Here is a 72,089-nt window from a genome sequence, read left to right as displayed (position 1 = left end):
GTGCGTCATGAAGGGAGACCCTGTTCAGTGAGTCATGAAGGGAGACCCTGTTCAGTGAGTCATGAAGGGAGACCCTGTTCAGTGAGTCATGAAGACCCTGTTCAGTGAGTCATGAAGACCCTGTTCAGTGAGTCATGAAGGGAGACCCTGTTCAGTGAGTCATGAAGGGAGACCCTGTTCAGTGAGTCATGAAGGGAGACCCTGTTCAGTGAGTCATGAAGACCCTGTTCAGTGAGTCATGAAAGGAGACCCTGTTCAGTGAGTCATGAAGGGAGACCCTGTTCAGTGAGTCATGAAGGGAGACCCTGTTCAGTGAGTCATGAAGGGAGACCCTGTTCAGTGAGTCATGAAGACCCTGTTCAGTGAGTCATGAAGACCCTGTTCAGTGCGTCATGAAGGAAGACCCTGTTCAGTGAGTCATGAAGACCCTGTTCAGTGAGTCATGAAGACCCTGTTCAGTGAGTCATGAAGACCCTGTTCAGTGAGTCATGAAGGGAGACCCTGTTCAGTGAGTCATGAAGACCCTGTTCAGTGAGTCATGAAGACCCTGTTCAGTGAGTCATGAAGGGAGACCCTGTTCAGTGAGTCATGAAGACCCTGTTCAGTGAGTCATGAAGGGAGACCCTGTTCAGTGAGTCATGAAGGGAGACCCTGTTCAGTGAGTCATGAAGACCCTGTTCAGTGCGTCATGAAGGGAGACCCTGTTCAGTGAGTCATGAAGGGAGACCCTGTTCAGTGAGTCATGAAGACCCTGTTCAGTGAGTCATGAAGACCCTGTTCAGTGAGTCATGAAAGGAGACCCTGTTCAGTGAGTCATGAAGGGAGACCCTGTTCAGTGAGTCATGAAGACCCTGTTCAGTGCGTCATGAAGGAAGACCCTGTTCAGTGAGTCATGAAGACCCTGTTCAGTGAGTCATGAAGACCCTGTTCAGTGAGTCATGAAGGGAGACCCTGTTCAGTGAGTCATGAAGACCCTGTTCAGTGAGTCATGAAGACCCTGTTCAGTGAGTCATGAAGACCCTGTCCAGTGAGTCATGAAGGGAGACCCTGTTCAGTGAGTCATGAAGACCCTGTTCAGTGAGTCATGAAGGGAGACCCTGTTCAGTGAGTCATGAAGACCCTGTTCAGTGCGTCATTTAGGGAGACCCTGTTCAGTGAGTCATGAAGACCCTGTTCAGTGAGTCATGAAGACCCTGTTCAGTGCGTCATGAAGGGAGACCCTGTTCAGTGAGTCATGAAGGAAGACCCTGTTCAGTGCGTCATGAAGACCCTGTTCAGTGAGTCATGAAGACCCTGTTCAGTGAGTCATGAAGGGAGACCCTGTTCAGTGAGTCATGAAGACCCTGTTCAGTGAGTCATGAAGACCCTGTTCAGTGCGTCATGAAGGGAGACCCTGTTCAGTGAGTCATGAAGACCCTGTTCAGTGAGTCATGAAGACCCTGTTCAGTGCGTCATGAAGACCCTGTTCAGTGAGTCATGAAGAACCTGTTCAGTGAGTCATGAAGGGAGACCCTGTTCAGTGAGTCATGAAGGGAGACCCTGTTCAGTGCGTCATGAAGGGAGACCCTGTTCAGTGAGTCATGAAGACCCTGTTCAGTGAGTCATGAAGGGAGACCCTGTTCAGTGAGTCATGAAGGGAGACCCTGTTCAGTGAGTCATGAAGGGAGACCCTGTTCAGTGAGTCATGAAGGAAGACCCTGTTCAGTGCGTCATGAAGGGAGACCCTGTTCAGTGAGTCATGAAGGAAGACCCTGTTCAGTGCGTAATGAAGACCCTGTTCAGTGAGTCATGAAGACCCTGTTCAGTGAGTCATGAAGGGAGACCCTGTTCAGTGAGTCATGAAGACCCTGTTCAGTGAGTCATGAAGGGAGACCCTGTTCAGTGAGTCATGAAGACCCTGTTCAGTGAGTCATGAAGGGAGACCCTGTTCAGTGAGTCATGAAGACCCTGTTCAGTGAGTCATGAAGGGAGACCCTGTTCAGTGAGTCATGAAGACCCTGTTCAGTGAGTCATGAAGACCCTGTTCAGTGAGTCATGAAGACCCTGTTCAGTGAGTCATGAAGGGAGACCCTGTTCAGTGAGTCATGAAGACCCTGTTCAGTGAGTCATGAAGACCCTGTTCAGTGAGTCATGAAGACCCTGTCCAGTGAGTCATGAAGGGAGACCCTGTTCAGTGAGTCATGAAGACCCTGTTCAGTGAGTCATGAAGGGAGACCCTGTTCAGTGAGTCATGAAGACCCTGTTCAGTGCGTCATGAAGGGAGACCCTGTTCAGTGAGTCATGAAGACCCTGTTCAGTGCGTCATGAAGGGAGACCCTGTTCAGTGAGTCATGAAGGAAGACCCTGTTCAGTGCGTCATGAAGACCCTGTTCAGTGAGTCATGAAGACCCTGTTCAGTGAGTCATGAAGGGAGACCCTGTTCAGTGAGTCATGAAGACCCTGTTCAGTGAGTCATGAAGACCCTGTTCAGTGCGTCATGAAGGGAGACCCTGTTCAGTGAGTCATGAAGACCCTGTTCAGTGAGTCATGAAGACCCTGTTCAGTGCGTCATGAAGACCCTGTTCAGTGAGTCATGAAGAACCTGTTCAGTGAGTCATGAAGGGAGACCCTGTTCAGTGAGTCATGAAGGGAGACCCTGTTCAGTGCGTCATGAAGGGAGACCCTGTTCAGTGAGTCATGAAGACCCTGTTCAGTGAGTCATGAAGGGAGACCCTGTTCAGTGAGTCATGAAGGGAGACCCTGTTCAGTGAGTCATGAAGGGAGACCCTGTTCAGTGAGTCATGAAGGAAGACCCTGTTCAGTGCGTCATGAAGGGAGACCCTGTTCAGTGAGTCATGAAGGAAGACCCTGTTCAGTGCGTAATGAAGACCCTGTTCAGTGAGTCATGAAGACCCTGTTCAGTGAGTCATGAAGGGAGACCCTGTTCAGTGAGTCATGAAGACCCTGTTCAGTGAGTCATGAAGGGAGACCCTGTTCAGTGAGTCATGAAGACCCTGTTCAGTGAGTCATGAAGGGAGACCCTGTTCAGTGAGTCATGAAGACCCTGTTCAGTGAGTCATGAAGGGAGACCCTGTTCAGTGAGTAATGAAGACCCTGTTCAGTGAGTCATGAAGGGAGACCCTGTTCAGTGAGTAATGAAGACCCTGTTCAGTGAGTCATGAAGACCCTGTTCAGTGAGTCATGAAGACCCTGTTCAGTGAGTCATGAAGGGAGACCCTGTTCAGTGAGTCATGAAGACCCTGTTCAGTGAGTCATGAAGGGAGACCCTGTTCAGTGAGTCATGAAGGGAGACCCTGTTCAGTGAGTCATGAAGACCCTGTTCAGTGCGTCATGAAGGGAGACCCTGTTCAGTGAGTCATGAAGGGAGACCCTGTTCAGTGAGTCATGAAGACCCTGTTCAGTGAGTCATGAAGACCCTGTTCAGTGAGTCATGAAAGGAGACCCTGTTCAGTGAGTCATGAAGGGAGACCCTGTTCAGTGAGTCATGAAGACCCTGTTCAGTGCGTCATGAAGGAAGACCCTGTTCAGTGAGTCATGAAGACCCTGTTCAGTGAGTCATGAAGGGAGACCCTGTTCAGTGAGTCATGAAGACCCTGTTCAGTGAGTCATGAAGACCCTGTTCAGTGAGTCATGAAGGGAGACCCTGTTCAGTGAGTCATGAAGACCCTGTTCAGTGAGTCATGAAGACCCTGTTCAGTGAGTCATGAAGACCCTGTCCAGTGAGTCATGAAGGGAGACCCTGTTCAGTGAGTCATGAAGACCCTGTTCAGTGAGTCATGAAGGGAGACCCTGTTCAGTGAGTCATGAAGACCCTGTTCAGTGCGTCATGAAGGGAGACCCTGTTCAGTGAGTCATGAAGACCCTGTTCAGTGAGTCATGAAGACCCTGTTCAGTGCGTCATGAAGGGAGACCCTGTTCAGTGAGTCATGAAGGAAGACCCTGTTCAGTGCGTCATGAAGACCCTGTTCAGTGAGTCATGAAGACCCTGTTCAGTGAGTCATGAAGGGAGACCCTGTTCAGTGAGTCATGAAGACCCTGTTCAGTGAGTCATGAAGACCCTGTTCAGTGCGTCATGAAGGGAGACCCTGTTCAGTGAGTCATGAAGACCCTGTTCAGTGAGTCATGAAGACCCTGTTCAGTGCGTCATGAAGACCCTGTTCAGTGAGTCATGAAGAACCTGTTCAGTGAGTCATGAAGGGAGACCCTGTTCAGTGAGTCATGAAGGGAGACCCTGTTCAGTGCGTCATGAAGGGAGACCCTGTTCAGTGAGTCATGAAGACCCTGTTCAGTGAGTCATGAAGGGAGACCCTGTTCAGTGAGTCATGAAGGGAGACCCTGTTCAGTGAGTCATGAAGGGAGACCCTGTTCAGTGAGTCATGAAGGAAGACCCTGTTCAGTGCGTCATGAAGGGAGACCCTGTTCAGTGAGTCATGAAGGAAGACCCTGTTCAGTGCGTAATGAAGACCCTGTTCAGTGAGTCATGAAGACCCTGTTCAGTGAGTCATGAAGGGAGACCCTGTTCAGTGAGTCATGAAGACCCTGTTCAGTGAGTCATGAAGGGAGACCCTGTTCAGTGAGTCATGAAGACCCTGTTCAGTGAGTCATGAAGGGAGACCCTGTTCAGTGAGTCATGAAGACCCTGTTCAGTGAGTCATGAAGGGAGACCCTGTTCAGTGAGTCATGAAGACCCTGTTCAGTGAGTCATGAAGGGAGACCCTGTTCAGTGAGTCATGAAGACCCTGTTCAGTGAGTCATGAAGGGAGACCCTGTTCAGTGAGTAATGAAGACCCTGTTCAGTGAGTCATGAAGACCCTGTTCAGTGAGTCATGAAGACCCTGTTCAGTGAGTCATGAAGGGAGACCGTAAAGTATGTCAGTAACAACATGATATCATAATGAACGTTTCAAGGCGAAACTATGCAAAGAAAACAGAGTAGGATGAAATAAGTCCTGTTATAGTTTCTTGAACATATTGAAATATTGAAATATATATATATATTATATATATATATTTATTATATATATATAGAATATTATGTGAGAAATACTCGGTGTTTGGAGCTGGCAGCTTGATCCACTTAAAGATAAATATTAGTAATATAATATCATTTAAAATATCCACAAACCCGATATAGTAGAGTTTGTCCACACTATAGAAAGGTATGACACAGGATGTCGTATCAGAAAGAAGAACACGGGTTAGCATGTGGAACAATTACAAAGAAAAACACATGTAATATTAAAATGGTAAGTTAAAAAGTAACGTCTGGTATTTTATCAAAAGCTTTAGTGAACATGCAGTGTGTCCTGGTGGCCACACGGTGGAAGTGTTGGCCTGGTGGGAAACTGCTGCCTCTCACACACAGGGAGGGAACAGTGTGTGATACACTGTATATTCACAGATCAAACCCGCTCAGAGGACTTCAGACCATCAGGACTGGTGGAAGGCTGGCTCAGGTGGAAACAGGATTGCTGCAGGAAATAAATGTTTGAATAATCATCTCCAATCAGCTCAGGTCACCATGAGTTCACCTCAGTAGTACCTGAGTACTGTAGTACCTGAGTAATAGTACTGTAGTACCTGAGTAGTAGTACTGTAGTACTGTAGTATCTGAGTAATAGTACTGTAGTACCTGAGTAATAGTACTGTAGTACCTGAGTAATAGTAGTACCTGAGTAATAGTAGTACCTGAGTAATAGTGGTACCTGAGTAATAGTGGTACCTGAGTAATAGTACTGTAGTACCTGAGTAATAGTAGTACCTGAGTAATAGTAGTACCTGAGTAATAGTGGTACCTGAGTAATAGTAGTACCTGAGTAATAGTAGTACCTGAGTAATAGTGGTACCAGAGTAATAGTAGTACCTGAGTAATAGTAGTACCTGAGTAATAGTGGTACCTGAGTAATAGTACTGTAGTACCTGAGTAATAGTAGTACCTGAGTAATAGTAGTACCTGAGTAATAGTGGTACCTGAGTAATAGTAGTACCTGAGTAATAGTAGTACCTGAGTAATAGTAGTACCTGAGTAATAGTGGTACCTGAGTAATAGTGGTACCTGAGTAATAGTAGTACCTGAGTAATAGTGGTACCTGAGTAATAGTACTGTAGTACCTGAGTAGTAGTACTGTAGTACTGTAGTATCTGAGTAATAGTAGTACCTGAGTAATAGTACTGTAGTACCTGAGTAGTAGTACTGTAGTACTGTAGTATCTGAGTAATAGTAGTACCTGAGTAATAGTGGTACCTGAGTAATAGTACTGTAGTACCTGAGTAGTAGTACTGTAGTACTGTAGTACCTGAGTAATAGTAGTACCTGAGTAATAGTGGTACCTGAGTAATAGTACTGTAGTACCTGAGTAGTAGTACTGTAGTACTGTAGTATCTGAGTAATAGTACTGTAGTACCTGAGTAATAGTACTGTAGTACCTGAGTAATAGTAGTACCTGAGTAATAGTAGTACCTGAGTAATAGTGGTACCTGAGTAATAGTACTGTAGTACCTGAGTAATAGTGGTACCTGAGTAATAGTACTGTAGTACCTGAGTAATAGTGGTACCTGAGTAATAGTACTGTAGTACCTGAGTAATAGTGGTACCTGAGTAATAGCGGTACCTGAGTAATAGCAGTACCTGAGTAATAGTAGTACCTGAGTAATAGTGGTACCTGAGTAATAGTAGTACCTGAGTAATAGTAGTACCTGAGTAATAGTGGTACCTGAGTAATAGTAGTACCTGAGTAATAGCGGTACCTGAGTAATAGTAGTACCTGAGTAATAGTAGTACCTGAGTAATAGTGGTACCTGAGTAATAGTGGTAAAGTGGTACCTGAGTAATAGGTAGGGAGTACCTGAGTAGTGGTACCTGAGTAATAGTAGTACCTGAGTAATAGTAGTACCTGAGTAATAGTAGTACCTGAGTAATAGTGGTACCTGAGTAATAGTAGTACCTGAGTAATAGTGGTACCTGAGTAATAGTAGTACCTGAGTAATAGTGGTACCTGAGTAATAGTGGTACCTGAGTAATAGTGGTACCTGAGTAATAGTAGTACCTGAGTAATAGTGGTACCTGAGTAATAGTGGTACCTGAGTAATAGTAGTACCTGAGTAATAGTAGTACCTGAGTAATAGTAGTACCTGAGTAATAGTGGTACCTGAGTAATAGTAGTACCTGAGTAATAGTGGTACCTGAGTAATAGTAGTACCTGAGTAATAGTGGTACCTGAGTAATAGTGGTACCTGAGTAGTAGTGGTACCTGAGTAATAGTAGTACCTGAGTAATAGTGGTACCTGAGTAATAGTGGTACCTGAGTAATAGCGGTACCTGAGTAATAGCGGTACCTGAGTAATAGTAGTACCTGAGTAATAGTGGTACCTGAGTAATAGTGGTACCTGAGTAATAGCGGTACCTGAGTAATAGTGGTACCTGAGTAATAGTAGTACCTGAGTAATAGTGGTACCTGAGTAATAGTAGTACCTGAGTAATAGTAGTACCTGAGTAATAGTAGTACCTGAGTAATAGTGGTACCTGAGTAATAGTAGTACCTGAGTAATAGTAGTACCTGAGTAATAGTGGTACCTGAGTAATAGTGGTACCTGAGTAGTAGTGGTACCTGAGTAATAGTAGTACCTGAGTAATAGTGGTACCTGAGTAATAGTGGTACCTGAGTAATAGTGGTACCTGAGTAATAGCGGTACCTGAGTAATAGCGGTACCTGAGTAATAGTGGTACCTGAGTAATAGTAGTACCTGAGTAATAGTGGTACCTGAGTAATAGCGGTACCTGAGTAATAGCGGTACCTGAGTAATAGTGGTACCTGAGTAATAGTGGTACCTGAGTAATAGCGGTACCTGAGTAATAGCGGTACCTGAGTAATAGCGGTACCTGAGTAATAGCGGTACCTGAGTAATAGTAGTACCTGAGTAATAGTGGTACCTGAGTAATAGTGGTACCTGAGTAATAGCGGTACCTGAGTAATAGTGGTACCTGAGTAATAGCGGTACCTGAGTAATAGCGGTACCTGAGTAATAGTAGTACCTGAGTAATAGTGGTAGCCAGGGTTCGAGTTATAAACTGAGCTCTATGGGGGTCTTTGAAACTAACGTGCACACACACTCACACACACACACACACACACACACACACACACACACACACACACACACACACACACTGTAGAGCAGGGGACATGTGTTGGGAATATAGAAAACACACTGAATAGAACCTGGTCCATCAGAGATGTCTGTGTCTCAGTGAGAGGGACTCACAAAGAGGATGCTTGGTAGTGACCTGGCAAAGACACATGATTGATAAGCTTCACCTGCTTGTGTCCCTCTGAGCGCAGAGCCTCATCTCTCTGTGTTTGTCCACAGAGAGATGAGGAATGGTGCTCCCTCACAGATTCATCCTCTGTCGCCTCTGTTTGTGTTTCCTGCTGCTGCCAGGACGAAAGACGGAGAGCGAGGAAGATGAATGGAGGAGGAGGGTCTGTGAGAAAGAGATAGAGGAGGGAACAGAGGAAGAACAAAGACACACATTTACTAATCCTGTCCTCGCTGCTCTTTGTGTCTGCAGCCCCCTCCTGAAGCTGAGGGTCTCATCACGCATTGTGTCTGCAGCCCCTCCTGAAGCTGAGGGTCTCATCACGCATTGTGTCTGCAGCCCCTCCTGAAGCTGAGCGCAGACACTCTGAGGGTCTCATCACGCATTGTGTCTGCAGCCCCTCCTGAAGCTGAGCGCAGACACTCTGAGGGTCTCATCACACATTGTGTCTGCAGCCCCTCCTGAAGCTGAGGGTCTCATCACGCATTGTGTCTGCAGCCCCTCCTGAAGCTGAGGGTCTCATCACGCATTGTGCCTGCAGCCCCTCCTGAAGCTGAGGGTCTCATCACGCATTGTGCCTGCAGCCCCTCCTGAAGCTGAGGGTCTCATCACGCATTGTGCCTGCAGCCCCTCCTGAAGCTGAGGGTCTCATCACGCATTGTGCCTGCAGCCCCTCCTGAAGCTGAGGGTCTCATCACGCATTGTGCCTGCAGCCCCTCCTGAAGCTGAGGGTCTCATCACGCATTGTGTCTGCAGCCCCTCCTGAAGCTGAGGGTCTCATCACGCATTGTGTCTGCAGCCCCTCCTGAAGCTGAGGGTCTCATCACGCATTGTGTCTGCAGCCCCTCCTGAAGCTGAGGGTCTCATCACGCATTGTGTCTGCAGCCCCTCCTGAAGCTGAGGGTCTCATCACGCATTGTGTCTGCAGCCCCTCCTGAAGCTGAGCGCAGACACTCTGAGGGTCTTTGTGTCTGCAGCCCCTCCTGAAGCTGAGCGTCTCATCACACATTGTGTCTGCAGCCCCTCCTGAAGCTGAGCGCAGACACTCTGAGGGTCTCATCACGCGTTGTGTCTGCAGCCCCTCCTGAAGCTGAGGGTCTCATCACACATTGTGTCTGCAGCCCCTCCTGAAGCTGAGCACAGACACTCTGAGGGTCTCATCACACATTGTGTCTGCAGCCCCTCCTGAAGCTGAGCACAGACACTCTGAGGGTCTCACCACACATTGTGTCTGCAGCCCCTCCTGAAGCTGAGCACAGACACTCTGAGGGTCTCATCACACATTGTGTCTGCAGCCCCTCCTGAAGCTGAGTGCAGACACTCTGAGGGTCTCATCACGCATTGTGTCTGCAGCCCCTCCTGAAGCTGAGCGCAGACACTCTGAGGGTCTCATCACGCATTGTGTCTGCAGCCCCTCCTGAAGCTGAGGGTCTCATCACGCATTGTGTCTGCAGCCCCTCCTGAAGCTGAGCGCAGACACTCTGAGGGTCTCATCACGCATTGTGTCTGCAGCCCCTCCTGAAGCTGAGTGCAGACACTCTGAGGGTCTCATCACACATTGTGTCTGCAGCCCCTCCTGAAGCTGAGCGCAGACACTCTGAGGGTCTCAGAGTAACAACTAACCCTTCCTCTCAATATCACTGGTACTGGTAAACACAGGTCAGAAGTCTCCTCGCTCCTGATTGGTCCACACACACACTACTGACGAGGTCATGTGATCCAATATCCTCCCCTTCCAGTATCAGAATAAGATGATCAGCTTACACACACATTAAGGTAAGGTTCATTTGTAAAGCACAGCTCAGATTCAAAGTGCTTCACATCAACTTTAACACTCAGAAGCAGATGTGTGTGTGAGGAAGTCCGTGGATTGGTCAATTTGGACCAATCAGCGGGGGCTTAACGTAACGGCTCCATGGATTGGTCCATTTCGTTCCGGGTACGGCATGACATCATGCCGTACCCGGAACGAAATGGAAGAATCAAATGGACAATGACGTATCTCCAACGAGGCGTTTTGGGGAGGTCTTTTCTGTGTTAGAGTTTTACTCGCTACAGGGTGTACTTTGAGGGTTTTGACTCTGCACACCGTTTACATGCATAAAAACCTTCATAACACACAAGGGGACGGGTAATAACCGGAAAAGCATGACATGGGCTCTTTAACACACATTTTAAAACATGATGACCTTGGTGTGGCACCATTACGCCCTATGGGGCTGACAACATGCCAGCACTGACCCAAACACGACACAGAAGACACTTTCAAATCCTCAAACCCAAAGGATGTATTACTATGAACCATGTGAAGGGTACACATATCAATCCTGGACAGAGGCAGACCCTCGCTCTACTGAGCTTTGAACCCCTTCCTCCTCCAGGTGCTCGTCTGAACCTGGTTGCCGTAACGCAGCTCACCTGGGCAGAGGAACTAGAGGGAAGAGAAACAGGAAACACAAGCAGGTGAAACAGACTCACAGGAGATGTTTGGGAAACCCAGAAAGACAGTTAACAACACGTTCTGACGACGGGGGGATCTGGCAAATAGATAGCAGCCAACAGCAAAAACAGAAAGGGGCAACAGTGATAGTAACACTTTATATTAAGGTACACGTGTTCACCATCAACTAGTTGTTCATTAACATGCATATTAGCAGTTTATTGGTTCTTTAGTAGTCATTATAAAACACTTATTAATGCCTTATTCTACAAGACCATATTCTACAAGTTATAATCCATTAGTTGAGAGTTTTTCCTCAATAACCCTCTGATTAGTGCTGATTGATTGTACGTATGGAAGTTGTTGTTCATGAGTTAGGGTCTCAATATGCTCACTATGGGCCTGATAAGACATTCTCTCATAATAACACTTAACAAATATGATCTACTCTTAAGTAACAAGACATGAAACTATAAGCGTTAATTGTGTCTAAACTACTTAAAATCAGGTATTTCTAACTCAGAGTGTGTTCCCTAATAAGCGAGTTGTTTGGCTCTAACGGCCCGTCCACACAGCAGCGTTAAAAAATCTTGAAACGCTTCTGCCCATTCACTTTGAATGGGGTGACGTCACTTTCCCTCACTTTTCGCCGAACTGCATTGTGGGAAGCAGAGTGGAGATTTTCAGGATTTTCAGGATTCAAAGTTGAGCAATGTTCAACTTTTGAAGCTGAGGTGGAAGCGTCAGCCAATCAAATCCCGTGTACGCAAATCTGACAGTTCAAGCGCTAGCCAATCAAACGGCGTGTATGCTGGGAGAGACATACCGCAGGTCATTTCCTCATATTCCAAAACATGGAGGAGAAATGAGCGGTAGCGAATCACCCGGTGCTTTATGACCAGTCCCTATTTACCTACCGGGATACAAACCGGAGGAGCCAGGCATGGAGGGAGGTGGCAGAGACAGTGGTAGGTTTTCGCCTGTTTGGAGTTTATATCCAGTTTACTTCGGGCGTTTTTGCTTCGTATGTCGGGGGCGGGAGATTCATGTGATTGGTTGTTGGTGCCTTGCTCGCAAAAAATCCCCAAGCTTCAGATACGCCCACCTCCAAGATTTTTTTAACGCTGCTGTGTGGACGGTCCGTAATAGGCATGTTAATGAACAACTGATTGATTGTGAATACGTGTACCTTAATATAAAGTGTTGCCAAAAAGGGTTGTCAGCCTCCCAACACACCGAGTCTCTGGAGGAGAAACCAACTGTTGGATAAACCAGTTCTTCCTGGCTCCCTTTGATCTCTTATATTTCTCTTTGCTGTTCCTGCTCCCGTACTATCCATCGCAACACTAAAATATAACATAATAATTCCTCTAAAGCAGGGGTGTCAAACTCAAGGCCCGGGGGCCAAATCCGGCCCGCGACTTCATTTCATGTGGCCCGCCAGAGCTTGCAAAGAATATAATACGTTTATTATACGGTTACATGCCACTTTACAGAGGCACGTTGCCCATACACTACATGTCCCACAATGCATCTCGTTTTGTGACATGCGCACTGAAGAGACTTGCAATTATTTGCCCTGGACTTCTGCTTTCAGACGTAGTTAATTACGAAGTTATTATCCTATCCGATAATAATCCAATTCAGAGGCAATAATGTAATATAATACATTATATATATTATTTATTTATATAGTTACAACCGGCCCTTTGAGTGCAACCATGTGGCACTCAAAGGGCCGGTTGTAACTATGTTAATGTGGCCCGCGATGAAATTGAGTTTGACATCCCTGCTCTAAAGGAAGATATATATATGTGGTGCCACTCAACATCACCACGCTTTGATCCTGTGAGTTTTAGTTAGACGCTCCATAATTAGGAACACCACATTCTTGCTATGAATCCCATTTATAAACCCAAACAGTGTGTGTTTGCTCTCACAGATTCAACCACCTGCACCTGTGCTGAGGAGCTCACCTGAATACCCCAACATACAAACGCACAACAATCTCCTCTGTGGTGAACAATCACTGAAATATAACATCAGCTCGTAAACAGACCTGTCTGATTTCCAAATGAATGATAATGTTTTTATTAATGTGAAACGACATTATGTCATCATGAGAGCGTCTTTGTAATTACTCCTGAAACCATTTATATCAAATATTATGAGTGAGTATTATTCCTCCGGTGTGACCCAGTGACACTCATTAAAACAGCGTGGGTTGTTTCATTAAGGACTTCAGTTCCAGTGGCTGCTGTCGGCTGAGATGAGCACGACGTGTCACATTAGCATTATTAAATGATATCATGCTAACAGAGACAGCCCCACCGCTGCTGTTTGTCCAAGCGCTGGGAAGTGTGTGTCCTCGGGAACACACACATCACACACACATTATCACACTCAGGCGTGCTGCAGCATTTATGTGTGTGTGTGTGTATGGGCTCAGAACAGTCTCATAATACACACATGCACACAGAAGGATTCACACTTGTATTTCCGGATCCACACTTGTGTTTTTCAATGCTCACACAAATGTGTTCCGTTTCATATACATGTAAATAAAATCCAAATACAGAAAAAGGTTTTACTTATGTATTTTTGATCCTCACATATTTGTTTTCCGTTTAAAACCGCTGCACCTGCAAACACATGGGATCGCTGTGCATTCGTGTGTGGGTTTTTTGAGACTCCCCTGACGGTGACCCGATTCGTACTTGTAATTTTTTCTATCTATAGCCAATCAGATGTCTCCTCAATTCTAAGCCAATCACATGAGCGCGCCCCCACGAGGGTAGATTTATTGCGTTCATGACGTAGCGCTTCATGTACGCATTTTGTACTGTCCGGAGCTGACAGGTCCATGGAGCCTGCCTGCAGGCGCTAATCTCAGGACACCTCCACTCTCAGTACATTACCACTTTCCGAACATGAAATGCACGCAAATACAATCTTTTATATTATTAAGGTACAGTGCCACTTTCTGAACCATTAATGAATGCTTGTGTACACAAAAACGGCAGGCAAAACCGTTTTAAATGTGTGTTTCCTGTATGGCGAATACAGCTGCTTTATTGATGTCTGTATGAAGTTGTTGTGAGTGTGGAGGGAGCAGCTACAGGTTAGCTTAGCCTAATCGATCAGTGCACTACGAAGCCAGTGCTAGACAGTGAACTGTCAACGGGGGGGAGCCCCGCCGGTCATTATCGGCCGATATTCACTCTTAATAGTTTGATCGGTGCTCTCTATAAAGGCCGATCAGGAGAGCTGGATCTGATCCATATGGACATAAACGCGAGTGAAGTTTTAGCGAGCTGCATGAGAAACTGACGGGCTGTCAGGAGAGAGGGAGGGAGAGAGGAAAAGAGATGATCCTTACTCCCGTGTTATTAGCCATATCCGGTCATAGTCCGGTAATTACCTAACGGAAACTCTGCTACACAATTCTTCTTCTTCTTATTATTATTATTATTGAAACATGACCGGTAAGTTTCAAATTTGTCCGGTAAAATAAATTCTGTCCGTGGAAACCCAGCTCCGGACAGCGCAAAATGCGTATATGAAGTGTCATGAACGCAATAAATCATACCCTCGTGGGGGCGCGCTCATGTGATTGGCTTATAATGAAGGAGACATCTGATTGGCTATAGATAGAAAAAATTACAAGTACGAATCGGGTGACCGTCAGGGGAGTCTCAAAAAACCCACACAGCGATCCATCCACAGAAAGCGGTTTGTGTTTGCAGGTTCAGGGGATTTAAACGGAAAACAAATATGTGAGGATCAAAAATACATATTTAAAAAAAAAATCTGTATTTGGATTTTATTTACATGTATATGAAACGGAACACATTTGTGTGAGCATTGAAAAACACAAGTGTGGATCCGGAAATACAAGTGTGAATCCTTCTGTGTGCATGTGTGTATTATGAGACTGTTCTGAGCCCATACACACACGTGTGTGTGTGTGTGTGTGTGTGTGTGTGTGTGTGTGTGTGTGTGTGTGTGTGTGTGTGTGTGTGTGTGTGTGTCTACAGCAGCTCTCTGTGGGCGCAGTGTGTACACAACAGCTGGCAGAGACACACTCTTGATTTACTCTATTTATAGCCTCACACTCTGTTCTGGACAGGAAGTTATGAGCCGTAGAATAAGCTTTAAAGATCGCTTTATATCTGTAAGTTTTTATCATTGTTTGCATCTCATTTTTTTGGACGTCACCATCGATCTTTGGATGTCCCGATCTTTTGAACATCATCCTGGTTTATGGACCTCTACATTTCGTTTTGGTTTCCTCTTCATATCATCTCTGTGTTCGATGTCCCCATCTTGGTTTCCTCTTCATATCATCTCTGTGTTCGATGTCCCCATCTTGGTTTCCTCTTCATATCATCTCTGTGTTCGATGTCCCCGTCTTGGTTTCCTCTTCATATCATCTCTGTGTTCGATGTCCCCTTCTTGGTTTCCTCTTCATATCATCTCTGTGTTCGATGTCCCCATCTTGGTTTCCTCTTCATATCATCTCTGTGTTCGATGTCCCCATCTTGGTTTCCTCTTCATATCATCTCTGTGTTCGATGTCCCCATCTTGGTTTCCTCTTCATATCATCTCTGTGTTCGATGTCCCCATCTTGGTTTCCTCTTCATATCATCTCTGTGTTCGATGTCCCCATCTTGGTTCCTCTTCATATCATCTCTGTGTTCGATGTCCCCATCTTGGTTTCCTCTTCATATCATCTCTGTGTTCGATGTCCCCATCTTGGTTTCCTCTTCATATCATCTCTGTGTTCGATGTCCCCATCTTGGTTTCCTCTTCATATCATCTCTGTGTTCGATGTCCCCATCTTGGTTTCCTCTTCATATCATCTCTGTGTTCGATGTCCCCATCTTGGTTTTTAAACACTGCCACTGTTTGTTCTCTCCGATCTCTAGATGTCCCAATCTTTGCTTCTGGCCGTTACCATCTTCAGGGTTCGTACGGGTGCTGGAAATCCTCACAAAAAGCATGTAATAGCTCCGTTTGTCCACAGGGCAAAACGTAGTATATTCACAAATAACCCTCTCAAGACGTGACGTGGATACAATATTTTGTAAAAAAAAACATGGAGCTCAAATAATCTTATCTATCAAACTATGGATCCTGCACATCCACTAGACGTAGATTCTGAAAGTACAACATACACTTCTCGCTAGAAATGTAATCAAAAAGCATTTTAACGCCAAACTATTCTACAATTTAGGATTTTCCACAAAAAATAAATCGGGTGTCCGCCATGTGTTTTTTTTTCTCGTGCTGGGAAAGTTTGCGATCACGTGACATGGACACTGGTCCTTAGAAATGAATATGAACACATATTGTATCCATGTCACGTCTTGAGAGGGTTATTTGTGAATATGCTACGTCTTGCCCTGTGGACCAACGTAGCTATTACACGTTGTTTTGTGAGACTGGGCTCGGAAAGCCTTGAAAATGCTTGAAATGTCATGTGGTGTTTTCAAGGTTTGAAAAGTGCTTGGATTTTGGATAAAGTGCTTGAAATTGTACTTGCTTTACTTTTATAATAAATTGCAGATACAGATTTTCCGTTTTCAGATTCAAAACAATTTTCTTTTCAGTTTCATATCATGTTTTTTTCAGGTTTCAACCATTTTTGTCGCTTTCAGACTATTGGCATTATGAACGTGCATCTGGCGGGGCTTAAGGGGCAACTGCGCATGCTCTATGAGCGCACATACGGGTACTCCTGCTCTGACAGCCAGGCATGCTGGGTAATCTGTGACGTTTCGCTCTCTCAAAAGTTGAGCCATTTTGTCCTCATGTGCCAATGAGCAGCTCTCATAGGAAAGAACGAGACCCCGCCTCCCACGCTGTGTCCAGTTCTTATTATACATCCATGTGACAGCCCTCCCTGTTGTTGCCTTCATGGATGTTAGGTAGCTCGAGAAATATAACTCAACACTTTCTATACACAATACTCCCGTGATTGGTGGGAAACCAAACTGATACCAGCGTCAAAGTTCTGTTAAGCGAGCTGTTGAGCATCAATCAGATCAGATTCAGAAAACTTTATTAGCCCCACAGAGGGGACATTTACGTTGTTACAGCAGAAAATAGCCACAGACAGCTTAATGTTACATATGTTACATCCAGAAAAAAGTATTATGATAAAGAATATAATAAAATAAAAAGTTATACAATTGACAAAATACACATCCTGTAACCGTTCTGAGGATTTAGCAGCCAGGTATATATTGCACAGTTTTTAACGGCATATATATATATACAGGGTTGGGTGAAGTGTTTTGCCCAAAATACCAAAATGCCTCATAGCCCTCTATTTCAGCCCTGATTTTGGCACATCTTGTAAATTAGTTACATTTAGCTTTGTGTTTTTATTTAAGTCTTTTTTATATGAAGCAGATTTAATGATATCGTTGATGTGTGGATGTTGTGTCCTTTTGATAACTTTCTTGAACTTTAGCTGCATGTCTTTTTCTCTCTCACTGAACAGAGTCCCTGTATGTGAACTGCTTCAGCTGGTTCAGCTGGTTATGAAACAGAGGGAGGAACTGCAGACAGGGAGGGAAGTTGAAAGTAGGAAGTTTGAAGTCAGACGTGTCAGACTGCCAGACGCCATTTTACAGCTCGGAGCAGGAGGAGAACAACAGGGTGAGTGTTAACACCAGGATCTGATTTCTAACACATTCATTATTTACTCTGTTTTACTGGATGTCAGAAAATAACTGCTTGGTTAACAATCTGCGTGCTAGAGTCCATTGAGACTTCTGCAAGTGTTGTAAACTTTTATTATTTCCTGTTTTCTGATTCGTCAGAGTTACATAACATGTGACAGCTCAGCGCAGTCAAAATGGAGAGCGGCCTGAAGTCTGACTGATTTCATGTATTTTAACCAAGTTTATTATTATGATGGTTTAGATTTAAACAAGTGTGTGTGTGTGTGTGTGTGTGTGTGTGTGTGTGTGTGTGTGTGTGTGTGTGTGTGTGTGTGTGTATGTGTGTGTGTGTGTGTACGTGTACGTGTGTGTGTGTGTGTATGTGTGTGTGTGTGTGTGTGTGTGTATGTTTGTGTATGTCTGTGTGTATGTGTATGTGTGTGTGTGTGTGTGGGGGGGTGTATGTGTGTGTGTGTGTGTGTGTGTATGTTTGTGTGTGTGTGTGTGTGTGTGTGTGTGTGTGTGTGTGTCTCCAGTGTTACTGGTTTATCTCTCAGACTGGAGAAGATGAGTGATTTAAAAGATGAGGAAGAGGACAGATCTCCAGTCTCCAGCTGTCTGTCTCTGAAGAGTGACCAGTCTATGTGGGACCCTCCATTCTTCAGTAATGAACCTGGACCCTCAGACACAAAGTAAGAGTTTCTACCAAGGCCGTATTCATGGAGTCAACATTGGGAGGGACCAAAAATTCAATCAAAATTTGAATACCATTCAAAAGGAAAATATATAAAAATTCACTAACACTAACTTTAAAACCTGTTAAACCCCATGCCCGGTATCACGGCAAGACGTGAACATGTGACGATCTACAGATGGAGCATCTTATTTCAGACTCCAGCTTACTGCTTCCTGCCTGCTACCTGCCTGCTTCCTGCCTAAGACCTGCCAAAGACCAGTATCTGGGAATGTTAAGCCCTCCCACTATTTTCCAAGAGGGCGTTGCCAGATTTTCAATTTCAGGATTTAACCAGGAGATGGCGCTTCATTCACAAAAACAGGAAGACAACTTTCATGGACTTTCAGTTTTGTTTAGAAGAGCATTTGAACACATCAATATTTTAGATCAAATAAAGTATATCTAATCTTGTAATTCAATAATATATAGTCTTTATATATTAAATAACTATGGCCAAACTAAGACTTAGTTTTTCACAAGAGAAAATGCAGATATTATATAAAAAACTAAAGTTAAAATCTTGTTTTCAATGCCCCAAGAGCAATAAAAACACTTGGTAAAAAAATCCTGAGTGAGGCTTTCATAAATTGCATTTAGCTGACGCTTTTATCCAAAGCGACTTACTATTTAATAAATGATAAATTATTATTCATAACAAATATGAGTGATGTGTGATTATTATTCATGCTATATACTTTTTTTATTTATTTTATTTATTTAACCTTTATTTAACCAGATAAAAACATTGAGATAAAATCTCATTTTCAATGCTGACCTGGCCAAGAAGGCAGCAACGTTACACATAACACATAACACAAACATATAAAATACAGAGAACATAACAAAGAAAACAAAAGACGAAAAAGCAGTCACTACATTGTGCACATTAGGACAATAAAAAAAGTACACTACTTGTTACTGCAAGAGCAGCTGGTGGTGAGGACTTCAGACAACTTCAATTTAAAACATGATATAGAGACAAGTGCCCTCAGTTTAAGGCGTGATTGAAGGTCATTCCAAGACCAAGGACCATAATAAGAAAGACTCCTTATATACTGATATAGGGCTAAGTAAGCAATCAATCCTGCAAATGAACCCTTAGTTGTTCAATATATTTATTCAGACAATTTGAGTAGAAATACAGAAATTCTGCTCCCACCTAAGGCCAACGTTGCAATATTACAACATTACGTACCCTAAAAACTTACCAAAACGTAAATATTTTTAAAACTCTTTCATTTCTGCTCCAGAGGCCAGGGGTTAAATTGGGATTTGATATGTGGGGGGGCTCTGTTAGAAGGTGCGACGGGGGAGAGGGGAGAGAGTTAGACGCTCGTGAATTGTCAACGGGGGGGGGGGGGGGGGGGGGGGGGGCCCTCTCTGCACGGAGGAGCCGCGGAGGAAGAGACACACGTTCACTAAGCCGAAAAAACTATATCCGGTCACAGTGATCTGCTATTTTAAAGTGAATTCAACACATATCAACCCTAAATATAGCATATATTAAGAACGAGAAAGTGTTAACATCGTTTTTTGTAAACATATGACAAATGTGCGAGGGTGATGACATCAGAGCATCGTCCTATGGGCTTAGCCCCGGACAGGTACAACAGGTATTCACTCAGAGGGGGGTAGGTACTAAATGCCACCCATTTACATGTCAAAAATCAACATACAGTAGGGGGGTGGGGGATGGTGAACGGTATGGTCAATGTTTGTAAACACAATCCCCAGGATGTGTCCTTATCAAACCAAAATAGAAAATGCAGATATTACACTCAGACATTGGAAAAGTCTATGTTAAAAAGCCTCAGTCACCTTAATTCATGTAATAAAAACATCTCAGGTCAGTAACACTGAAAGCTAAATGTGCGTACGTAGCGCTGTAACTTCCTCCACAAAAGCAGCCTTCTGTTTATTCAACGTGGTGGGGGCCGAAGGAACCGGGCAGAGTTTTTCGCCGGTCAACGTGTGTGAAAGTTTAAATATTCCTTATTGAGCTTTAAAACAAATGAATAACGACTATATATAATAATAAAATAAACACCGGCATTAAATAAAAAGTCATGAAAGAGATAAGGAGGAGAAAAGGTTTAAGGAAGTAAGCAAGGAATACAGAATGTCGAAATCCTCTGTTTCACGCGATGTCGAACATTGAAAAGTCCTTATAAAATGATAGAATTTAAAAGAGTCTTGAAAAAGCATGGTGATGGCAATAAATGCATTAATGAATCCCCAAAATCTACAGAATACATTTAATTTAAGGGGAGCAGTTACTGAGAAGTATATAATGAGAACTGCTACCAATGGTGGCCTATTTAGTTTATTAAGAAATACATATTTTTAGCTTTTTTTTATCTGCAGTAAGTAGGAAATGGAGCGGACCTGCAGAGAGTAGCGACAGAGAAGGGCTGGTCCAACCTGATCTGTAAAGTGATCTAACTAAGTGCTATTCATATTCTTGACGGGAAGAGCAGTGTAAATGGGGGGCTTATATGCATTTGAAAAGCAATATAAATCACACAGTTAGTATACAATAGGCTTTAAAAGCACCATCGATAACCATTGCCCTTCTCCTATTCAAACCAAAAGAGAAAATGCAGATATTACACTCTGAAAAGAAAGGGTAGACATATCTGTACTCTTAGTGCCAAGTAGCTAAGCTATTCATTCGCAGAAATGTAAAGTGATCTATCTAAGTTCTATTCATATACTTGACGGGAAGAGTTAGTATACAATAGGCTTTAAAAGCCTTCTCCAAATCAAACCAAGATATCTTGGGTCAGTCTTTTCTTCCAAAAAGTTTGTGACAAGATGTGAAGTTAACAGGTATTCACTCAGAGGGGGGTAGGTACTAAATGCCACCCATTCAACGTGGTGGGGGCCGAGTGAACCGGGCAGAGTTTTTCGCTGGTTAACGTGTGTGAAAGTTTAAATCTTCCTTATTGAGCTTTAAAACAAATGAATAACGACTATATATAATAATAAAATAAACACCGGCTGTTGTTATGCCTGCTGTAACGTTAAATTACTCCGTTCTCCGCTTAAGTAATTATGCTGTTACAAGCTTCATAGTTGTATTTATCATCTAAATTTGCCGAAACAAGTTTAATATTCTGAAAGCCAAGACTTTGTTTATTTGAAATCAGATGAAAACAAACTGTAACGGGCCCTGCCGTGTTATCTATGATTACTATGCCTTACTGTACATTCATAATTTCAGCCGGAGGGAGGTGGGTGGCGCTGCGGAGGAGCAGATTGCGAGTGAGGTGCCTGTTCTAAACGAACTATTACAGCTGTTATAAAGCATTAAATAAAAAGTCATGAAAGAGATAAGGAGGAGAAAAGGTTTAAGGAAGTAAGCAAGGAATACAGAATGTCGAAATCCTCTGTTTCACGCGATGTCGAACATTGAAGACAGAGGACGGCGGTCCCCCAATCTACACAGCGGGAGAAAGAATATCATAAAGCAGATCGGAGGACGATCTTCCCACATTAGTGCAATTCACCTATACTTAACCCCAAATAAAAGAACCCAATAAAAACAGTTGTTAAATAATAGTGAAGTCACGTTGTAATAATAACATCTCTCGGTTTGAGTGTTCTTTTTCTGCTTTGCCAAAAGCCACTGTGTCAAGTGTCTAGTGACTATTTCTCTTAGCGGATGCATGTCAATTTAAATCAACTATTTTTTAAATCAATAAAAACATTTTCTAAATCCATAAAAGCATTTCAATTAATATTGGGAGTCATGTCGTTACTTTGTTGAGAATGTGGCCATGTAATAAACGGGATAATTTGCAGCAACTTGGTCATTGTGGGGAAAAATAACACCCATCCTGATCGTTTCAATGAAGTTGAATACAGTATATTCATATTTGTCAGTGATTTCATGTCAATTCGCCGAACATAAACATAAATGATCGTGGTGAAGATGATGACTAAATTAGGATTAAAAATCGGGAAAGCCGGCTGCATTTCCTCTCGTTCGTGTTTTTCGCCTAAACAACATTATTTTGTTAAATAACAACATGGTGATGTTTTGTAAATGATTACATGTCTTATTTAGCACAGACTATGATCCTATCCGTGACATATGGATCTTAACAAAGATCCGCTGTACATTAGTACCAGACATACTGTACATCCAGCTTACTGTATCGAAGTTGATTTCACATGAGCTCCAGTGTGGAACCCCACTGCACCCCCTGGTGGATCAATGATCCATTGCAGCTGGCTTCACAATAATTACATTTATTTATCCCGGGGGCGGTATCAAGTCAGACTGGGGGCCGGCTCTTCATCACGAACCGATCACGGGCCGATCACGGACCAATCACGGACCAATCACGACCCTCGCGTTTGAAACTGTCTGAAATAAGATGCTCCATCTGTACCATGCTGGGAGACGTGAATATGTCACGGTTTCGTCCCTTCAAACGTGACAGTTACACGGTATTGTTAACATGGCCCAACCAGTGGAGAAATACCCGGAAGTGCCAAGCAAATGGTCTACCGCGCCTATTGGTCGGTTTTTATTGTCAAAATTAGATGTTTTTAATTTATTTTTTAATCGTCACACTCGATTTCGCCGATTTTCTTGTTGCCCTAGCTGGTCGACACCTCTTTTAGCAGAAACAAAGGCTACATTAATGTATTAAATCGATGTTAATCCATGTGTGTGGAGGTGAGGATGTGGAATTAACGGACGTGACGTTGTGCGATTGCGTTGCCAGGCAACGCAATTTACAAACTCTTCAACTACAACCCTAATTATATTTAAAAACATTTTAGACGGCCTCACGAAATACTTTAATGAACTACGGCAGATATGTCATATTTAACCTCCTCTAGGGGGGTCCGGGGGCATGCTCCCCCGGGAAGATTTATTTTTAAATGTTGAAGTTAAATGCATCAATCTGGTGCACTTTTGCCCCTTTCACACCGGCGCTTTTCCAGCTCCTGCTCGGAGCTGGAGCTGGAAAAGCGCCGGTTTTTCCTGTTCACACCGCAGCGGCGGCGCGTCATAGCTCCGGAATGCGGTTCACTTCCAGCTCCAAAAAATTGTCGGTCCAGAGGCAAAAGCTTCGGAGCTATGACGCGGCGTCTCTTACGTCAAGGCGTGCAGGAAACCTTACTTTGACCATCCGTTCGCTGTTATTGATCATTGTGGAGAGCAGGCAGACGTTTTGTTTGTTATTATAGCAGCTATCGGATGGAATTAATACATGGGCTGTACAGGTTGTCATGTCCGACTATCACAAGTAGAATCATAATGAAAAATACGCCGGTAAAATGTGCCTGTAGAAAACGGCTTACCAAGTAGTCAGTTTAGCTTCGGTTGCTATGCTAACATCACCCATGTTATACCAGAGAAACTTTCATAACAGCGTTGTGATGCCAAACAGCGTCAATTCAGACTGACACACATTCACTTAAGGGGAACTGGGGATATGTAACAGCTGCTTGTGTGACAGTCAGACAGTGAATACTTTAGAGCCATGTGAGCTAACCCGGAGCTAACGGGAGAATAAACTCCCGTGGAAGAGCAGCCAGCACTGCAGCGGTCGCTAAATGCCGCTGAAACACATTAATAAACAATGAACCACGGCACTCTGGAGAAAAGTATAAGGTTGGAGAAGTCGTTATTTAATTTAATCTGGCTTCGTATGATTAAAAGCAACACGATCATCGACCCGACGCAGTACCCGGCCCGTTGTTGTTGTGGGAGAAAATCAGCGACGTAAACTGTGACGTCATGACGCAGCAGCGGCAGCTCTGGGCGGTGTGAACAGAGCGGGAGCTGAAAAGGGAAACCGGAGCTGAACCAGAAAAGCTCTCGCTAGGAGCTAGAAAGGGAAAAGCGCTGGTGTGAAAGCCGCATCAGAGAGCAACATGAGGGACTGAATCTATGGACGCATCTCTCAACACCATATGAGCAACATGAGGGACTGAATCTATGGACACATCTCTCAACACCATATGAAACAGAACTGAACAGATTACCTTTTTCTTTATGCATATTTTACAAATCACTCCCATTTTAAACTGTAGTATGAGTTGGAATTATTTCATACCTGTTATTCTCTTATTTTGTATAACTATAATGATCATATAAAGGTGTGCCTTGGAAATACTTGTTTTGCATCAATCTTGATAGACGGTACTTATTATATGTTGTACTTTGGATTCCTAAAGCTTTTATTCTACTATCCCATCATTCAAGGTGGTTTTCACTATAAGTAAGTAATGGGTTATTTTTTGGACGGACACTATAATTTACACCTTTTTACTATGTTCAATCTGAATTTACTTTAAAAACATCTATATTGATTCTGACTTTTTCTACATCCAACTCACAGGTTTATCATTGCTTTGAGAATAAAGATTATTAATTTACCCATTTTAGAAGTGAAGATATAGTCATTTGTTCTGGGAATGCCATTTTCGAGCCTGAGACCTGAAAAACAGGCTTGGGGCTTAACAGGTTAAAATGTTTTACCATAATGCAGAGGTGGGAGTAAGTCCTACATGTGCAAGTCATGAGCAAGTCTCAAGTCTTGACCTACAAGTATCAAGCAAGTCCCAAGTCACTGTGGTGAGAGTCAAGCAAGTCAAGTCAAGTCATACGAAATTCTGATGAATAAGCCCAGTTTCCACATTTAAATCAGTTAAAAGACAGTGGTTATGAAAATGGATTTAACCCACACTATGATCTTCATTACATACACAGTTAATCATCTGAAATCTAATTTAGACCGATGACAATCATATTAGATTCATATTAACCCTAGAACTGCAGACAATATAGCTAGGATTTAAAACTCACTTAATTGGGTTAATTTAGAAATTGCTTCAGTTTATCATCAGAACAGATCAAAAAGTTCAGATTCATTTTACAATAAATCAAGGAATGATGCACTTCTACAAACAAACACAATTAAAACATTTAAACAAACTACTAAAAGTAGATGAACTACATGATTCAACAGTTTACAGAAACTTCTGATAATAACACAGGGGAAATAAACGAGGCATCTCTCCTCTCTCTCTCTCTGCTCTAACTCTCTCTCTCTCTCTCTCTCTTACCCTCTTCTCTCTCTCTCTCTGCTCTCTCTCTCTCTCTCTCTCTCTCTCTCTCTCTCTCTCTCTCTCTCTTCTCTCTCCTCTCTCTCTCTCTCTCTTCTCTCTCTCTCCCTCTCCCTGACAGCCCGTCAGTATCCAGGGTTAGTCAAAATGAATCCCTTGGAGGTTCTAGTGTTCATTTACCGTTTTGTCTTCTCTTTGCTTAATCGATTTGAAACCAAGTCTAACGTAGCTTAAACTTAACGTTAGCTTTCTAGCTAACACAACACATTCACGCACCTTTCTCTGTGGGTTTTTTTTGTAGTGACGAATGAAGTTGGATGTTGTGGTGGTCCTGATCTTATGCTGCAGACCCCTGCATACCGCTGTTCTCTTCTTATTAGCGTCATCGACAACATAATCCTTGAATCCAAACTTCACTATTTGTGGAGTAACGCTAGCCGCTGCCATGTTAACTGACACTCCTGCCGTCTAGTGGGTTGCCAGGTTTGCGCGCATGGCGCTATAATCACCCAATCACGTTTTTCGAAAAAACTAAACGTAATATCTCACTACAAAAACAAACGTAAATATTTAATTTTAAACTGTCAAGTCCTTTCAAGTCATCTGTCTCAAGCTTAAGTCAAGTCTCAAGTCATGAATACCAAGTCAAAGTCAAGTCAAGTCTTTTATCAATGTTAGTCAAGCAAGTCTCAAGTCAAAAAATATGTGACTCGAGTCTGACTCGAGTCAAGTCATGTGACTCGAGTCCCCACCTCTGCCATAATGTCTAATTGTGCATTGTATTACATCGCCCTATTTTATCTAGTTTAGCTTTTCTTGTTTCGTTGTTTGTAATGGCAGAGATTAGGGATGAATAAAGTACAACTATAACCATAATCATATTAAAGCATTTCAATCCATAGAAAGGTCTGTGCCACGCAATTTCAGTAGAAACAGGAACACTTTATTGCCCTTTTGTTTTGTTGAAATACTATTTCATAATAATTGTTGAGTATTTATTTAATTAATTCTGGCACCTTTGGTATTCCAGATGTCACACATCACAGTTTTAAATCTTTCCACACTCTACAAATGACAAAATAAAATAGAAATAATCCACGAATAAATATGTATTGGATTACATCCAAAACGACACCGTCATTTTCCACATAGCTGACACTAGCCCGCCAAACCCTGGCTAGCAACTGAAACCAGCTAGCCCACAGCTAGTTAGCTACTATTCCTGAAAAGTTCGGTTTTAACATCAGAACTACAAGTTACTTACACAAAGAAGCTAAACCGGAGGGTTCATTAACATTACCATTACCAAATAAAATAATATAGATTACTTTAGGGCTAACTAGAAAAGATACCAGAACTGATGGAGGGCAAATTAAAACATGACTGACCTGCTTGGAGCATCAAGCTAACTGAAGCTGGACTCAGACGTGCGACAGCGAAATACACCCCCGGTGTGTCCCCCCCAATGTATATGGTGAATTCGGCCCTGGTTTCTACTGTAAACCCACCTGAAGAGGATTCAGTTTTGATGTAATCTAATATATTAAACTTATTTTGAATGATCTCAGTAAAGTACAGTAAGAAAGTTGAATTGAACTCTTGCTCCTTGTCATCATCAGAGATGGTAAATAATATACTAGTGAAATCTTTATCACACTCTACAAGTTGGACTTTGTGTTAGGTTCAGCAAATACAAACATGTAAAACCTTTCACCAGCATGACGCTAAAACAGAAAGGCTTCTCTCTGAATGAACTAATGATGTTTAAAACATGTTGTTTCCACAGACAGAGAGCAGAGTCTCCAGTCCCCAGCTGCCTGTCTCTGAAGAGTGACTGGTCTATGGGGGACCCTCCATTCTTCAGTAATGAACCTGGACCCTCAGACACAAAGTAAGAGTTTCTCCTGTAAACTGACCTGAAGAGGATTCAGTTTTGATGTAATCTAATATATGAAACTGTTCTTTAATGAAATCATGTGAGCAGTTTGTAAAGGACAAACGCAGCAGAGTAAGCTAACATTATCTGAGGATATTTCAGTATGCAATTATATTATCATTGTATCTGTATATAAAATGGTTTTAACAAAACATTATTTAACTACTTGGGCATGTCTATGATATGTCTTTTTAAGATGTTTATTCATAATAGTGATAACCTGGTGAGCTGGTTGTGTTTAGCATTAGCAGATAAAACAGTGTTTTGTGAGATGACGTAGAGTCAATACAAAGACCCAGATCCGTGCCTGGCAACACGAAGGAAGTGAAGATGTTAAATTCATGTCACCTGCGTATTCGTGCAGCGTGAAACATTTCAACTTGAGTGTAAAGTTAGTGACGCTCTGTTACAAAAACCTGTCAGTGTTGAGATGGTGCTCCTGTGGTCTCTGACGGTCTGAGGGGAATCAGAGAGGAGAACAGAGCTCTACAGCAGCTCATATTCAATCAGGGTTATTCATGTTCCTGTATAAACCAGAGACTGACTGTGGTGATAACAATATAGTGACTGCTGTACTTATGACTTCATGAAGTTACTCTGAGTGTTGATGGAGCAGCTAATGTTAGCCTAGCTTTAATCAAACCGGTCTCATTCTATGCTCATTGTGTTGGAGACAGATCTGACAAAGCATTAACTCAGGCTTTTTACAAATCAGTTTCATTCTGTTGTTATTTAGGCATCCTTTCCATATGTTTACTGCTATTAATTCACAGCAGATTCTATGTTGGGTTTATAAAGCACCGGGTTAATACAGTGTGTGTGTAGATACAGGGAACATGTGCTCCTCTGGGTCAGGAATCCAGACAGGATGCTCTCTGGTTTGATGATCATGTGAAGTGTAAGCTATCTACCTGATCACAAGGGTATATTATATAGACCTTTTTTTAAATATCAAACTATAATTTGCCCCCTTGTTGTGCCTTTGGTGAGAATCAGCTCCACTAATGTAAAGTGCCTTAAAGGATGTGTTCATCTCCACAGAGGGAAGAGGAAGAGTGGTGTTCCTGTGGAGGAGCAGTTGTCCAGCTGTGCTCTGTGTCAGGACGTCCTGAAGGATCCAGTCTCTACCAGCTGTGGACACTGGTTCTGCAGACAGTGCTTCACCTCATACTGGGAGCAGAGACCTCCATCAGGAGACCCCTCCTGTCCCCAGTGTGGGAAAAGACCCAGAACCAGAGCTGGCCTGCAGACAGCCAGTCAGACCAGCTCTGTACGAGGTAAGAGGCCGAAGCGTCTTATTCCTCTTCCTGGTTCATTTGTTTGTTTTATTAGGTATTCTGTTGAAGAACATAGACATTACAATGTTTATAAAACATTTAAACTCATTCTGTTTTTATTAGTTTTATTGTTAGATTCTCAAAAGCATGTTCCTGATTCTCTCCTGTTTCCTTCTCTTCCAGCAGATAGTGGTCTGCAGGAGGTTTTAGATGAACATAGGCTCAGTCTGAGGAGGAGATGTGAACGTGTGACTGAAGGAACTGATCAAAGTGAAACCCTCCTCAACAGGATCTTCACTGAGCTCTACGTCACACAAGGTCAGAGTGAAGAGGTTAATACCCAACATGAGGTGAGGCAGCTGGAGACAGCTTCCAAGAAAGAGACCCTCCATGAAACTCCAATCAAGTGCCAGGACATCTTTAAAGCCTTACCTGACCAACAGACTCTCATCAGAGCGGTCCTGACCAACGGAGTCGCTGGAGTTGGAAAAACCTTCTCAGTGCAGAAGTTCACTCTGGACTGGGCCGAGGGTTTGGGAAACCAAGATGTCAGTCTGGTGATCCCGCTCTCCTTCAGGGAGCTGAACCTGATCAAAGGTGAGCAGTACAGTCTTCTCAGGCTGCTCCATGTTTTCCATCCAACCTTACAGAAGGTCACAGCAGAGCAGCTGGCTGTCTGTAAAGTGCTGCTCATCTTTGATGGCCTGGATGAAAGCAGACTTTCTCTGGACTTCAGAAACAATGAGGTTGTGTCTGATGTCTCACAGCAGTCCTCAGTCAACGTGCTGCTGACAAACCTCATCAGGGGGAAGCTGCTTCCCTCGGCTCTCGTCTGGATAACTTCCAGACCTGCAGCGGCCAATCAGATCCCTCCTGAGTGTGTGGACAGGGTAACAGAAGTACGAGGCTTCACTGACACCCAGAAGGAGGAGTACTTCAGGAGGAGATCGAGTGATGAAGACCTGTCCAGCAGAATCATCTCTCACATCAAGAGCTCCAGGAGCCTCCACATCATGTGTCTGATCCCAGTCTTCTGCTGGATCACTGCTGCAGTTCTGGACCACATGTTGACTACAGACCAGAGAGGAGAGCTGCCCCAGACCCTCACTGACATGTACTCACACTTCCTGCTGGTCCAGACCAAGAGGAAGAAGCAGAAGTATGAAGAGGGACATGAGACGAGTCCACAGCAGCTGACGGAGGCTGACAGGGAGCTTCTTCTGAAGCTGGGGAGGCTGGCGTTTGAACATCTGGAGAAAGGAGACATCATGTTCTACCAAGAAGACCTGCAGCGCTGTGGTCTTGATGTCACAGAGGCCTTGGTGCACTCAGGAGTTTGTACAGAGATCTTCAAAAGAGAGAGAGTGATCTTCAAGAAAACAGTCTACTGCTTTGTTCATCTGAGCATTCAGGAGTTTCTGGCTGCAGTCTACATGTTGCACTGTTACACCAACAGAGACACAGCGGTACTGAAGAGCTTCCTGAAGAGAGACTGGCCCTATAAGAACAGTAAAAACAGTGATCAGGATTACCCATCCCTGGATGTCTTTCTAAAGGGAGCCATGAAGAAATCCCTCCAAAGTAGAAATGGCCACCTGGACCTGTTTGTCCGCTTTCTCCACGGCCTCTCTCTGGAGTCCAACCAGAGACTGTTAGGAGGCCTGCTGGATCGCACAGACAACCGTCCAGAAACCATCCAGAGAGCCATCAGCAACCTGAAGGAGATGAGAACAAAAATCTCTCCTGAAAGGAGCATCAACATCTTCCACTGTCTGACAGAGATGAAGGACCACTCAGTACATCAGGAGATCACAGAGTTCCTGAAGTCAGAGAACAGATCAAAGGAGAGACTCTCTGAGATCCACTGCTCTGCTCTGGCCTACATGCTGCAGATGTCAGAGGAGGTTCTGGATGAGTTGGACCTGACGAAGTACAAAACATCAGCTGAGGGACGAGGGAGACTGATTCCAGCTGTGAGGAACTGCAGGAAGGCCAAGTAAGTCCAGATGTGATTAACTTTGTAAACTAATGTGGATCAGAAGTTTAATTATTCAAATAAACACGATATCTATATATCTATATCATTTCCCACCAATAACAGAGTTAGGTCTTAACCTGTTTAGCCCGATTGCCCCCGCCGGCTGGGGCAAACACAACAATCTTGCACGAAACTGTGTCTCAGGGCTTCTTAAAGACATTTGGTACATTGATAGGGACCACAGTTCAAAGCTACTAGTAACGATTTAGTCTCTACTATTGTGCATCAATTGACAAGCTATACATAGTTGATTTTCACAGGGCATACAATATTTAAGCCACCTTCATAACTCAAACAGACCAGATAGCTCAAATATAAGGGAGTGATGTACCGACTAACAGAACTAAACCAATAAATAAATAAAATAATAAATAATAATACTAAAACTATACAAAGACAACAAATAAATATAAATACATATTAAAGAAGAAAGGGAGCGGGGGCGGGGGGGGGGTGTCCATTAATCTGTAGACAAAAATGCGAGAGATTGGTAGAAGGTTAAGAAGGGTTGCCACTTAGTGTAAAACATAGAGGTTTCTCCTCTTAAGGAATATTTAATTTTCTCCAATTTTAGAAAAGACATAACATCGCTGCACCACTTAGCATTGGAAGGAGCTTTTTTGAAGAAGTGAAGAAGAAGAAGTCGTCTTGCCAATAGCGAAGTAAATGCCAGAATTTCCAATTGCCCCGAGTTGTATCTATTGTAATCTTCTGGGCACCCAAATATGGCAATATGTGGACAGACTTTCACAGTGAGCGAGAGTATTTTTGAGATATCCTCAAAAAACTTCTAATGGGCAGGAGAAGAACATATGGGATAGGTTGCAGGGAGAGGCTTGACATTTGTGACAGATGTCAATAACAGTGGGATATATTGGTGACAGTCGTGCCTTTGAGAAATGAACCCTGTACAGCACCTTGAACTGTATGAGAGTGAGACGAGCACAGGATGAACTTGTATGAATCATTTTAAGAGCAGTGTCCTTCCAGTGATCATCTAAGTTCACACCCAGCTCAGCCTCCCAGGCAGCCTTGATTTTAGTGGTGTGTGAGCTGTCATCGGTCAGGAGTTTGTTATACATTTTTGAAATAAGTGACTTCTGAAGGGGATCAGAACAAAGAACCTCATCCCATATTTGATATGGGGGTAGAGAGGGAAAGGATGGAAACAGGGATTTGGTACAGTGTCTAATTTGGAAATAACGAAAAAGGTGAGACTGTGGGAGTTCTAATTCACATGATAGATCTGTAAAACTAAGAAAAGTATTATCCTTATAAAGCTCTCTAAAAGTCCTCAGGCCCTTCTCATGCCATACAGAGAAAGTGGGGTCAGATAAGGCAGGTCGGAATAAATGGTTTCCCAATAAAAGAGCTAAAGTGGATGCAGAAGTAAACTTGAAATAAATGAGTACCAGATTCTAAGAGTAGAACTCACCACAGGGTTACATGTATAGCCAGAGAGGTTGGTGGGAATAGAAGAGGTAAGTAGCGCCATTGCGGAGGATGAGCCACAAGATGTGCCTCTAACTTACACCATGGAGGATGCATTGATTTTGACCAAAATGAAATCATGTGTATGAGTGAAGCCCAATAATATAATTGGAAGTTTGGGAGAGACAGTCCAGCATTAAGTCTACATCTTTGAAGAATAGATTTACGTATTCTGGGAGGGCTTCTTAACATTTAACACCCTATTAATGTGTCATACACACTTAACGGGAAGAAACTCAGCTACCTGACGATATGAACCATTTTAGCTAAACGAAACACAAGGCTAACACCAAGCCTCTGAATTAGCACTAAGCGGAAAAATGCTAACGGACTTAGCACAGAACTCACGGTAGAGATATGTTATACTTCATGCTATCTGCACAAACTAGATACTATATGAAAGCTGAGATTCCACAGATTCCAATGGTATAAGTATCATCACGGTGTGACCAAAACTCACCGCAGCGAAAGCCACAAAGACACACAACTTCACTTTACTGAGCCAAAACGGCAAATAGTCTTACCTTTGCTGTTTTCTGATCAAAAGTTGTGTTCAATGTAGGGATGTTAAGATTCACCGATTCGCATCGGTGCACCGGCATAAACGTTCAAGATGCGAGTGCACCGGTTGAAAGAGTGCACCGGTTGAAAGAGTGCACATCGGCTACAGTTTGGGTTGAACTCGCGATGCATCGATTGTAGCGTCTTTACATCGGTAAAAAAAACGATTCATTCATATAATATCCTCTCATCCTGTCAGCACTCAGCAGAGACGATCTTTGATCTTTGCTTCGCACTACGGAGGCCGAGAGTCTCAGTTATCAACACACATGGAAGTCGAGGAGAAAGAGAAACACAGCGCACCGAAAAATACCTACAAATCAAACGTTTGGCAACACTTCTAATTTTTCAAGAAAGACGGTCAACTTAAAGTACACAAGTAGTACGAGGAACTTAGTGACGCACATAGAGGCAGCATGGGGTCTGCGGCTGAAAAGAGAAACCTGAAAGTTAGACATATGAGTTCAATCACTCAGTGAGGTGTTCTGTCAGAGAGAGTGGTGTTTAGTTTACAACAGACTGTGACTGCCAATAATAGTTTAAATGTCTTCCTTACTGTAAGCAGTTATGAAATACCTGCTTGTGAAAGGTTATTTTCTTTATTGTTCCTATAGAAACCACTGCTTTCTGCTCACTGGTGAGTTAGCCTATGAATGAGTGTTAAGCACATCAGGCTGGCAGTTGTATGTGCATTGCACTATGGTAGTTGTTATTTGCACATTGTTAATCCTGGGCATCCTTAAATTGTTTAACTGTGAGGTGTTATAACATTGAACTGTACTCTGGAGACAGAGAACACTACTACACTACTACTTTTAAGGTAAAAAAGAAACAGCATGATGGGATGTGCAGTACTAGTAGAGAGAAGCAAATATGTGAAGCACTTTTTTGTTAATGTATGATTTGCTGCATATAAGGAATACAACAAAATCCTCTGTGGTACCATATTGAAGTATCATTATTTTGCATCGTGTTGAATCGCATCGTATCGCCCCGTATCGCATAATGTTGAATCAAATCGTATCGAACTGTATCGCAACAGGGGTGAATCGTATCGTATCGCATCGCCTGGTGTTTCAAAGGTATCGTTAATGTATCGTATTGTTGGTAGCGTATCGAGATGCGCATCGTATCGGCCTCAGTGATGGAGATGCACATCCCTAGTTCAATGGCATTAAAACGATAAAACGCTGCTGAAGGTTAATCCAATGTCTCTGTGTCACTTTGAAATGATTACTGATAATCCATCATCATATTTATGGCAATAAAAGTATTTTTCATATAGAGTGTAACCAGTGGCGGCTGGTGGAAAATATTTTAGGTGGGGCTTGTTGGAGTAGAATACCTCTGCTACGCGCCGTTCGTTGGATGAGGCTGGATCTCTATTAAATTAAGAAAGGAATTGAAAACACCGGAATCAAAGTTATAACAAATTATCTGAGTTTACTTCTAGTAGGAAACCAAACACATATACAAGTTATACAGAGTACTCCGGGTACCCCGGGCTTTTAGATTTGTGATGCGATTCGGATAAATGCATCGGGATCAAACCAACTCATCAAACCAAAAAGAAATTGGACTTCAGGTCTGTGATGCGATTCGGACACAGATATCGGGATCAAACCAACTCACCAAACCCAAAAGCAATTTTACACACACAAACGTCAGTATTTCTATCTGTCTTTGGGGCGGAGATTTGTCGATTCTTCCTTCCCACTTTTCTCCCAAGCGAATTAGAGAGCCCCTGGGGAGGAGCTGTTTAAACTGACCACCTCCCCCAAGTGCCCTGACTGGCTGGATTCGCTTCTGGTCTGGTTCAATCAGAGGTCTGCCCAGCATGTGAGATCCCAAGCCACCCCAGGTCAAAAGTCAATGTTTATCTTTACCTTATCTTACTCTACATTCCTTTCCCAGGGGATCTTTTCCTATTTTACGATGTCTTTAACGACTTAGAAACAGCATCTGGCTCTTAGTGGTGATAAGGATCAATGTTGGTGTGTGAAACACAGAATCTCTGAGCCAGTGAGTTTAAAAGTGAGAATAACATTCTTTTTCTAAGTGATTATCAAAACCCGTTCAAACAATACATGTTTACTTCAATACAGTGTAGAATCATATCTTTTTCCTTCAATCCCTCTTTTGATCTCACCTCACGAGATCAACATATAGCATTTGAAACATTACCACTGTCAATTTTCTTCTTACTGTGTCTGTCCCAACATTTATATAAACCCATCAGAAGTTGGGATATAGAGCACTTTAAACCTTTAGGAACAGTCCACAACAACAACTTATTATGACAGTGGAGGGAGAATAAAATATGTCTAAAAAGCAAAGTCCTTGTCAGCTGAGTCATCTTTACTCTTCCCTCAATGGTGGAACTGATGAGTCTAACACACAGTGAGCAGATACAAGGCACACAACAACAACAACCACATGTCACTAAAATGGCAATAAAAGTAGCCACAGAAATTAGAAAAGACATTATCATACTTTTCCCTCTTTTGGTAACACATAGTTCTGTAGAATAAAAAATACCAATCCCTTATATTGTGGGATATAAAAATAAAGTTGAAAGTTCCTCAAAAAAAAAATGGATTGTTCAGACAAAGTTCCACACCGGCTATATCAACCTGTTTCAGCGGGAAATGGAGTTCCCTGTGCCGTCTTGGTTTGCCATATCTTCGTCCCCCCAGCCCGCTGACGGCGGCTTCTGGGGTGCTTGCTAGAGAGATGTGGCCTGATTGTCCTCCCCCGGCCCGCTGATGGCGGCTTCCGGGTCGATGCTGGAGAGATGTCCCGATCCTCCTCCTCCGGCCCGCTGATGGCGCCTCCTGGGTCGACTGCCTTGACGAGAGCCAGATCTGTTCTGATGTCGTCCAGGGTCCTCGCGACGAGGGCCAACTCTGTCCTGATGTCGTCCAGGGTCCTCGCAGGTGTTTTTCCCGACCGCAGACTGGCTCCAGTGGTACCAGTTGTCTCCCTTTCCATCTAGGCGAACGGCATGGGAGGTCCCCTCCAACCAGACGTAATCTGCTGTGTTGGCCTTGTGTTTCTCGGGTCCCCCTTTTGACGTCAGCAGCCTGTGTGGAGAAGTCTCATACCAAGCCCTTAAGTTGCTGGAAATATGGTTTTGAAATCATCTTTTCTACTTCTTTAGTGTTTATTGGCGGCACCAACTAGACTGGAGTGTGGACAAGAGACTATGCAGAAAATAATAAACAAAAATAAAAAATAAAAAATAAAAATAAAAAATAAAAAATAAAAATAAAATTAAAAAATAGAACAAAAATAAAAATAAAACAAAAAAGGAACAAACTAACAAAACAAAAAATAACCAAAGCTAGATTATTTTAACTGTATCAATTTCTCTTAAAAGCAACAAATAAAACAAAACAAAAAATACCATAACTAGTATTTTTAAATTGATAAATTTCTCCTAAAAACGTAATAATCTCACATACATATTGTCTGATGTATATCCTATCCTTTTCCCCCTTTTACTGAAATAGAACGCCGTTAACGGTGTTCTTATTTTCAGAAACATCGAGCCTTATACATCAGTTATTTAATATCAGCTATTTATTTATTATTACTATTACTTATATATCAGGCATTAAATGTCAGCCTTCTTCCACGATTGACCTCGTCTACATTATCTGACTTATATTGATACGTGTCCGTTTGTATTTATTTAATATACTGGGCAATTATTGATAACTTTTTGAATCTCCCTCTTTTCTTAACAACTTGAGGTATGGCTATTTTGAAATCTGACTTGGTTAAGAGATGATTCGTTTATTGGTGAAAGGAACACTCTTCCCCTCAATGGTGTGGGGGTGGATATTCAGGGAGAGTTCCTTACAATCTCCAGATCTTCCTCTCAGTGTAGAGGCCATAAAACCTTTTAATGGGCTCTGTGGTCTGTTCAGATTTAGATTTTCTTCCTCTCCAGAGGTCAAGCCTGTCTTTGACCCTGTATGCTGCTTTGATTCTGCAGCACCTCAGGACAGAGAAAGGGAGATCTCTTCCCAAAAGCGTAAGCTTCCTTTTGAGCAACATAGCTCCACATTTAACACTCCCTGACTTGTTTGTAAAGCGTTCTTTAAGGCCTGAATTGAGTCTTCCGTTATGTAACGGAAAATCCCATTTCCAAAAAGGGTCAGTTTAATAGCCCTTATCATATTATCGCTCTGTGCTTGCATGCTAGGACCTATTGTCTTTGCCAGAGCTGCTGCTACTCTTTCTACATGTATTAGCTCCATATTAGCAGGGTTCACTAACATGGTTGGTTGATCCAGTTTAAGATTTTCAATATCTTCCATTACTATTTCCAACATTCCTTTTCCCTGAATATCAGGTCTAACAATGTGTTTTCCTTTAGGAGTATTAGATGGGATACTCATAAGTGGCATTTGTGAGCCCTTATCTCCTTAGGGTGGAGGTAGGGTCTCAGACATTATACCACCTTCTCGTTGCTCTCTGTCTCTCAAGTATTACACAGATTTGACTTTAAAAAAATCACACAGAGCTTCTCATACCTTATCATATCACATTCAGGCAAATTTTTATTGTGCGATGTTTATTTCAACAGATAGCGTGACTTCCAGAAGTAGGCTTCTACAATCTCCTCACGGTGATTACGACTTCAGGTCAAGAGTTAAAAACTCAGTCAACAAAATCTCTTTATCGTCACGTTTAATGAGCCTGATTATCCCCACAACAGTTTTGTGATGAGATACGGTCGTTCCAAATAATTAGTTGGAGGTCGCGTCTCTCTCCTCCTCTATCACCCACCATATAACAATTACAGACATTTTATACATTTTAAAGCACCACGAAAGGTAACCGCATTAATCAATCTTATCATGATCTGCGGGGAATGCAACCCTTTTTTACACCTTTTGTAGTCTTTAATGAAAGCGCTGCAAGGTAACCGCATTAATCAATCTTATCATGATCTGCGGGGAATTTAACCCTCTTTTTCTAGCCTTGCAGCCTTCGTATTTAGTGAGTGAAGGGCTGGGATCTACCCGCCACACTCAAACACTATATTTGCTCTAGATCCAGGACTGAATACCCTTCTCTAAGCACTAATAATCTAATTTAACTAGAATATGTATTGTATTTCCCACCGTGACTACAAACACTGAGAACGCTGCTGACAACTCTAAATTTTTTAGTATAATCAATCACAGATTTTTCGATAATCAAAACAGGTGTCTGCTCACCTTTTGTATATGGCCATTGGTTTAGTTGTCACCAGTATCTCTGTGTCCTCCCCCTGGACTGGATTCTGTCCCCCGGCTATCGGTGTTCCTTTCTAGAGATCAGCTCACAAACGTCGGGAGTCACCACTTGTTGGAGTAGAATACCTCTGCTACGCGCCGTTCGTTGGATGAGGCTGGATCTCTATTAAATTAAGAAAGGAATTGAAAACACCGGAATCAAAGTTATAACAAATTATCTGAGTTTACTTCTAGTAGGAAACCAAACACATATACAAGTTATACAGAGTACTCCGGGTACTCCGGGCTTTTAGATTTGTGATGCGATTCGGATAAATGCATCGGGATCAAACCAACTCATCAAACCAAAAAGAAATTGGACTTCAGGTCTGTGATGCGATTCGGACACAGATATCGGGATCAAACCAACTCACCAAACCCAAAAGCAATTTTACACACACAAACATCAGTATTTCTATCTGTCTTTGGGGCGGAGATTTGTCGATTCTTCCTTCCCACTTTTCTCCCAAGCGAATTAGAGAGCCCCTGGGGAGGAGCTGTTTAAACTGACCACCTCCCCCAAGTGCCCTGACTGGCTGGATTCGCTTCTGGTCTGGTTCAATCAGAGGTCTGCCCAGCATGTGAGATCCCAAGCCACCCCAGGTCAAAAGTCAATGTTTATCTTTACCTTATCTTACTCTACATTCCTTTCCCAGGGGATCTTTTCCTATTTTACGATGTCTTTAACGACTTAGAAACAGCATCTGGCTCTTAGTGGTGATAAGGATCAATGTTGGTGTGTGAAACACAGAATCTCTGAGCCAGTGAGTTTAAAAGTGAGAATAACATTCTTTTTCTAAGTGATTATCAAAACCCGTTCAAACAATACATGTTTACTTCAATACAGTGTAGAATCATATCTTTTTCCTTCAGGCTGTGGAAATGGTGATCAAACAATACTAGGGGGGGTCCTGGGGATGCTCCCCCGGTAATTTCTTTTGAGAAAAGACCCCTTAAATCATGACTTCTGGTGATGTTAGAGGGGGGGAGAAGGACAATTTGAGGCTTAAAAATATGAGAAGACTGATCAATACCTCCATAACTTCAGTGTGGTTAGAGCTATGAATCTTCCAAAACTTCCAAACACCTTGTCCTGGACATAGTTTCTACAGCATAAACTGTGCAACAGTACAGTAGGCCCACACAAACTGCAGAACACCGGGGCTTTGGGAACACTGATTTAATTCCCATTTAACCTGTTAAGGGGCTTTTTCCCCCCGTTTTTTCTCTCACGAAACTGTGTCTCAGGGCTTGTTAAAATGTAATAAACTATTCCTGTGTCCTACTCAGAGGAAACGCATCTGATATGAACCATGTTTACCGAAACAAAACACAAGTCTCACAAGAAGCGTCTAAATGAGCCCTGAGCGAAAAAATGATAACGCACTCTAGGTATAAATCAATCGATATACTTATCGGATATGCACAAACAAGCTTACAAACTGAGATTCCACAAATTCTAGAAATATAAGTATCATCACTGAGCGATCAGAACTCGCGACAGGGGAAGCAAATACAGACATCACACGATGTAGCTTTAGGTAGCAAAACATGGAGATATGCTCACCTTTTGCAGAATAACAATTCTGATCAAAAACGAGAAAAACGCAGCTGAAGGTTAATCCATAGGTTAATCCAATGTGTCTGTCACTTTGAAAAATGATTGATGATCCATAATTCCATTTTTATGTCAAAAACTGAGTTTTCATTAGCTGCTAATGGTAGCTTCCAGAGTGTATGACAGCTTCCTGTTTTGCCTCCTTGGATACGAGTCCAAACAACTCACAGACTGCACCGGGCGCTCACGTAGGAGCCCTGTGACCAGTGGCGTCGCCTGGCCTGGGCATCTGGGGCTTTAGCCCCGAATGTTTTTTCTGTAGCCCCGGACAATTCTCCCTCAATAATATAATACATTAACCGTGCTTTACGTGAACCTCATCATGACACAAGAGAGGACGGCAACACTGTAATTTCCCGTGTTCAGTGAATGCAACAGAGGCATGACACCAGACCAATCAGAGAGTTGCATGGAAATAAACGTGTGCTTGTGTCATTCAAGCTCGGCTCTGTGTGTGTGTGTGGCAATAGCGCATTTAGTGTGATAGAGAGAGAGAGAGGGAGAGAGGGGGAGGGAGGGACCGCTGCCAGCAGGGACCTGTTGTTAGCATCTGGTTAGCTAGCTGCACTAACGGACATAAGGAGCTGTTTGTTCCACAAGAAGCTGGAGGAGAGTCCTCTCCTCTCAGACTGAGAGGAGAGGACTCTCCTCTCAGGGACTGAGAGACTCAGGTGAGCTAAAGGACTCTCTGAGTGTTTAGATAGTTAACTTTAGTCTAAGTTATTCTCAGTGGGTCTCAAACTGTTTGGTCACAAATTATTCAAAAGATTATTTCCGCGGCACACCTTCATATGATCATTATAGTTATAAAAAAAATAAGAGAATAAAGGGAAAACAGTTATGAAATACTATATGGCAGTAAAACAAGAATAGAGTTTAAAAGGGGAGTGATTAGTAAAATATCCATAAAGAAAAAGTACATCTGTTTACAGTTCTGTTTCATATGGGTGCTGAGAGAGGTATCCATAGATCTCTTCATTTTGCTCTCAAAGTGCACCAGATTGATGCTTTTAACTTCAATATTTAAAAAAAAATCTTCCCAGGGGAGCATCCCCCCGGACCCCCCTAGAGGAGGTGAGGTCTGCCCCCCACTCATAAAAAAATACCACTTTACCCCTGCCTATATGCCGTGAGCTAATTATCGAGCCTTTATTGTAACAGTCGCAGGTGTACTGTGTGTGTGCGATGTGGGGAAGTGTTGCAGTAAAAAGCCACTAGTGCCGCCCGCCCACTGGTGGGCGAAGCCCCGAATGTGTCCAGGCCAGGCTAGCGCCCCTGCCTGTGACCATCAGATTTGACGACGCTGATTTGGCTGTGAAATCTATGTTCGGCGGCATAGTTTAAAGATAGCAACAATGTTGGCTCTGCTGCACTGCTGCCCTCCTAGTCGTCGGGCGCTGTGCATATGCGCCACAGACGAGAGGGAGTAATGAGTACACGGGCAAGGCCAGGCAGGAAACATGTGACTTATCAGTAACTTTAGACATCGTAACACAATTTTAAACGAGATTTTATTGTAGATTATACATTTTACTGATACCAATTATATAATATTTACCTTGTCATTAAAAATAAAAATAAAAATAAAAAATATATTTTTTAAATAAATATATATATATATATATATATTTTTTTTAATGTGGGAAGAGGGGGGGGGCGGCGCCCCTAGCGCCCCTAGGGCCGGCCGCCACTGAGTGTAACGAAGCTTTCGGTTTGGGCAAACTGCGTGCGCATCACTCTCACTCCTCAGAGGTAATGTTTAGATGGAATTAAGAACTCCCCCTCGATTATATTGGCTCTAAAGGTTCAAAAGTGATCCCATCATTCAAGGGTGGTTTTCACTATAAGCGATGTTTGTTTTTTAGACGACACTATCATTTACATTTTTATCAGAACATATGTCAAATATGTTTTTCATCAAATGCTTGAGGTCTTTATGTTTTCCTCTTTTTTTTTAACACATGTTGTAATATATGTGTTATTATAGACTTACTCGCTGTGGACTCTCAGAGGCTCACTGTGAAGTCGTGTGGCCTCAGCTCTGAAGTCTGACTCCTCCCATCTGAGAGATCTGGACCTGACTGGGAACACGCTGAAGGATTCAGGAGTGGAGCTGCTGATCTCTGGACTAAAGAGTCCAAACTGCAGACTGGAGGCTCTCAGGTCAGTTCACTGACTGAACTTCATCCGTTTGTGTTTATCATTTTCTGAATTTGAACAAATACATTTCAATTGTTTTTTCCACTTTTGCTAATGACTGCATATTGATCAGAATAACAAAGAGAAGGTGAATGTGTGAAGGAGAGTGTTTGAGCTTCCACAGACTCCCTCTGTGCTCCATGAGTCAGTGGAGATGCTGTCAGTACTGATGAGCTGTGAGGGAGATGAAGGAGTTGTTAAACATCTGATCAAAGTTAAAGTTCCAGATTATCAGTGGATTGTTTCTGCATCATCTCTGACATTAAAGGGGACCTATCATGCAAAATGCACTCTCTGATGTCTTCTCTACATCACCATGTGTCCCCGGTGTGTCCCCGGTGTGTCCCCCGTGTGTCCCCGGTGTGTCCCCGGTGTGTCCCTGGTGTGTCCCCGGTGTGTCAGGAGACTCACAAAGTGTCAGGAAATAAACCCCTCTCTCTTTTCCTCCGTACCCACATCTCTAAAAACGGGGGAACAACGGAGCTGATCTAGATTTGCTGCGTCATGACCACATTACTAAAATGTGGGCGGGCTTTACACGCCACGGGCCTATCAGAAAGCGTTGCTGTCAGAAACAATGAGACGTGTTCTGGAAGTAATATGGTCTGTGTTTACATTAGCATGCTAACACTCAGAGCTAACCTGTACTGGAGAGAGCATGTGTAAAGAAGCAGGAAATCAAAAGGAAGTCACCTTGTGGTAAACCTGAGAGAGAGAAAGAGTTTGAGCTCCATACTGTTTCAGAGAGAATCCTTGATGTGGTTTGGAACATGATGTGGAGTTTCATCACGGCAGCATTTAGCTGACTTTCTGCTGGGAGAGTTCTGAGCAGGCATTAGCTCCCCCCTCCTCTTTTTTTAAGCTAAGGACCCGAACCTGCTCTTCTCTAACAGCTGGAACAGAGGGAAATGAGGGATTTCTAAAATGCATGATCTGTTTGGTATTTTGAGCAAAACACATCATAGACATGTTTTTATATATTTGTATAGGGCTGTCAGTCGATTAAAATATTAATCGCGATTAATCGCAAATTAATCGCACATTTGTTATCTGTTCTAAATGTACCTTAGAGGGATATTTTCAAGTTGTTAATAGTGTGTGTGTGTGTGTGTGTGTGTGTGTGTGTGTGTGTGTGTGTGTGTGTGTGTGTGTGTGTGTGTGTGTGTGTGTGTGTGTGTGTGTGTGTGTGTGTGTGTGTGAAAGAATGTGGAGACACTGATGGATCGTTGGAGCTATGTGCAGCTCAAGGCATATATGCTCGAACGGGAGCTGCCTGGACGCTGCAATCATGTTGCGCGTACTATCCGTGCTGAGTGTGCTGACTTTTCGTACAATGTCCCACTGTCTGGCTACCTGCATAAAGTCAAGTGCTCGGCGCAGTTGTCGGCGAAATGTCATTGAAACAGCTCCTTATATCCGTTAGCGCAGCTAGCTAGCGCCAGATGCTAACAACAACAACACGTAAGGTGTGCCTCGCTCGCGCGAGTCGCACCACACATACACACACCCTCCCGGTCCTCCCGATGGCCAGTCCGGGCCTGCCGGTGAGCGTGGAAGTGTGGTCTGCCACAAGCGGGCGGCAGGAGCGGGGCTGTCAGCATCAGCTTGTAGATGGTATTTTAAACTCGATGCGCTCTGAAACTACGGGGCGGCCGAGGACAAAAAATACACATGCGTTAATCGCGTTAAAATAATTAGTGGCGTTAATTTTTTTTTGCGTTAACGCGTTATTAACGCGTTAACTTGACAGCCCTAATTTGTATATATCTGAGACCCATAATATAGGCCTAAAGATAGCAGATAGGACACCTTTAAAACCCTGTTTAACTCTGATCAGATTATTAAACCTGGAGTTATTTCAAACAGGAACATTGTTTTATAAACTTACATCATGTTCTCTGTATTCAGTCTGGAGAGCTGCAGTTTGTCAGAGATCAGCTGTTCTACTCTGATCTCAGCTCTAAAGTCCAACATCCATCTGAGAGATCTGAGCCTGGGTTTCAACGCTCTGAAGGATTCAGGAGTGGAGCTGCTGAGAGATCTTCTGGAGAGCCCAGACTGCAGACTGCAGACTCTCAGGTCAGTTCACTGACTCTCTGTTACTGCTGGAGATCTCATGTGTTTATGTTTATTATTCTACATGAATATATTACATCCATACGTTTGTAAATGTTGTTTTGTTCATATGTCTCTAAATGTAGTCTGCAGTCATAACAGTTGATTGTTTCCTAAAGTAACTATTATTCTTCCTGTTAGTTGTTAAAGTAAATGTATGTTTTCTTTAGTAAATGTTCTGAATAAAGGAGGTCCTCTGAACTAATATTAGTTTTACATAAAGTTTACTTTCTGACAGAGAAATGTTAATGTTCCCATCATTTAGACGTGTTCTCACAGATAATAACCAGAAGGCTGATATAATGATGATCCTCAATAACAGAATGACAGTCTCTGTAATTCAGGGAAAGATCCTTGATTAGGACGCAGTAATGATGAGCTGCACATTTCAGACCTGAACATCTGACTGGATTATAAACTGATTTCTATCCTCATCATGTTTTCTTTATTCAGAGTGAGGGGCTGCAGGTTGTCAGAGATCAGCTGTTCTGCTCTGATCTCTGCTCTGAAGTCCAACCCCTCCCATCTGAGAGATCTGGACCTGAGTAGCAACGATCTGAAGGATTCAGGAGAGAAGCTGCTGAGAGATCTTCTGGAGAGTCCAGACTGCAGACTGAAGACTCTCAGGTCAGTTCACTGACTCTCTGTTACTGCTGGAGATCTCATGTTTCATTTGTAGCGTACGTGTTATCCCTGAACGAATAAATGTAATTTGGGTGCAACAAATGATCTTCTTAAAAACGCAGAAACAGAGGGATAGCCCGGTGACCTAGCTACTGAAGTTCACAAAGGAAAAATAATAATCAACCAATTCACTTTCCACATATAATGTCTGTATTTTTAACCCCAAATAATAATCAGTACATTAAACAAACAACTCATGTCACAGACCATTTACCAGAAACACTTAAGTCCAGTAGATACAAAAACACAAACAAATAAGTCACATTAACTCACAAAACATCAATCACTTATGTGACTCCGAGAGCCTACGATTGTTTACATCATGTGGATTGACTGTGGGTGAGTGTGGGGGGGGAAGAAGTATTGTTTGTCCTTTGTCACTCAGGGTAGGAGTGTAGTTCAGAGGATAGGGATGAGTGAAAGTAAAGTTGTAAAGTTCTGTTTTTCCAGTTCAGAGGGTGGTGTGTGTGTAGAGTGCAAGAGGAGGAGAAATGATATTGGTGTAGTGAGAATAACTTATCTGAGGGTGACAGGCCGGAGTAGATCACCGGATTGCAGGTTTTAACTGGGAAGGGGAAAGTTACATGTTTTCCCCACAGCTCCTGGGTTCAGTGGCAAAACTCCCAAAAATAGCCTGATTTCTCTGATGAAGTCCATAAGAGTCCACTTTCCTCCTTGTTGGATCCGACGTCCTCTTGGTTCTTTCTCCTCTCTTTGAAGGACATGCTGTCCTCCTTTTATCAGCACACAGGGGCCAATCATTTCCTTGATTGGTTTCCTCCAGCTTCTCTCAGGGGTGCTTGATTAGCCACTCCCTTTTCTCTCAGGGAATCTGTAGGAGTGTGTTTACTTTTCCCCCTGTCCTGCTACACATCAGATATTCACTTGATTCTTCTACATTCATATTTTACATCCATAAAGTTGTAAATGTTCTTTTATTCATACTTTAATTTGTAGCTACTAAAGTAAGAACTGCAGAGATAATGTTGTCTGATTCTTGAAGGAACTGGAATAGATGTTAGTTGTTAAAAGTAAATCTATGTTTTTAATATTTAGTAAACGATAAAGTCTGAATAAAGTTCATCTGAAGTCATATTAGTTTTACAGGATAAAGTTGACTTTCTGAAGAAGACATGTTTTTGTTCCCTTTCATTTCAATGTTGAGTAACATCTGATTATAAACTGATTTGTATCCTCATCATGTTTTCTTTATTCAGTCTGATGAGCTGCAGTTTGTCAGAGATCAGCTGTTCTGCTCTGGCCTCAGCTCTGAAGTCCAACATCCATCTGAGAGAGCTGGACCTGAGACTCAACGATCTGAAGGCTTCAGATGTGAAGCTGCTGAGAGATCTTCTGGAGAGTCCAGACTGCAGACTGGAGACCCTCAGGTCAGTAAGGGGTCTCTGCTGGTTCAGCAGTATTGTATGAACCACAGGGAGGTGTTTCTCTCTCTGGGGAAACAGATCAGTGATGTTACCCACTGACTGCAGGCTCTTTCATTCTTCCATCAACTATAGAAGGCCAGCTGAACCTGCAAAGCCACACTTTAGTAATCAACTCTCTAACAGACGGGCTTTTACAGAAGAGTGGGAAAGGTGGTCTGTTCTTATGGGATGCTTTTAGTTTCTAGACCAGGGGTGTCCAAACTGCGGCCCGGGGGCCAAATGCGGCCCTCTGAATCCGCCCTCAGCAAATTCTGAAAGTTTAATGAAATATGAACCACAAATGAAACTTGTGCTTTTCTTATATTGTACTTCTTAAATATATATGTACACATATATTACTCAGTAGTATTCATGTGTTCATAATCCCACTTTTAAAATAAATTCAGTCATTAAAGCTGAAAACATGTTCTAACACATCTAACTTGATAAGAGAAAAGCCCAACAACTTATTTTTATAACAAGCGTGAAATAAACCTTCATATTTCCTGTGATTATAATCAATCTGAAGATCCTGCTTTAAGGAATGAGCTGCTGACAGAATAAAGTGAACCCTCTGGAGAGCTGGGAGCTGTTTTGGGGGAAAAAGGTTTGGACCCCCCTGTTGTAGACCAGTGACTGGTTACTTCCTGTCATGCAGCTGAGAGCTGTGGCAGGCAGTCGTAGTGTTTGCAGAGAAGATCTGATGGGATGTAAAGCATGAGATCAGGACTCTGAAGCTGACTCAAAGAACTAACACTTATTTAAACTGGATCTTGTTGGAGTAGAATACCTCTGCTACGCGCCGTTCGTTGGATGAGGCTGGATCTCTATTAAATTAAGAAAGGAATTGAAAACACCGGAATCAAAGTTATAACAAATTATCTGAGTTTACTTCTAGTAGGAAACCAAACACATATACAAGTTATACAGAGTACTCGAGTACTCCGGGCTTCAGGCCTGATGATGCGGTTTTACAGGTAGACAGACCAGCTTTCAGAAAACGAGAAGTATGGACTCCAGGTTTGTGATGCGGTTTACCGTCTTCTAGCACCAACTTTCAACAGACCAGAAGCATTTTACACTCAAAATCATCAGTATTTCTATCTGTCTTTGGGGCGGAGATTTGTCGATTCTTCCTTCCCACTTTTCTCCCAAGCGAATCAGAGAACCCCTGGGGAGGAGCTGTTTAAACTGACCACCTCCTCCAAGTGTCCTGATTGGCTGGATTCGCTTCTGGCCGAGGTCAATCAGAGTTTCGAACAGAGTGAGACCCCAAACCACACTAGGTCAAAAGTCAATGTTTATCTTTACCTTATCTTACTCTACATTCCTTCCCAGGGGATCTTTTCCTATTTTACGATGTCTTTAACGACTTAGAAACAGCATCTGGCTCTTAGTGGTGATAAGGATCAATGTTGGTGTGTGAAACACAGAATCTCTGAGCCAGTGAGTTTAAAAGTGAGAATAACATTCTTTTTCTAAGTGATTATCAAAACCCGTTCAAACAATACATGTTTACTTCAATACAGTGTAGAATCATATCTTTTTCCTTCAATCTCAAACTGTTGGATTGTGTTCATCTCTACAGGATCACAGGAGAGCCGTTCAGAGCCAAGATCCAGAAGACCTGTGAGTACTGAAACCATATCCTCCATTCATCAAGATACTAAACTCTTGAATGGAGCATGACCTCAGAGGAAAACAACACTCTTCTTTCTCTCTTCATCATTCAGGCTGTTTCTCTGTGTTTTCATCATCATCATTCTCTCTCTCTCCTTCCCTCTCAGGTGACAGAGTTTGGACTTTGGAGAGACAGCTAACGGACAAACTCAAGGAACTGAAAGACACTCCCTAACAGGCCGTATGCTGTGTAGCTTTACCTTGGATGACTCAGTGCAGTGTTCTGTGCAGGTTGTTGGTTTGCTCTTCCAACTCAAGGAGCTCAAAGACTGATTGGAAGTTGACATTTCTGATTTCTGATTCAATGTGAAGGAAAATTCACCTTTGAGTTGATACAGTATGTGTGTGCATATAATGCCCCCTTTGGCCTAACCTGGGAGAGCCTTCTGTTCACTGCCAACCTAAGGAGCTCACACATGTTAATCAAGAATGTATTATTATTGGCTCAGCCAGGTTTTACGGGTCTACTTACAGACGGGTCACTCATTTTGAAATTATTTTATTTTTCTTTAATTTTTCATCCTCGTGTAGAATGCTATCACGAAACACACATTTGGATTATAGCACAAAGAACATCTGATTTAATGTGAGGTAGGGAAATAATCATTTGAGTAAGCAGCTTGAAAATGCACCTTGAAAATGCTTGAAAAGTGCTTGAATTTGAATCCTGCATCTTTTATACCTTGCCCTTTTGTTTGCCCTGTTTTCGAAGTCGCCCTCTTGCTACTTAAAAAAGCGCTTTTGGTCCAGCTAATGTCCCTCTGCATGCTAACTGTACGGGGCTGTATTTTAGTTGTTATTAGATTCATAACAAATAAATCCTGAAAGCTGAATTCCTCTGAACTTCAGTGACTCTTGATTTCTCTGTGGAACAGATTGTTCTCCTGCAGAAAGAGATTATGAAGCAGGAAGCGTTCAGTGTGTAGGTTTAAACTCACTGTGAGGCTCGGCCCTAGATACTAACTGAGATATCACACACACATTTCTGTGTTTCATCAGGAGCAGCTCTGGGTGTTAGCAGATTCTTACATCATCCTGTGAGCCTTAAAGTGGGAATACTGAGTGCAAACTGGAGTAAAAGTGGTACCCAGAAATGCTTGCTAATGTCTACATCCTGGCATTCTGGCATTCGTTGTGTACAAAATGTCCATGCATTACTCACTCAGTTCTGTGTCATTCTCTGTATGAATGATATCTGCTAATGGAGAATTTGATTAAGCCTCCAACTGGCTTCATGTCAGGCTCTTATGTCACTCCTGCTGTTGTCTTCATAGCCAACAGGTCTTTGTGGAGAATGCAGGCAGCTATCATGATAGTGCTACTCCCGTCAGTTTGGTAATCACACAGAACATTTACTTTCCTCAGGCTGTATGAACAAATATAAACGGTTAAAACAGTCACACAGATGCACAACGTTAGCTTCAATATCTACATGAGGACCGGAACCGTAAAGTAAACAGATATGGTTCTAAACTGTATTGAAGTAAACATGTATTATTTTGAATTGTATTTTAGTGAACATGTATTGTTTGAACTGTTTTAAGTAATCACATATATACATATTGTATTCTCACTTACAACTCACTGACCCAGAGATCCTGTTACACACACATACACCTCCTCCCACCAGCACACACACATTTTCTTTTCAAGGTTCTTTCTGGGCATCAATATATCTGTGTACAATGTTTGGTTGTCTGGGAAAGAATAGTTTGTGTGAAATATTCCTTGGGAAAGTAAAGGAGTGAATATCGGTGCAGAGATAAGATTGACTCTGTCCTTGTGAACTTCAGAATCTCAGAAGAAAACATACTTTTCTCAGAACTTTGATTCGCTGTATTGGACCCGACCAGAAGTGAATCCAACCAGTAAAAACACCTGGGGGAGTGAGCAGCTCACACAGCTCCTCCCCGCGGACTCTCTGATTCGCTTCGGAGTAAAATGGGAGGGAAGAGTTAACACATCTCCGCCCCAAAATATGAATATGAATACTGTTGTTTATGCATGTAAATGCTTCCTGTTTGCTGACTGGCTGGTCCCGATACCTGTATCGCACAGCAGTAGAAACCTGAAGTCCGGAGTACTCTGTAAACTCGTATACGTGTTTTGTTTCTTACCAGTAAAATCAGATTATTGTTATAACCTTTATTCCGGTGTTTTGAATCCCTTTCTTTATTAAATATAACCAGCCTCATCTAACGAACGGCGCATAGCGGAGGGGGGCTGTAAGTCACCATCCAACAGTGTTTGCTACAACAAGCGTTAGCCACTTTTCCTTTTAACATTTCTCATAGTGCAGACATTTTGCTACTCAAATCAACTCAGTCTCACGGCATTTCGTGTTATAGTCACAAAATTAATGTAATCTATTGATTCGTGTTCACCAACACGATTTTCGCTTTTTTTTCGTGTCACACAGAACGATTTAAAAAAAATGCTTTAAAAGCAATGTATTTCTATTGGTAGTATGTTTCGTGCCTGCTACACGTCTTTTTGTCCGGTCGGGTCTTGGAAGACCAGAAGCTGTGTGGTTCATAAAAACATGTTCTTACTCAATATCTTACCCTAAGCCTAACCCTTTTATTTTAAATAGTATAATGTCTGAGTTTTTTTGCCGTCAGTGAGGAAAATAAATGGCTCAGAGCCTCAGAATACTCACACCTGTATTTTTTTAATCTCTTTTTCCTTCTAATTTGTTATTATTTACATTGCTTTTAAAATTGTTCTGTGTGACACGAAAACAATGGGAAATCGTGTTGGTGAACACGAATCAATAGATTAATTTCGTGACTATAACACGAAATGCCGTGAGACTGGGTTGCAATGTTGGCAGCTAAAAATAGCATCTAATACAAGCAGTCAAAACAGGCAACTCATATGAGCTGTTATAGGGTGATGCAGTGACGAGTCCTAAAACCAGGAAGTGAGTCAGCATTTCACCACTTCCTGTTCCCTCGTCTCAGAGCCAATGGGATCTCTCCATAGGATTTTGTAAAATATCTGTAAATAAGGTCTGTGGTTGAGACACATTGAAGAGACGGATCACGTTTTGTTCTAGGACATTAAATCCATCAGCAGTGACCCCACTGGTGATTTCTGAAGAGTTGACGTGTCTGAAAAGCGATGGTTGTTACCAAGTGGCTGAATAGGACTACAGAAGTCGTGGAGGACGTTGTACGTCATTACGCCGAACACGTAAACACTCCTCTAAGTTTGTTAGCCCTGTTCTGCTTGAAAGCAAGTACCTGCCTCCTGCAAACTGTTCAAACAAACGCTTCAACTCGTACAGTTTAGAATCTGTGTGTTTGAATATGGATCTGAAGTTGGTGTGACGTTGAAGTCGTGCTGCTGTACTCGGCTGTAGTTCCTTTATAGCATAACGTTAGCATTTTGCTTCTGGCCATTAGATTTATGATTAGAACATTATAAAAGTAGGGTAGACATGTGGAGATTATCCGGCTGAACAAAACATTTATCAAACAGGTTAGTTTTCCACAGACATTATTTCCAGCTATTTTCCTAAATCCTCTGGAGAAATCCTGTTGTTTTTTTGTGGAGGGAACCAGCAGCTTCCTTCAGGGAACCAGCAGCTTCCTTCAGGGAACCAGCAGCTTCCTTCAGGGAACCAGCAGCTTCCTTCAGGGAACCAGCAGCTTCCTTCAGGGTGAATACGTCCTCCCTGCACCGCTCTATAAGCTACTTATATTAGCTGCTAATGTTAGCTGCAAAGAAAAACAACAACAAGTGAGGCCATGAAAGGATTTGTCTCCTCTGAATGTCCCAACCAGCAGAGCACCAGGTTATCAACATGATAACAAACAGAAAAGAAAAGTATTCAAAGGCAACAGACAAAACTCTTCTTTAAAGTTCATTTCAAAACTTTATAGCGTATACTTTAAGCATTTGATACTGTCGATCATCGCATCTTGAAGCAGAGGCTAGTCAGTATTGGCATCACAGTGCACTGAGATTTGTGACAAACTGTAAAGCATTAACTCATCACTGTACCCTGTATGCAAGGGCTGGTCTGCCTTCGCTAACTGTACGGAGGCTCAGTCACTGGAACATTTTTATATATAAAGCCATGTTAGGGAAACTTCCATCCTACATCTGCTCCCTGATCTCACGGCGAATTGTAAGTTAAATTAAATTAAATGTGCCAACTGCTAGGACTGTCTTAGGGAAGATAGCTTTTAGATGCGCAGCTCCACTGTCTTGGAATAGTCTGCAAATGAAATGGAAACTGAGCAATCTGGTGCCACTACATGTTTTTAAAGCTCGGTTGGATGCTTCTCAATCGGATGCTGTTGGTACCTGTTCATGTGGATAGTTATGTAAACTGTAATCCCTGTAATGATGCTGTATGATGTCCTTTTTGTTGTTCTGTTGTTTAATGTTTCATGTGGAACCTACTTGAGCAGGTCTCCCTTGAAAAAGAGAGCAATGATCTCAAAGGGATACACCTGGATAAATAAAGGTTTGAAATGAAATGAAATTTGACTCGTTTTTCGCTGACAGCAACTTTATTAAAATAAGAAAAACACAAAGAAATGATTCCCTTCATGTTCAGTACAAAATCACTGAATCGTCATTTATATCTGACAGCATCTGGAGAAAATAACAAAACCTTCATCAGTATCTTCCTCTTCTTCTTCTTCATCACCCAGCTCCTCTTCTTCATCACCCAGCTCCTCTTCTTCTCTCTCTTCTCTCAGAACAAACTCTATATAGATTTAAACAGAAGAGCGTTTTCATCTTAAATACAGTACGTAGCACAGCTCCTTCACACGAGCAAATAAATAAAGTGGAATGATAGATTTTATTTGTCTCTCCATCACTTAAAGGTCAGATAATATAATATATAATAATTAGGGCTGTCAGTCGATTCAAATAGTTAATCGCGATTAATCGCAAATTAATCGCACATTTTTTATCTGTTCTAAATGTACCTTAGAGGAATATTTTTCAAGTTTTTAATACTCTTATCAACATATGAGTGGACAAATATGCTTTATAGTTTGTTTATTATCATTTGAACAATGACAAATATTCTCATGAATATTAAACACAACAACCTGAACATTACAAATATTCGCCTCAATTTAACCTAGAACCTCTCTCATACAATACAGTGTGTGTGTGTGTGTGTGTGTGTGGGTGTGTGTGTGGTGTGTGTGGTGTGTGTGTGTGTGTGTGTGTGTGTGTGTGTGTGTGTGTGTGTGGTGTGTGTGTGTGTGTGTGTGTGTGTGTGTGTGTGTGTGTGTGTGTGTGTGTGTGTGTGTGTGATCGTTGGAGCTATGTGCAGCTCAAGGCATATATGCCTGTGTGTATGAGCTGTGTTGCGGCACTGTCAGTGCTGAGTGTGCTGTCTGGCTACCTGCATAAAGTCAAGTGCTCGGCGCAGTTGTCGGCGAAATGTCGCTCCTCTGTTTTCATTGAAACAGCTCCTTATATCCGTTAGCTCAGCTAGCTAGCACCAGATGCTAACAACAACACGTAAGTTGTGCTTCGCTCGCGCCACACATACACACACCCTCCCGGTCCTCCCGATGGCCAGTCCGGGCCTGCCGGTGAGCGTGGAAGTGTGGTCTGCCACAAGCGGACAGCAGGAGCGGGGCTGTCAGCATCAGCTTGTAGATGGTATTTTAAACTCGATGCGCTCTGAAACTACGGCGGCCGAGGACAAAAAATACACATGCGTTAATCGCGTTAAAATAATTAGTGGCGTTAATCTTTTTTTTGCGTTAACGCGTTATTAACGCGTTAACTTGACAGCCCTAATAATAATATCTAACGTGTCCAACAATATGATGATGCTATCCTCCTTGTTACACCTTCATATAACGTTTGCAGAAAATGTCTGCAGGTGGTTTTGATGCTATTGAAACCTCTGGAGGGTTTTCAGCAACCTTTCCAAACAAACACATCCTCTGTGGTTCCATCACGCCACAATAACTCTGGATAAAATAGGCTCTTATTTTATTCATGATTTAAAGGAAGTCTTGCAGGAAAGAGTTTTTATAACCAAACGTGTAAAGGATGAACTTTGGTTTAACCGTCCTCTCTGTGTCTTCTGCACGACATCTGCTTCCTGTTCAGAGTCCAGCCGCTTGGGAGCGCACACACACGTTGATTATCACTTCACATCAGTGTGTCTCCTCAGTGTGTGTGTGTGTGTGTGTGTGTGTGTGTGCTCCCTGGGTCATGCCGAGCCGAGGCTGTCGAAGCCGCAGAACTTCCATCTTTTCTCCAGATTGGCCCCCACGCCGCTCAGCTCCTGCAGGAACATGGAGGGCAGACGCAGCATGAGGCGCTCCAGCTCCCCCGCAGACACCTGGGGGGGGGGGCATTTAACTATTTCAACATCAGAGACTCAGAGGAGTACAAATACTTTGTTACTGTACTTAAGTACATGTTGATGGCTTGATGCTTGATGCGCCGGTGAAGATGGCCGCATCGTCTATGTGCTCCTCTCCAACTTTGCCCATTTTCGTATTTTGTACATATTTCTTTTACTTTTGCCGTTTTACTTTTAACATGGTTCGCAACATGCTAGCCGACCGCACCTACTCTGCCATACAATATAGCAGAGAGGAACTTCTCCAATTGCGAAACTTCGTGGACAATAATAACCCTCCGACAAACAATGGAGATTCACCATGGCTACCTGTTGCTGTTCTACCTGAGAGACGCAAGAAGAAGACAAAGCGGGGATGCCGGGCCGGGTTGCTGGTCAGACTGAGGAAACGAGAGAATCGACCCCCTCTTCCGAGTATTCTTCTGGCTAATGTTCAATCCATTGAAAATAAGCTAGATGAACTCAGAAGCCGGATTGCTTTTCAACGGGACATTAAGAACTGTAACGTGTTAATTCTCACTGAGACTTGGCTCAACCCCGCTATCCCGGACTCCGCTATTGTCCCTCATGGATTCTCTATTTTTCGTCAGGACCGGACTGCAAACTCGGGGGAAAAGTAAGGGAGGCGGTGTGTGTGTAATGACTAACAACAACTGGTGCTCAGATGTGAAGATTATTTCATCGGACTGTTCCGCACAGCTAGAGCACCTCATGATCTCATGTCGGGCTTTTCATCTGCCGAGGGAATTCACATCTGTTGTGATAACAGCAGTGTATATCCCGCCGCAGCCACTCGCCGACAACAACACGGCACTCGATCAGCTGTTTGGGATTATTGATAAAACCGAGACTTCACGGCCAGATGCGGCGTTCGTTGTGGCCGGAGATTTCAACACCGCCAACATGAAGAAGGTTTTGCCAAAATATTACCAACACATAATACTTCCCGACGCGCGGGGGAAACATACTGGACCATGTTTATTCCCCTTTCCGGAATGGATATAAGGCTCCCTCCCTCGCCCTCCCTTCGGCAAATCAGACCATATCTCACTACTGTTGTTGCCTGCTTACAAGCAGAACTTAAAAGGGACAGACCGATAACAAGGACAGTAAACGATGGAGCGAGGAGTCAGATTCAGCACTGCGGATTGCTTTGCATCTACGGATTGGAGTGTGTTTGAGGACAATAACATCAACACACACACGGACACTGTCATCTGCTACATTGGAAATGCATCGATGACGTGGTACCGAAGGTTTCTGTACGGACATTCCCAAATCAAAAGCCCTGGGTAAACGGTGAGGTTCGGCGCGGCAAACTGAAAGCGCGCACTCTCGCGCACAACAGCGGGAGATTTGGAGGAGTAAGGAGGTCTAGGTATGATCTCCGGGAGCAATAAAAAATGCAAAGAGACAGTACAAAGACAAGGTGGAATCTGACTCTCAAAGGGCTGTAACACTAGGAATATGTGGGCGGGACTAAGGACAATGACTGACTACAAAGGAGCAGCGGGGGGTGCTGCGGGAGTGTCTGCTGCGCATCTCTCCCAGATGAGCTGAACAGTTTTTTTGCACGCTTTGAGAGAGCCAGCTGTGGAGGTACAGATGGACCAGGAGCTACACTGCCCTTTTGTTTTAAATAGGGCAGATGTGTGTAAATCCTTTAAAAGGGTTACACCCACACAAGGCTCCTGGACCTGATGGCATCCCTGGCCGTGTTCTCAGGGTGTGTGCAGTTCAGCTGGCAGAGGTGTTCACAGATCTTCAACAGGTCCCTGCTGCAGTCTGTAGTCCCCACATGTTTTAAACACTCCACCATCATTCCTGTCCCCAAAAAGACAAAAATCACCTGCCCCAACGACTACCGCCCAGTAGCACTCACCTCCATCATAATGAAGTGCTTTGAGCGGTTAGTCAAATTATTCATCACCTCCTCCCTCCCTGAATCTCTGGACCCCCTGCAGTTTTGCCTACAGAGCAAACAGGTCCACAGACGACGCCATAGCCCTCACCCTCACCACTGCCCTCTCACCTGGACCCGAAGAACAGGAACACATATGTGAGAATGCTGTTCATTGACTACAGTTCAGCATTCATACCATTGTGCCCTCCAAGCTGGCCATCAAGCTCAGAGATCTCGGGCTCAACAGCGCCCTCTGTGACTGGATCCTGAACTTCTGACGGCAGACCCCAGGCAGTGCGGGTGGGAAACATCACATCCTCCACCCTGATTCTCAACACCGGTGCCCCTCAAGGCTGCGTGCTCAGCCCTCTCCTCTACTCCCTGTTCACCCACGACTGCGTGGCCACACACAGCTCCAAACACCATCGTGAAGTTTGCTGATGACACGACCGTCATCGGCCAGATCACAGACGATGACGACGGCATACAGAGAGGAGGTCGAAAACCTGACATCTTGGTGCCAGGATACAACCTCCATCTCAACATCAGCAAAACAAAGGAGCTGATTGTGGACTACAGGAAGCAGCAGGGAGAGGGACAGCCCCCATCGCCATCAATGGGACTACGGTGGAGAGAGTCAAAAGCTTCAGGTTCCTTGGGGTCCACATCACTGAGGACCTGACATGGTCTCTTCACACCACACATACCATCACCAAGAAGCTCGACAGCGGCTCTTCTTCCTCCGCAGTTGAGAGGTTCAAAATGGATTCCAGGATACTCTGCAACTTCTACAGGTGCACGATAGAGAGTATCCTGACTGGCAGCATGACGGCCTGGTACGGCAGCTGCACCGACCTCGATCGTAAGGCTTTACAGAGGGTGGTGAAAACTGCACAGCACATCACCAGGACGGAGCTGCCATCCATGGAGGACCTTTACTCCCAGCGGCTCAGGAAGAAATCACTACGGATTATCAAAGACCCCCATCACCCCAGCCACAAACTGTTCTTTCTGTTGCCGTCTGGCAGACGTTACCGCAGCATCCTGGCAAGGACAAGAAGATTCGGAGACAGTTTCTTCCCGCGGGCAGTGAGACTGTTAAAAATTGAACTGTTGAAACAACATCAAACATTCATCTGCTACTCAGTAGTATGTATCTAATACCTAATATATATATCATTCCAATAACTTGTATATAGACTCGTACTGCACTATTCCACATCATAACTTTATTTCATTTTTATAACTTTCATTTTTATAACTATTATTATTTTTGTATTGCTCATGCTCTTATTGTTATTATGTTATTATGTTGCATTGTTGGAGAAGCCTGTGACATAAGATTTTCAACTACATAATTACTCTGTAGCTATGTCAGATTGACAATAAAGAACCTTGAACCTAGAACCTTGATGTTTCTGGTATCAGTACTTTACTCCAAGACTTATTTTTACTTTGACTTCTTACATTTTGAACCCAAATACCTGTACTTTCTACTTCTTACATGTTGAACCCAAACACCTGTACTTTCTACTTCTTACATGTTGAACCCAAATACCTGTACTTTCTACTTCTTACATGTTGAACCCAAATACCTGTACTTTCTACTTCTTACATTTGAACACAAATACCTGTACTTTCTACTTCTTACATGTTGAACACAAATACCTGTACTTTCTACTTCTTACATGTTGAACACAAATACCTGTACTTTCTACTTCTTACATTGAACACAAATACCTGTACTTTCTACTTCTTACATGTTGAACACAAATACCTGTACTTTCTACTTCTTACATGTTGAACACAAATACCTGTACTTTCTACTTCTTACATGTTGAACAAATACCTGTACTTTCTACTTCTTACATGTTGAACACAAATACCTGTACTTTCTACTTCTTACATGTTGAACACAAATACCTGTACTTTCTACTTCTTACATGTTGAACCTACCTGTACTTCTAATCTCATGCCAAATACCTGTACTTTCTACTTCTTACATGTTGAACACAAATACCTGTACTTTCTACTTCTTACATGTTGAACACAATACCTGTACTTTCTACTTCTTACATGTTGAACACAAATACCTGTACTTTCTACTTCTTACATGTTGAACACTACCTGTACTTTCTACTTCTTACATGTTGAACACAAATACCTGTACTTTCTACTTCTTACATGTTGAACACAAATACCTGTACTTTCTACTTCTTACATGTTGAACCCAAATACCTGTACTTTCTACTTCTCACATTTCCAAACAGGCTGGTTCCTTTAGTTTGAATGTGTGTTTGGTGGCGTGATCATTATTTTTTAGAGTCATTGCGTGCCTATTGATTTGAACACGATCCGTGTATCCATCATTTCCTGGTCTTCTCTAAAGAAGAGGGACCAATGAAAACGTTGTCATGTTGCCGTTGTTCAGCATGGAAACATTCATTAGCTAACAATGACATTATTGTTCTATTAATATAAAGGGAGGTCAGGTACTCTTTAAAACAGCTGCTAGTTATGGGTACTTTTTACTGAAGTACATTTCAAAGCCTCTTTACTTTGACTTGAGTAAAGAAGTTTAGTCAGTACTTCTACTTCTACTTTCACCAGAGTATTTTTAAACACGAGTATCTGTACTTCTACTTGAGTAAAGGATGTGTGTACTTCTACTTGAGTACAGGATGTGTGTACTTCTACTTGAGTAAGGATGTGTGTACTTCTACTTGAGTAAGGATGTGTGTACTTTTGCCATCTCTGTTAAAGTCCTACTTGTTCTCCGTGCTTTTGCAGACCACGTATGAGTCTCTGTTTTTAAATTGGGGTCAGTCTGTGGCTATAAATTGGGTTTTATTGTCTCCTGCTTTTACATTAGTTTCTTTTTGTCCTATTAGTTTTGTCTAAATGTTTTTATGCTGCTTTTTTTCAACTCTGTTGTTTTAAAATGTGCCATATCAAAATTGTCAAAATTATTAATTGCTAAATAATTAATTGTAAAATGCATACATGTTGCACACACTACAGGTGAATAGGGTACAACACGTCATCTTTAATATAATAACGAGGCTAACGCTAACTGTTGGTGAGTTTAGGACCTCCATCCCTTCCGCAGGAGTCGAATCACGTGCCCCTGCGCGTCGTCTGCGTTCGATTAACCCCTTGACTGCCTCACAGTTCTCTGATGTTTTTAATGCTTCTCCGATCTGTAAATTAGAGGTGAACTGTGCTCTTAGCGCGGATGAGCTTATCTCCATGTTTGACTCGACATGCACACTAATACTGGATTCTGTTGCTCCTTTTACGCTTAGACGCACCAAAGGTCTCTCAGAGCCGTGGCTCAATGACTGTACTCGTGCTCTCAGCGCGCTTGCAGGCGTGCAGAGAGAAAATGGAAAAAGGATAAACTCCATGTCTCCTTAGAAATCCTTCGTGCTTGCCTCTCTGACTACCAGACGGCAGTCAAAGCAGCCAAAACAGAGCACATTTCTCTGTTCATCTCCAAAAACAGCCATAAACCTCAGGTTCTTTTTAATGTCCTCAACTCGATCATTAATCCCTGTGATGTTTCTTCTATTGTCCCATCGACTACTCTCTGTGATAAGTTTCTTACATTTTTGATTGAAAAAGTATCTGCTCTTAGGCTAGCCCACACTAGTGCTACCCCAGATCCTGCTCCTTTTCTGTGCCCTGCTGTCCTCGACCACTTTGAGGCTGTATCCCTCTCTTCTCTCTCGGATGTAGTCAAGCACCTGCGGCCGACAAACTGCACCTCAGACAGCATTCCCTCTCGCCTTCTCAGAGATGTTTTAGGATCAGTTGGAGCAAGTATTTTATTACTTATAAACACCTCTCTTAGCTCAGGATGTGTCCCAGCTGCCTTCAAACATGCCGTGGTTAAGCCACTACTTAAAAGAAAAATCTCGACCCCTCCATTCTCGCAAATTTTAGGCCCATTTCCCAGCTACTACCTTTTTTATCAAAAGCCCTGGAGCGAGTAGTCTACGCCCAGCTGCAGTCTTTTTTAACCACGCATGGAATCCATGAAAAGTTCCAGTCTGGCTTCAAACCCATGCACAGTACTGAAACAGCCCTTTGAAGAGTTTTTAATGATCTGCTCCTAGCCGCCGACTCAGGTAGCCCAGCTGTCTTGGTGCTGTTAGACCTGACAGCTGCCTTCGACACTGTGGACATAGCATCCTGTTGTCACGGCTTGAACAGTCCCTCTGGCATCACAGGCTCTGCCCTTGCATGTTCAGGTCCTACCTGACAGACCGTAGCTTCTCAGTGCAGCTAGGTGCCTTCTCCTCAGCCATAGCCCCTCTTACCTGTGGGGTTCCCCAAGGCTCTATTTTGGGCCCCATCCTTTTTCTACTGTACATACTGCCCCTAGGTTCAATTCTCACAAAACACAACATCCCCTTCCACTGCTACGCCGACGATGTACAGATCTATCTGCCACTCAATTCAAATGTTAACTCACTACAGCAGTTGATGGACTGCTTAGCAGAGATCAAATCCTGGCTGAGCCAACATTTCCTCAACCTCAATGAGAGCAAGACTGAGGTTATCTTTTTTGGACCCCAACCTCTAGCCTCCCAGGTTGATATTCTGGGCTCCCTCAAAAATAATATCCTCCCCTGACCTTCAATAGCGCTTTTAAATTCGATAAGCAGGTCAGCAGCGTAGTCAAAACCTGCTTTTTTTAAATACGACTATAGGCCAAGACTAAGTCGTTTTTATCGTTTGAGGACCTGGAAAGGGCTATTAATGCCTTTGTAACCTCGAGACTGGACTACTGCAACGCTCTGTATGTGGGTATGGACCAGGCGTCAATTAAACGCCTGCAGCTAGTCCAGAACGCAGCTGCACGTCTACTCACTGGCCAAAAAAGCGTGACCACATCACCCCTATTCTGGCCTCACTGCACTGGCTTCCAGTTCGGTTCCGAATTGATTTTAAACTCCTTTTATTTGTTTTTAAAGCACTAAATGGGCTGGCTCCGGCCTATATAGCTGAACTGCTCCAGCGCTACACCCCACAAGAGCTTTAAGGTCTGCTGACCAGCTGCTGCTGGTAGTGCCCAAGACCAGGCTCAAAAACCCGAGGGCACCGAGCCTTCGCAGGCAGCTGGCCCGAGGCTCTGGAACACTCTGCCCCTCCATGTGAGGTCGGCCCAGACCCTAGGGGTCTTTAAATCTACTCTTAAGACACACTTCTTCTCCCTGGCCTTTAGTCAGAGCGGGAGCACGGCTTCCTGACTTTTCCCTGTGTTTTCTTTTAAATATCTGTTGTAATTTATTGTCTTTTATTGTGATTATAGAAATGTGTTTTTATGTGATTGTAGTTATTACATGTACAGCACTTTGGCCCGAACCAAAAATCATTTTAAATTGTGCTTTATAATAAACCTTGATTTGATTTGATTTTGATTTGATTTGATATGTAATATTAAAATGGTATGTTAAAAAGTAACGTCTGGTATTTTATCAAAAGAAAAAGCTTTAGTGAACATTGCAGTGTGTCCTGGTGGCCACACGGTGGCAGTGTTGGCCTGGTGGGAAACTCCTGCCTCTCACACACAGGGAGGGGAACAGTGTGTGATACACTGTATATTCACAGATCAAACCCCGCTCAGAGGACTTCAGACCATTTGTGCAGGATTGTTGGAAGTCTTAGCTCAGGTGGAAACAGAATTGGCTGCAGGAAATAAATGTTTGAATAATCATCTCCAATCAGCTCAGGTCACCATGAGTTCACCTCAGTAGTACCTGAGTACTGTAGTACCTGAGTAATAGTACTGTAGTACCTGAGTAGTAGTACTGTAGTACCTGAGTAGTAGTACTGTAGTACCTCAGTAATAGTACTGTAATACCTGAGTAGTAGTACTGTAGTACTGTAGTATCTGAGTAATAGTATTACTGTAGAACCTGAGTAATAGTAGTACCTGAGTAATAGTAGTACTGTGGTACCTGAGTAATAGTAGTACCTGAGTAATAGTAGTGCTGTGGTACCTGAGTAATAGTAGTACCTGAGTAATAGTAGTGCTGTGGTACCTGAGTAATAGTAGTACCTGAGTAATAGTAGTACCTGCTTTTTTTAAATAAGACTATTGGCCAAAACCAAGACGTATTTATCTTTTAATGACTTAGAAAGGGTTATTAACGCCTTTGTAACCTCGAGACTGGACTATTGCAACGCTCTGTATGTGGGTATGGACCAGGCCTCAATTAAACGCCTGCAGCTAGTCCAAAACGCAGCTGCACGTTTGCTGACTGGCCACAAAAAGCGTGACCACATCACCCCTATTCTGGCCTCACTACACTGGCTTCCAGTTCGGTTCAGAATTGATTTTAAAATCCTTTTATTTGTTTTTAAAGCACTAAATGGGCTGGCTCCGGCCTATATAGCTGAACTCCTCCAGCGCTACAACCCCAGCCAGAGCTTAAGGTCTGCTGACCAGCTGCCTGCTGGTAGTGCCCAAGACCAGGCTTAAAACCCGAGGGCACCGAGCCTTCGCAGCAGCTGGCCCTAGGCTCTGGAACACTCTGCCCCTCCATGTGAGGTCGGCCCAGACCCTAGGGGTCTTTAAATCTACTCTTAAGACACACTTCTTCTCCCTGGCCTTTTAGTCAGAGCGGAGCACGACTCCTCCTGACTTTTCCCTGTTTTCTTTTTAAATATCTGTTGTAATTTATTGTCTTTTATTGTGATTATAGAAATGTGTTTTTATTGATTGTAGTTATTACATGTACAGCACTTTGGCCCGACCAAAAAATCGCTTTTAAATTGCTTTATAAATAAACCTTGATTTCGATTTGATTGATTTGATATGTAATATTAAAATGGTATGTTAAAAAGGTAACGTCTGGTATTTATCAAAAAGAAAAGCTTTAGTGAACATGCAGTGTGTCCTGGTGGCCACACGGTGGCAGTGTTGGCCTGGTGGGAAACTGCTGCCTCACACACACAGGGAGGGAACAGTGTGTGATACACTGTATATTCACATATCAAACCCGGTCAGAGGACTTCAGACCATTTGTGCAGGATTGTTGGAAGTCTTGCTCAGGTGGAAACAGAATTGCTGCAGGAAATAAATGTTTGAATAATCATCTCCAATCAGCTCAGGTCACCATGAGTTCACCTCAGTAGTACCTGAGTACTGTAGTACCTGAGTAATAGTACTGTAGTACCTGAGTAGAAGTACTGTAGTACCTGAGTAGTAGTACTGTAGTACCTCAGTAATAGTAAGGCAAGGCAAGGCAAGGCAAGTTTATTTATATAGCACCTTTCAACACAAGGTAATTCAAAGTGCTTTACAAAAATGGAAGACATTTTAAAAATGGCATTTAAAATCAGTCATTAAAAAGAAAAGATAATAAATAAACATTAAAAGAAAAAATACATGGATAAAAGTTAAAAGTTACAGTGCAGTTTAAGATGTGAATAGTTCAATTAAAAGCAGCGGCAAAAAGAAAAGTCTTCAGCCTGGATTTAAAGTAGTAAGAGTTGCAGCGGACCTGCAGGTTTCTGGAGTTTGTTCCAGATATTTGGAGCATAATACTGAATGCTGCTTCTCCATGTTTAGTTCTGACTCTGGGGACAGAAAGCTGACCAGTCCCTGAAGACCTGAGAGTTTCTGGATGGTTCATAATTTAGGCAGTAGGTCAGACATGTATTTTGGGGCCTAAACCATTCAAAGCTTTATAAACCAGCAACAATATTTTGAAATCTATTCTTTGACACACAGGAAGCCCAGTGTAAGGACTTCAGAACAGGAGTGATGTGATCCACTTTCTTAGTGTTAGTGAGGACTCGAGCAGCGGCGTTCTGAATTAGCTGCAGCTTTCTAATAGATTTTTTTAGTGAGGCCTGTAAAGACACCATTGCAGTAGTCGAGTCTACTGAAGATAAAAGCATGGACAAGTTTTTCCAAATCCTGCTGTGACATTAGTCCTTTAATCCTAGATATGTTCTTTAGGTGATAGTAGGCTGATTAGTAACTGTTTTAATGTGACTGTTGAAACTCAGGTCAGAGTCCATGACTACACCTAGATTTCTGGCTGTATCTGTTGTTTTGAACATTGCAGACTGAAGCTCAGCGCTAACTTTTATACGTTCTGCCTTGGCTCCAAAACCATTACCTCAGTTTTATCTTTGTTTAATTGGAGAAAGTTCTGACACATCCAGTCATTGATTTGTTCAATGCACTTACTCAGTGTTTGAATTGGAGCATAATCTCCTGGTGAAATTGTTACGTAAATTTGTGTGTCATCCGCATAGCTTATGGTAACTTATTTTGTTGTTTTTCATTATCTGAGCCAGTGGTAGCATGTAGATGTTAAAGAGAAGAGGCCCCAAGATGGAGCCTTGAGGTACCCCACATGTCATATTTGTCAACTCAGATTGGTATTTACCTATAGAAACAAAGTTTTTTTCTGTCCTTTAAGTAGGACTCAAACCAATTTAGAACTGTTGCTGAAAGTCCCACCCCGTTTTCTAGTCGGTCTAGTAATATGTTGTGGTCAACAGTGTCAACGCAGCACTGAGATCTAATAATTACTAACACTGAAGTTCTGCCACTGTCTGTGTTAGTGGATGTCATTGAAGACCTTTACAAAGGCAGTCTCAGTGCTGTGGTTTGGACGAAATCCTGACTGGAACACATCCAAACAGTTATTTAAATGCAAGAAGTTACTCAACTGTTACTAGTACTAGTAATACCTGAGTAGTAGTACTGTAGTACTGTAGTATCTGAATAATAGTATTACCTGAGTAATAGTAGTACTGAGTAATAATAGTACTGTGGTACCTGGTAAAGTGTAGTGCTGTGGTACCTGAGTAATAGTAGTACCTGAGTAATAGTAGTGCTGTGGTACCTGAGTAATAGTAGTACCTGAGTAATAGTAGTGCTGTGGTACCTGAGTAATAGTAGTACCTGAGTAATAGTAGTACTGTGGTACCTGAGTAATAGTAGTACCTGAGTAATAGTAGTGCTGTGGTACCTGAGTAATAGTAGTACCTGAGTAATAGTAGTGCTGTGGTACCTGAGTAATAGTAGTACCTGAGTAATAGTAGTACCTGCTTTTTTAAATAAGACTATTGGCCAAAAACCAAGTCGTATTTATCTTTTAATGACTTAGAAAGGGTTATTAACGCCTTTGTAACCTCGAGACTGGACTATTGCAACGCTCTGTATGTGGGTATGGACCAGGCCTCAATTAAACGCCTGCAGCTAGTCCAGAACGCAGCTGCACGTCTACTCACTGGCCACAAAAAGCGTGACCACATCACCCCAATTCTGGCCTCACTACACTGGCTTCCAGTTCGGTTCAGAATTGATTTTAAAATCCTTTATTTGTTTTTAAGCCCTAAATGGGCTGGCTCCGGCCTATATAGCTGAACTCCTCCAGCGCTACACCCCAGCCAGAGCTTTAAGGTCTGCTGACCAGCTGCTGCTGGTAGTGCCCAAGACCAGGCTTAAAACCCGAGGGCACCGAGCCTTCGCAGCAGCTGGGCCCGAGGCTCTGGAACACTCTGCCCCTCATGTGAGGTCGGCCCAGACCCTAGGGGTCTTTAAATCTACTCTTAAGACACACTTCTTCTCCCTGGCCTTTTAGTCAGAGCGGAGCACGACTCCTGACTTTTCCCTGTGTTTTCTTTTTAAATATCTGTTGTAATTTATTGTCTTTTATTGTGATTATAGAAACGTGTTTTTATGTGATTGTAGTTATTACATGTACAGCACTTTGGCCCGACCAAAAATCGCTTTTAAATGTGCTTTATAAATAAACCTTGATTTGATTTGATTTGATATGTAATATTAAAATGGTATGTTAAAAAGTAACGTCTGGTATTTATCAAAAGAAAAGCTTTAGTGAACATGCAGTGTGTCCTGGTGGCCACACGGTGGCAGTGTTGGCCTGGTGGGAAACTCCTGCCTCTCACACACAGGGAGAGGGAACAGTGTGTGATACACTGTATATTCACAGATCAAACCCGCTCAGAGGACTTCAGACCATTTGTGCAGGATTGTTGGAAGTCTTGCTCAGGTGGAAACAGAATTGCTGCAGGAAATAAATGTTTGAATAAATCATCTCCAATCAGCTCAGGTCACCATGAGGTTCACCTCAGTAGTACCTGAGTACTGTAGTACCTGAGTAATAGTACTGTAGTACCTGAGTAGTAGTACTGTAGTACCTGAGTAGTAGTACTGTAGTACCTCAGTAATAGTACTGTAATACCTGAGTAGTAGTACTGTAGTACTGTAGTAATCTGAGTAATAGTATTACATGTGGAACCTGAGTAATAGTAGTACCTGAGTAATGTATACCTGAGTAATAGTAGTACTGTGGTACCTGAGTAATAGTAGTACCTGAGTAATAGTAGTGCTGTGGTACCTGAGTATAGTAAAGTACCCTGAGTAATAGTAGTACTGTGGTACCTGAGTAATAGTAGTACTGTGGTACCTGAGTAATAGTAGTACTGGTGGTACCTGAGTAATAGTAGTACCTGAGTAATAGTAAGTTGCTGTGGTACCCCTGAGTAATAGTAGTACCTGAGTAATAGTAGTGCGGTGGTACCTGAGTAATAGTAGTGACCTGAGTAATAGTAGTACTGTGGTACCGTGAGTAATAGTAGTACCTGAGTAATAGTAGTGCTGTGGTACCTGAGTAATAGTAGTACCTGAGTAATAGTAGTGCTGTGGTACCTGAGTAATAGTAGTACCCTGAGTAATAGTAGTACCTGCTTTTTTAAATAAGACTATTGGCCAAACCAAGTCGTATTATCTTTTAATGACTTAGAAAGGGTTATTAACGCCTTTGTACACCTCGAGACTGGACTATTGCAACGCTCTGTATGTGGGTATGGACCCAGGCCTCAATTAAACGCCTGCAGCTAGTCCAAAACGCAGCTGCACGTTTGCTGACTGGCCACAAAAAGCGTGTACCACATCACCCCTATTCTGGCCTCACTACACTGGCTTCCAGTTCGGTTCAGAATTGATTTTAAAATCCTTTTATTGTTTTTAAAGCACTAAATGGGCTGGCTCCGGCCTATATAGCTGAACTCCTCCAGCGCTACACCCCAGCCAGAGCTTTAAGGTCTGCTGACCAGCTGCTGCTGGTAGTGCCCAAGACCAGGCTCAAAACCCGAGGGGCACCGAGCCTTCGCAGCAGCTGGCCCTAGGCTCTGGAACACTCTGCCCCTCCATGTGAGGTCGGCCCAGACCCTAGGGGTCTTTAAATCTACTCTTAAGACACACTTCTTCTCTCTGGCCTTTAGTCAGAGCGGAGCACGACTCCTGACTTTACCGTGTGTTTTATTTTTATTTGTTTTTTATATATATCTGTTGTAATTTATTGTCGTTTATTGTGATTGTAGTAATGTGTTTTTATTACATGTAAAGCACTTTGGCTCGACCAAAAATCGCTTTTAAATGTGCTTTATAAATAAAACCTGATTTGATTTGATTTGATTTGAGTAATAGTAGTGCTGTGGTACCTGAGTAATAGTAGTACCTGAGTAATAGTACTGCTGTGGTACCTGAGTAATAGTAGTACCTGAGTAATAGTAGTAATGTGGTACCTGAGTAATAGTAGTACCTGAGTAATAGTAATACCTGAGTAGTAGTACTGTAGTACCTGAGTAATAGTAGTACCTGAGTAATAGTAGTACCTGAGTAATAGTAGAGTAATAGTAGTACCTGAGTAATAGTAGAGTAATAGTAGTACTTGAGTAATAGTACTGCAGTACTGCTCACAGTATAAAGCCTTTACACACAGCCTACACACAATTTCACACTCTCAGTAATGGCTGGCAGGCCTAATGACAAGCAGGCGTAGTGACAGGACGTGACAGGTGTGTGTGTGTGTGTGTGTGTGTGTGTGTGTGTGTGTGTGTGTGTGTGTGTGTGTGTGTGTGCGCGCGCGTGTGTGTGTGTGTGTGTTGGAATCTCTCGACACCACATGCAACAAAGAGAGGACAAAAAGCCGAGGCTAATTACAGCCGCTGTCTGCTGGCTTCATTAGAGTCCCACACACACACACACACACACACACACACACACACACACACACACACACACACACACACACACACACACACACACACACACACACACACACTGTAGAGCAGGGGACATGTGTTGGGAATATAGAAAACACACTGAATAGAACCTGGTCCATCAGAGATGTCTGTGTCTCAGTGAGAGGGACTCACAAAGAGGATGCTTGGTAGTGACCTGGCAAAGACACATGATTGATAAGCTTCACCTGCTTGTGTCCCTCTGAGCGCAGAGCCTCATCTCTCTGTGTTTGTCCACAGAGAGATGAGGAATGGTGCTCCCTCACAGATTCATCCTCTGTCGCCTCTGTTTGTGTTTCCTGCTGCTGCCAGGACGAAAGACGGAGAGCGAGGAAGATGAATGGAGGAGGAGGGTCTGTGAGAAAGAGATAGAGGAGGGAACAGAGGAAGAACAAAGACACACATTTACTAATCCTGTCCTCGCTGCTCTTTGTGTCTGCAGCCCCTCCTGAAGCTGAGGGTCTCATCACGCATTGTGTCTGCAGCCCCTCCTGAAGCTGAGGGTCTCATCACGCATTGTGTCTGCAGCCCCTCCTGAAGCTGAGGGTCTCATCACGCATTGTGTCTGCAGCCCCTCCTGAAGCTGAGGGTCTCCTCACGCATTGTGTCTGCAGCCACTCCTGAAGCTGAGCGCAGACACTCTGAGGGTCTCACCACGCATTGTGTCTGCAGCCCCTCCTGAAGCTGAGGGTCTCATCACACATTGTGTCTGCAGCCCCTCCTGAAGCTGAGGGTCTCACCACGCATTGTGTCTGCAGCCCCTCCTGAAGCTGAGGGTCTCACCACGCATTGTGTCTGCAGCCCCTCCTGAAGCTGAGCGCAGACACTCTGAGGGTCTCATCACGCATTGTGTCTGCAGCCCCTCCTGAAGCTGAGTGCAGACACTCTGAGGGTCTCATCACACATTGTGTCTGCAGCCCTCCTGAAGCTGAGCACAGACACTCTGAGGGTCCTCATCACGCATTGTGTCTGCAGCCCCTCCTGAAGCTGAGTGCAGACACTCTGAGGGTCTCATCACACATTGTGTCTGCAGCCCCTCCTGAAGCTGAGCGCAGACACTCTGAGGGTCTCAGAGTAACAACTAACCCTTCCTCTCAATATCACTGGTACTGGTAAACACAGGTCAGAGGTCTCCTCGCTCCTGATTGGTCCACACACACACTACTGACGAGGTCATGTGATCCAATATCCTCCCCTTCCAGTATCAGAATAAGATGATCAGCTTACACACACATTAAGGTAAGGTTCATTTGTAAAGCACAGTTCAGATTCAAAGTGCTTCACATCAACTTTAACACTCAGAAGACGACAGAGAGGAACACAGTAAATAAACACAATGGAATCACAGGTTCATAAACCCAGGCATAACAGAGGTACAGAAGAGTTTAAGAACAACATTGTAGAAACAGCAGGTGAGAAAAGTCATGTTTTTAGCCTCGACTTAAAGGGCCCATGTCATGGCCATTTCCACTGATCATAATTCCATTGTTGAGGTCTACTAGAATAGATTTATATTGTGCATCTCTCCAAACTCACATTGGTTTCTCATACAGCATCTCTCCAAACTCACATTGGTTTCTCATACAGCATCTCTCCAAACTCACATTGGTTTCTCATACAGCATCTCTCCAAACTCACATTGGTTTCTCATACAGCATCTCTCTCTCCAAACTCACATTGGTTTCTCATACAGCATCTCTCCAAACTCACATTGGTTTCTCATACAGCATCTCTCCAAACTCACATTGGTTTCTCATACAGCATCTCTCCAAACTCACATTGGTTTCTCATACAGCATCTCTCCAAACTCACATTGGTTTCTCAAACAGCATCTCTCCAAACTCACATTGGTTTCTCATACAGCATCTCTCCAAACTCACATTGGTTTCTCATACAGCATCTCTCCAAACTCACATTGGTTTCTCATACAGCATCTCTCCAAACTCACATTGGTTTCTCAAACAGCATCTCTCCAAACTCACATTGGTTTCTCATACAGCATCTCTCCAAACTCACATTGGTTTCTCATACAGCATCTCTCCAAACTCACATTGGTTTCTCAAACAGCATCTCTTCAAACTCACATTGGTTTCTCAAACAGCATCTCTCCAAACTCACATTGGTTTCTCAAACAGCATCTCTCCAAACTCACATTGGTTTCTCATACAGCATCTCTCCAAACTCACATTGGTTTCTCAGGCCCCGGCTCCACGAGGACGGAAACGGGTTGAATCCGCATATTTCTCATGCGTATAGCCCTCTAAGCTCCACGACGCCGTAAGGGAAACGTAGAAACAGACCCCGCAAACGACAACGGGTCCAAAGGTGGATAGATCTGGGAACGGAGCGCTCTGGGGGTCCAACGGGGCCGTGGAGTCGCCTATACGGTCATTCGTTTTCATAGCCCCGCCCTCTCCCTGCCTCTCCCCCGCGGGGTTGCTATCGTGCTCCAGTCGCTACTGACCATGCTACAGTTCTTTGTGCAACATCTACAGGAGCTCCTCCTTGAATTCAGATTATTTATCTTTATCTCGATATGGACATAAACGCGAGTGAAGTCTAATCTGACAGGACGGAGACACGCAGCTCCTGCCGCTGTGATGCAGCGGGAGCAAAACACACACACTTCAAGTCAGATCATCACCCTTAGCTATTTTAATTACCTCTCAAACTACCTAAACTAGTTATAAATATGTTCATTTTTACTGTCGGGTCACTCATTACAGGATCAGCTGCTGCATGAGACAGACACTGACGCTGTCAGAAGAGAGGAAAAAGAGATGTATTTGATGATTATATATCATTATATCGTCGTTATTAATTTGTTTTAAAGCTCAATAAATAACAATGAAGACCTTTGACCGGCACTTTTATAATTTTGTCCGGAAGATTTAAACTTTAACACACGCTGACCGGCGAAAAACTCTGCCCGGTTCTGTCGGCCCCCACCGCGGAGAATACACAGAAGTGCAGCCATGACAACCATTCTTCTTCGCTGCTTTTGTGGAGGAAGTTGCTGCTTTTGTGGAGGAAGTTACAGCGCCACGTACAGGTTCGGCATATGTACTGCAGCTTTCCAGCGTTTGGATGTAAACGGAGCCGTCTCGTGGAGCTTGACACAATCCGGTGTATATTGCGTGGGGACGGAAGGTTTTTTGCGGTTGCATTTGCGTTACTCCGATGCGTTTTGCCGTATTTGTCCTCGTGGAGCCGGGGCCTCATACAGCATCTCTCCAAACTCACATTGGTTTCTCATACAGCATCTCTCCAAACTCACATTGGTTTCTCATACAGCATCTCTCCAAACTCACATTGGTTTCTCATACAGCATCTCTCCAAACTCACATTGGTTTCTCATACAGCATCTCTCCAAACTCACATTGGTTTCTCATACAGCATCTCTCCAAACTCACATTGGTTTCTCAAACAGCATCTCTCCAACTCACATTGGTTTCTCAAACAGCATCTCTCCAAACTCACATTGGTTTCTCATACAGCATCTCTCCAAACTCACATTGGTTTCTCATACAGCATCTCTCCAAACTCACATTGGTTTCTCATACAGCATCTCTCCAAACTCACATTGGTTTCTCATATAGCATCTCTCCAAACTCACATTGGTTTCTCATACAGCATCTCTCCAAACTCACATTGGTTTCTCATACAGCATCTCTCCAAACTCACATTGGTTTCTCATACAGCATCTCTCCAAACTCACATTGGTTTCTCATACAGCATCTCTCCAAACTCACATTGGTTTCTCATACAGCATCTCTCCAAACTCACATTGGTTTCTCAAACAGCATCTCTCCAAACTCACATTGGTTTCTCATACAGCATCTCTCCAAACTCACATTGGTTTCTCATACAGCATCTCTCCAAACTCACATTGGTTTCTCATACAGCATCTCTCCAAACTCACATTGGTTTCTCAAACAGCATCTCTCCAAACTCACATTGGTTTCTCAAACAGCATCTCTCCAAACTCACATTGGTTTCTCATACAGCTTCTCTCCAAACTCACATTGGTTTCTCAAACAGCATCTCTCCAAACTCACATTGGTTTCTCATACAGCATCTCTCCAAACTCACATTGGTTTCTCATACAGCATCTCTCCAACTCACATTGGTTTCTCATACAGCATCTCTCCAAACTCACATTGGTTTCTCAAACAGCATCTCT

At 43.1% G+C, this 72,089-nt stretch overlaps 1 protein-coding gene and 1 long non-coding RNA gene across 2 annotated transcripts; both read left to right on the top strand.

The window, feature by feature from the left end:
* Window positions 1-29,865: 29,865 nt before the first annotated feature.
* On the top strand, window positions 29,866-41,587 carry LOC117490103 (NLR family CARD domain-containing protein 3-like). The gene is made up of 2 exons (XM_034139689.1): window positions 29,866-30,462; window positions 41,450-41,587. Exons 1-2 carry the CDS (start codon window positions 29,900-29,902, stop codon window positions 41,505-41,507), a joined length of 621 nt encoding a protein of 206 aa, XP_033995580.1. The 5' UTR covers window positions 29,866-29,899; the 3' UTR covers window positions 41,508-41,587.
* A 4,094-nt stretch (window positions 41,588-45,681) lies between these two features.
* Window positions 45,682-48,397, top strand: LOC117490105. Its single transcript, XR_004556645.1, has 3 exons — window positions 45,682-45,848; window positions 47,473-47,513; window positions 47,672-48,397. It is a non-coding gene; the product is annotated as an uncharacterized LOC117490105 (long non-coding RNA).
* The last annotated feature ends 23,692 nt before the right edge of the window (window positions 48,398-72,089 follow it).

The sequence above is a fragment of the Trematomus bernacchii genome, unplaced genomic scaffold, assembly GCF_902827165.1.
Source record: "Trematomus bernacchii unplaced genomic scaffold, fTreBer1.1, whole genome shotgun sequence".
In the NCBI taxonomy this organism is placed as follows: Eukaryota; Metazoa; Chordata; class Actinopteri; order Perciformes; family Nototheniidae; genus Trematomus; species Trematomus bernacchii.
The sequence above is the reverse complement of the archived record's forward strand: the minus strand, read 5'-3'. Positions and strand labels throughout refer to the sequence as shown.

Bases quoted from the DNA above. Each gene is read 5' to 3' on its own strand.
- LOC117490103 (XM_034139689.1), top strand. From the start codon at position 29,900: ATGTTGCACTGTTACACCAACAGAGACACAGCGGTACTGAAGAGCTTC. The intron at 30,463-41,449 runs GTAAGTCCAGAT...GTGTTATTATAG, and splicing joins AGGAACTGCAGGAAGGCCAA to ACTTACTCGCTGTGGACTCT.